The sequence below is a fragment of the Quercus lobata genome, chromosome 1, assembly GCF_001633185.2.
Source record: "Quercus lobata isolate SW786 chromosome 1, ValleyOak3.0 Primary Assembly, whole genome shotgun sequence".
NCBI classification, from domain to species: domain Eukaryota; kingdom Viridiplantae; phylum Streptophyta; class Magnoliopsida; order Fagales; family Fagaceae; genus Quercus; species Quercus lobata.
Genome location: NC_044904.1, coordinates 54,651,389 through 54,723,477, shown reverse-complemented (window position 1 = coordinate 54,723,477; position 72,089 = coordinate 54,651,389). Strand labels below are relative to the sequence as shown.

Genomic DNA, 72,089 nt, shown 5'->3' with positions numbered 1-72,089 from the left:
GAGAAAGTTCCTTGCTCTTTCTTCAAAAGTTTTCGAAATTTTTAAACTTGTTTTTCGTCAACAAAAATCATGTTAAATTTGTATTAATGTTTTAGTTATAAAGGTTTTGATAATTGGGATTTCATATTGCACTTAATATTTAGCTAATTAGTGCTTAAACTTTTATTTTTTTGAAGGACTTGGCAATAAAGAGCAAATTCTGGTGGTTCAAGTGTGGTAGGGGGTGGAATAAAGAATGTTTACTTCTTAGCCAACGCGTTATATTTGGTGAAAGTTGGAAGAGAGCACGTTTATTTTGGAATGGAAGGATTTCGAAAGAAGGTAATTTTTCAGTTCGCAGTCTCAACCTCCCGCTCTATAATGCGGTTGGAAAACAAGAGTCTGCAACAATTTTCTTCAAATATGAATGATTAAATTTGCATGTGATTTTAAAACATTGCCCTTTGTGACCGGTTTGTGTTATTATTGTTGTTCTAGACTAGACACGTCTTATATTGTCCTGTTGTGGGCCCAGACTTGTATCCTATTGTCTTATATTGCCTCTATTTGTTTTTTTTTTTTCATGTTTATTTATTTTTACTATGATTTTATCTTCAATTTTGTTTTGGTACGAAGTGTGTAATAAGGTTGCGTATGACCTTAACTGTTAAAGGCAATTTATTATTACTGTTATGGTCTTATTACACTTCTGGTATGAGATTGTTTCACCTATCCTTTTAGCTTTATTTCTAGTATTTTTAGCAAATAAGTTGTTCTCACTTTACTTTCTTCTCTGTTAATGTCGCCTTCTCATTGTTGTCTGTTTTTCTTGATATGTTTGTTCCTTCACCGTCTTAAGTTTGCATATCTTCCTCTGTTTTGCATTCATTTTTTTTCCTAGTTGAAAAAAAATACAAAACTCATGTTTGAGTTTGAAACCAAATGGTTGTCCGAATGATTTAGAGAGAGATTGAAGCTCTGAAATAAGAATGGTAGGGGCGGCGCTACGTTGTAGTCGGGGTTCAACTGGTAGTCAAACCGTTGTATTGAGGAAGGAGCCCAAAGATGAAGCAAATTTGCAATGATTTTAGTTAAAATGGCTAGTTATAAAATTATTTATTTTACTTGTATTCAAAATAATGATTTGGATTATTTTTATGCAGGTTATAATTAAATCCGAAGGATTTCCGTGTATCGGTCAAGTTCACGTTCTGTTGAACGAACCGAGTGGTCAAAGTTCAACGAAGTTGAAGAAAAATAAGTCAGACGAAGGTTGTTCTTCTGCAGACTTAATTCTTACCACCATCGTGTCTGTTTCGACGCTGTCATAATTAAGTTGGAATGATTTTCTTGTGTTGGTTTAGTTCACGTTATGTTGAACGAACCGAGTGGTCAAAGTTCAAAGAAGTTGAAGAAAAATAAGTCTGACGAAAGTTGTTCTTCTGTGGATTTAATTCTCACCACCGCCGCGTGTGCTTCATGTCTTTTCTTGTGCACATTATTTTTTCCTTTTATTGCGAAATTCTAATGCCGAATATATTTTTTTTTTTGATAATGGATTAAAAAAGTGGTATAATTGAAATGAATTCAAAATTTTCAATAGAAGCTTTCAAAGTGACATTGTTATTGTGAAGATGTTGCCTGCGTCTCACTAGGTTGCCCTTTACCTTTTGATCGTGTTCTGTACCTACTATCGTAAGAATTTTGGGGATAGAGTAGGAAGTAAATTTAGGGGACATAACATCTTCTGTACAGGTGAGAGTTAAGATGGGTTTCTTATTCTTAATAATTTTTTCCCAGTGTGCACTAATAACATGATCATAGCATAAATTAACGTGTAGTAAACTGAAGGCATCTAAATTTTAATAATAAAAAAGTTTGTAGTAAACATATTTTGGAATGCAAGAGAAAGGAGCAGATAAAGCTGCGTAGATAGTCGATAGAGAACGTAGAGAATGTTTTTATGAATAAGAGATATAAGGAAATTTATAAATGAGGAATGATAAATAAAATAGTAATAAAGATAAATGATATTATAATAAGAATAATGAGTTATTTTTAAAGATCTACCCAAATTCAATGCAAAAAAAAGGTGTTAACTCTAAGTAGTTAGATCAAGTGTAATATAATTTGTATAATTTGAACCCACGTGTATTCAGGGATGAAGGTCAAAATGGTCAAATATCACTTTTTTTGGAAATTGTTAGGAAAAAAACATTGTTTCAAAAATAAATTGCAAACTATCACTTTTTCAAGAACTCGATTTTCAAAAATTCGAGTTCCTCATCAGTTTTGTCACTGTGGGAATGTTGAGTTGGAAATTGTGAGATTAAAAAAAATTATGTGGTACTAGGATCAATACTTGAGTATACTAGGATCAAGTACCTTCGTAAAATAAATGTAGAAAATTTTATTTCTACCGTACTAGATTTTAACAAACTCGAGTACAGTGTATTTTGTTTTGTTTTGTTTTGTTTGGGATAATCAACAAATAAACATAAAGATAAAAATTATTAGCTTTTTTATATTTTTATTTATTTAAATAGAAGCATTGTAAAATATAAAGATTTTAATTTCGAAATATGAATTTAATTTTCTATATTAATTAAAATTGTTCTTTATTTTCTCATAAAAATTGTTCACTGTTTTCTATATAAACTATTTCTATGATTTCGCGTAAAATTATTTTCTATTCAGCATTACTTAAGAAATTGTTCACTCTCTTTTTTGCATAAATTATTTTCTGTTTACTATTTAAAAAATTGTTTACTGTTTTCTCATTAAACACATAGTGAAATCGTGTTTTTTAAATTTAAAAGCAAAATTTAAATTTTTTTTTCATGTTTAAATTTCACAATAATCGAATTTGTTTTTTTGCATTGATAAAATCTATTTCTATGTAAATAAAATTTGCGCTCTACACATCATATTTACTGTATTTTCGAAGCTGCTTACGGTATTCATAAAATCTGTTTTTTGCATTAATTAAAACTGTTCACTCTTTTCTACATAAACTGTTTTTAGCATTGGCGCAATTATTGCACTTATATGGTTTTTGTGTTATTTTTAAATATATAACCATATGAAAGAAAAATGAATAATTCGTATAAATCACCTAATGGTAAATACTTCAAAAAATTTGAATTTGTAAAAAAGTTCGAACTAGCAGAACTGTTCACTAAGTAAAACTATTGTTTAGCCCAAATTTTTATTAATTTTAAATACTTTCCTTTTAGATTTTGCTTGAGAAAGTTCCTTGCTCTTTCTTCAAAAGTTTTCGAAATTTTTAAACTTGTTTTTGGTCAACAAAAATCATGTTAAATTTGTGTTAATGTTTTAGTTACGAAGGTTTTGATAATTGGGATTTCATATTGCACTTAATATTTAGCTAATTAGTGCTTAAACTTTTATTTTTTGAAGTATTTGGCAATAAGGAGCAAAGACTGGCTGTTCAAGTGTGGTAGGGGGTGGAATAAAGAATGTTTACTCCTCCTAAGCCAACGCGTTATATTTGGTGAAAGTTGGAAGAGAACACGTTTATTTTGGAATGAAAGGATTTCGAAAGAAGGTAATTTTTCAGTTCGCAGTCTCAACCTCCCGCTCTCTAATGCGGTTGGAAAATAAGAGTCTGCAACAATTTTCTTCAAATATGAATACTTAAATTTGTATGTGATTTTAAAACATTGCCCTTTGTGGCCGGTTTGTGTTATTATTGTTGTTCTAGAATAGATGTCTTATATTGTCCTATTGTGGGCCCAGACTTGTATCCTATTGTCTTATATTGCCTCTATTTGTTTTATTTTTTCGTCTTTATTTGTTTTTTATATGATTTTATCTTCAATTTTGTTTGGGTACGAAGTGTGTAATAAGGTTGTGTGTGACCTTAACTGTTAAAGGCAATTTATTATTACTGTTATGGTCTTGATCAATTATTCAGAGTTAGTCTTATTCTCTTTTCTGTTATTGCTACTTTTTCATTGTTATCTGTTTCTTTTCTTGATATGTTTGTAGTTTCTCTCGTTTTTTTTTTTTTTTTTCTTCATGTTCATCCCTAGTTGAAAACAGATACAAAACTGACGTATGAATCCAAATCACACAATAGAAAAGAATAAATTAAGTTAAAAAGTGAAGACGAAAACCTCTGCATTCTGTATTTTATGCATGGTTCGTTCCTTGCTGTTCTTGTTATCTGGGCTTCCTTGTTTTGTGGTTTGGTTGGCGAGGAGGTTATTTTTCTGTCAGAATAATTTTAAGCGAGATGGTCTAAATTATGAATGGTAGTCTGTTCGGCGGAAGATGCTGTTCAATTTCTATTAAGAATTATAATTTCGGTTATATCTGTGCAGTTAGTTCCAGACTCTGAAGTTTTTCAAAGAGAATCGATGATTTCGCCAAACATGGTTTGTTCGATTTTTAATCGGACTTCGTCGTCGCTTGTGCCCGAAGAGCATTCAAATGCACTTCCAACCGGAACGTCTTTCAGAAAGCGGAGATGCTCTCCCGAAGATGTAAAACAGGAAGATATAGACATTTGTATGAGTAAAGTTTACGACATTGACGAACTGACAGACTCAGAGGCATATGTTACTTTTTGTTTCACCATTTTTGAAGACCCTAGAATCCAGGAGACTTTTAATTATCTTTCCAACAAACTTTTGATGCAGCAATATGTTATTAGGAAATACGATGAATGCTATCGTGCCTCGTAGCGGCCAATTATCTGTATATACTTTACTTCAATGTTAAAATGTCTTTCTCATACTTGTTTAAACGTAAATCGTATGTATCGTGTATCGTCTCATATCATCTATTCTAAGATAGACAAACATTTAATAAAATTTATAAAAAAATTATAAATATACATATATAAATTATATATTCATTATAAATTTTAAATATATATTGTAAGGGACAGATTTTGGGGCCCAAGCCCAGCGAGTGATTCTGGCCCAAAGGACCCTCAACACTGAATTTGTAGAGAGTGGGACGTAGAACTAGGTCTTGACAGAGTAAACGTAATTGTTAGTAAGCCATGCAACCATTTGAACGTGGGAATACTTCATTAGGTTTCCTGGGATAACAGTTCGTAGGGCTGTGCCCCAAAGTTTCGTTTACAGAATTCCTTTCTTTCTCTCTCTTCCTTTCCTTACTTTTTTGCTCTCCAACTTCCGATCCCCTAATCATAGGGGTTTTCTTCTCTTATATAGCATCCTTCGAATGATAATGACCCTATACTTGTTGATCATCTGGGTCTCTACTTGAGTGCCTGTCCCATAGGACATCCTCCCCCTTTTCTGTGAGTTGCACTGACCAAGATAATACTGTTCTCCTTACATTTAATGCGGCAGTTGTGGTTGCCCCCTGAACGTCTAGCATTTTCCTTTGATTTTAGATGACCTTTCACCATGTAAAGGGTGTGAATTGGACTCCCGTTTGGTGCGTTCGAGGAGGCACTCCTCCTCGGACGCCTCTTTAACAAGCCCAGCCCAACATGGTTGGGCTGGGGGTCCTCTGTCCGTGTTTTCGTTTCCTATTATGGTTGGGCTTTGTACGGGTACCATGGCCCACAGTTTACTAGCGAACTTTACCCCCCACAATAGCCCCTCAAAATTCCAGTTCTTCCTTCTTGGTCCGAGGAGGAAAGGCGGGATTTTGATGCCCACTGGACAGTTCGTTGTGGGTTCCTGCTTTACACGTGCGGGGGCGTGCCCTCACGTGCCTCATTAATGCTGCAGGCATTTATTGACCCTGGGGGAAGCAATTGCAGCTTTTTGGAGTTTTACGTTCTTTCAATCCAACGGTTGGAGACCGGATCAACGGTGGACAACATTTCATTTGCTCTAGGCGGGAGTGTGTCTGTCCAACTCCCTCTGAGTATATAAGGTTTTAAAGGCGTTCCTTCCTCGCTTTTGACAAGCACTCCAGTATTCAGAACATCTTAGAGCCTTCTCCTTCAGCGCGTTCTTACCTTCGCCGCCGTTCTCTTGAAGATTCCGTCGAGTTTCTTACCCGTAAGTGCGCGCTTCTTCTTCGTTACTCTTTATTAGACAAACTGCCTTCACGTTGTCTAGGATTAGAGGGGATGGGTAGGCTTGAAAAAATGGTAGACTCTCCGGCCGGTATGGCGGGCTTCAGGGCGAAGTATCGTATTCCCCCGGAGGTAGGTTTAGAGTATTGCCACCAGGAGGAAATTTTGTTCAAGAGAAGAACGGGGGAAGTCACAATTCCAATGATAGCCTTCGTGGAAGGAGGAATGACGATTCCAATGGGGAGAATAACTAGGGACTACCTACGTGGTCATAGATTGGCCCCACACCAGTGCACCGCGAACCTGTTCCGGATCCTGGTGTGCGCCGACGCCTTAAACGACCAGATGAACCTCGGCCTTTCATGGCACGACGTGGTTCATCTTTATGAATGCCATAAGCTCGGCGACTCATACTATCTAAAGTCCAGGACTGACGAAGTGAGGTTGATATCCTGCCTTCCCAAGTCCAGCAAAGGCTTGAAGGATGACCATCTGATCGTCTCCGGACCATGGCATGACGGCCTTCACTGTCCGACTAGGGCGGGAACGCCAGGTGGGGTGTCATAGAACTAGATTCCGTGGGGAGGACCTTAGTTTTGAGCTCTCCCCCCCCCCCTTTTTTTTTTCTTTCTTTCTTTCTTTTTCTTTTTATTTTGAACTTGTTGGTTTGGTTGCACGCCTCCTCGGACTAACGTAAATCCTGTAACGGCCTTTGCAGACAAGGAGCGAACATCCCCTCGGCTGAGCTTGGTCAACGTCCCGGCTCTAAATTACCTCCTGAGATCTGAGATTTTCATAAGCGAGGATGGGCAATTACGGTCGGCTCCTTTAATTTTGGACTACGTTCCCCTCACTCGATCCTTGGTAGACTTCGGCCAAGCTATAAGGGCTGGCAGTCCAAGATTGACACGTATTGACGTATCCATACCGGGGTTCCTTGCTTCAACAGACTTACCTCCTATTCAGCTGCCTCCCCAACGTGCCTTTCCCGTAGTGGTTATCCCGGAGGAGGAGGCTGGTTCTTCGCATTCATCCTTAGAGGAACAAATAGACCAGTTCCATTTTACCAAGGAAGGAGAGGTGTCGGCCAGGGTAGTAGAGCTCTCGGACTCCGACGCTGATTTAGATCGTGCCTCAGCGGCTCCTGATACTGGTTTAGTCATCGCACAAGTTGATATCAGCAAAGAAACTGAAGAAGAAGGAATGGACTTGAAGCCAAGGACTGGCCTCAGGGGCCTTCTATCTAACAGGAGCAAGGGGCAGTCCTCTAAAGACATCTTGAAGGAGCAAACTGCCCCTAAGGCTCCTGCTCCTCCTCTTCCTCCCTCGTTGGATGCGGCGCTGCAGCCTATGCCTAACTTAAGGCGAAAAAGGCCTATAGAAGAAATGGAGGAGGGAGAGATTGGTCGTGAAAAGGGCAGGCCTCAGAAGAAGGGCAAGGAGGCGAAAGAGCCCCGAGAGAAGAGGACTAGGTCCACTGATACCCGAGACGAGGCAGCCATTCGTAGGGAACAACGAACATGGTCGCCGCGGATCGAATTAGACGGCGCCCCGATCCCCTGGGATGCGACCCTATGGGAATCCCAACGAGAGCAGGCATCATTCTTGGTCGAGGGCCTGCAGCAGCCTCTTCTCTTGCCTTGTGATATGAAGGGGCTCAGAAAGACTCGTCAGCCAGAACTTTTCATGTCATTGAAGAGGGACATGGTCATGGTAAGTGGAATCTTCTATCTCGTCTCTATATTGTGTACCCTCTTATCGTCATGTTTTCATAGGGTTTTTTTTTACGTCCGGGCGCAGGTCACTCAACAAATTTTTGTTGCTAAGAAGGCTCGTGAGGACTTGCATAGGGAGGCTCAGTCTCGCTTTGCCGCTGAGAAGGCCGCTGGCGATCTCAAACAGGATTTTGATCGTCAGGATAAAGAAATAAAGGAGGTGAAGAAGGCTCATGCGAGCGCGGAAGTCGGCCTTAAGAATGCCGAAAAGCAAGCTGACGATCTGTGCATAAAGCTCTGTCAATCTGAGGAGAAACTTACGGCGGAGCAGCAGGCGGTCTCAACGCTCAAGGTTGAGCTTGCGAGGATCAAGGAGGAGGCCTGCTTGGCCAGGGAAGCTGCCGAGAAGGCTGTGGCGGCCTCATATGAATGTGGAGTCCATGATATTGAGGCTAGGCTAGCCGAGGAAGTTGCCATTGTCTGCAGGGAATACATCACCACGTCTTGGGGTGTAGCCCTGGATCAGGCAGTTGTCCCAGCGGATTCTGATCTCAGGAAGGCTGAGAACATCTTTTTCCCAGAGGACGTACGCGAGATTCCTGACGAGGTTGCCTCCAAAGAGCCTCTTCCAACAAACTCCTCTATTCCCGAGGCTGGGGGCAATGAGCAGGACGCGTAGGACAAGCTACCCGAGGACAGCCTTTCCATCAACGAGATCGTCGCACAGGCCAAGGAGGTTGCCCCGGGGACTAAAGCAGCTGATGATCAGCCCACTCCTGGTCAGGGCTCTTAGGACACTAGTGTAGGATTTATTTGTCTTATCTTTTATATTTTGTTTTGTTTTGCCTCGCCAGTGTTTGTAAACAGAACTGCTTTTGGATTTTAATGATAAAGGTTATTTTCTTTCAAATATTATTGTCTTCTTCTTTTCCCTTTTTTCTTTTTTTGTTTTCATCATGAATGGATGTCTATTCCATCACTAACTGTTGATAACCGAGCGTAAGCGAATGAATACGTGAATAGAACGATAGTTAATAATTAGGCGAACTGGCTGCGAACCTTATTTTCCCCAAGTCCCTGGTCCGAAGAGCCAGACAGGATTTGGGCCCTATAACACTTAGGGAGAATTGCACCGCGGTTAATTTCCCCCAAGTCTATGGCCGAGGAGCCATGCAGGACTTGGGTTCTGTTTAACACTTAATAAGAATTGCATCGCGGTTAATTTCCCCCAAGTCTGTGGCCGAGGAACCATACAAGACTTGGATTCTGTTTAACACTTGGTAAGAATAGCTTAATTGTTAATTTCCCCCAAACTTGTGGCCGAGGAGCCATGCAGGACTTGGGCTTTGTTTAACACTTAGTGAGAATCATTTTGCGGTTAATTTCCCCCAAGTCTGTGGCCGAGAAGCTATGCAGGACTTGGGTTCTGTTTAACACTTGGTGAGAATCATTTTGCGGTTAATTTCCCCCAAGCCTGTGGCCGAGGAGCCATACAGGACCTGTGTTCTGTTTAACACTTAGTGAGAATCATTTTGCGGTTAATTTCCCCCAAGTCTGTGGCCGAGAAGCCATGCAGGACTTGAGTTCTGTTTAACACCTGGAGAGAATCATTTTGCGGTTAATTTCCCCCAAGTCTGTGGCCGAGAAGCCATGCAGGACTTGGGTTCTGTTTAACTCTTGGTGAGAATAGTATCGCGGTTAATTTCCCCAAAGTCTGTGGCCGAGGAGCCATGCAGGACTTGGGTTCTGTTTAACTCTTGGTGAGAATAGTATCGCGGTTAATTTCCCCCAAGTCTGTGGCCGAGAAGCCATGTAGGACTTGGGTTCTGTTTAACTCTTGGTGAGAATAGTATCGCGGTTAATTTCCCCCAAGTCTGTGGCCGAGGAGCCATGCAGGATTTGGGTTCTGTTTAACACTGACGTAAGTAACTGCATAGTAATACGGCATTTAAAAATTATATCTTTCATTAATAATAGTACTTTTTCAGGTTGTTTACATTCCAAGGGCGTGGCACTACACGTTCGTCCAAGTCTTCCAAAAAGTAGGCTCCTATGCTGGCTACAAAAGTGATGCGGTACGGTCCCTCCCAATTTGGTCCGAGCTTTCCCAATGCGGGGTTCCTCGCAGTGCCTAAGACCTTCCTCAGTACTAGATCCCCAATCGCTAATGGTCTGGACTTCACCTTGGCCTCGTAACCTTGCTTGAGCTTCTGTTGATAGTTAGCTAGGTGGACCATCGCGCCCTCTCTTCTTTCGTCGATGAGGTCCAAGCTTTTTTCCAGAAGTTTGTTATTGGTAGCGGGGCAGAAGGTGATGGTCCTCTGGGTTGGGAAGTTCACCTCCAGTGGAATGACAACCTCGGCCCCATAGGTCATTGAAAAAGGGGTTTCCCCTGTGGACCTACGAGGCGTGATGCGGTATGTCCACAAGACAAGGGCTAACTCCTCTACCCATCTTCCTTTCATGTCATCTAATCTCTTTTTCAGTCCGCTCATTATGGTTTTATTGACGGCTTCTGCTTGTCCATTACTCTGGGGGTAAGCTGGCGTGGAGTACCGGTTAACTATACCTAGCTCACTGCAGTACCTTCTGAAGGCTTTGCTGTCAAACTGGAGCCCGTTGTCCGACACCAGGGTGTGCGGGGTGCCGAACCTGGTGACTATATTTTTCCAGAAAAACTTCTTGACATCGACGTCCCTAATGTTTGCTAGCGCCTCAGCCTCCACCCATTTGGTGAAGTAGTCGGTGCCGACGAGAAGAAATTTTCTGTTCCCTGTTGCCTTGGGGAATGGACCAAGTATATCTAGGTCCCATTGCGCAAATGGCCAGGGACTGGACAATGGGTTTAGCTCTCCGCCAGGCTGGTGTATGCTCGGAGCGAATCTCTGGCATTGGTCGCACTTCTTCACATAATCCAGGGCTTTCTTATGCATGCTCGACCACCAATAACCCAGAGTTAAGGCTCTGTGAGACAAAGACCTACCCCTCGTGTGACTTCCGCAAATTCCTTAGTGTAACTCTTCCAGGATGAGTTCTGCAGCCTCTGGGTGCACACACCACAAATACGGCCTTGAGAACGAGCGTCTGTAAAGCTTGGAGTCCTCCGACAACCAGAATCGAGTAGCTTTTCTCCTGATTTTTCCAGCCTCAACCTTATCATCTGGTAAGGTGTCATGCTTTAAGTACAGAACGATAGGGTCCATCCAGCTCGGTCCTGCCCTGATGTTATGTATTCCAATCCCATTGGCCTTCTCTGTTAGTGGACGGAGGATCTCTTCTACCAGAATGACTCGAGGTAGGGGTTGAGCTGAGGAGGTAGCCAACGTCGCGAGAGAATCAGCATGAGTGTTCCCACTTCTGGGTACGTGCGTCAAGCGGAAGTGATGAAATTGGGTTTGCAGGTGCTTAACCCGAACTAGATACTCTTGCATTCTTTCATCCTTTGCCTTCATGTTTCCGTTTACTTGCCCCACAATAAGTCTTGAATTCAAGAATATGTCTACGGATTTCCCCCCCATTTTCCGGATCATTCCCATTCCCTCCAATAGCGCCTCATATTCGGCTTCGTTATTCATGGCTGAAAAACCGAGTCTCAATGACTTCTCTATGGTATCCCTTCAGGTGAGAGCAGGACAAGTCCTAACCCTGAGCCCCTTTGGTTCAATGCGCCATCAATGTATGCTTTCCACCAAGTGAGTCCACGTGGGGAAACTGTGCTGCTCACCCGCTCAACAGCCCCCAGTAAGACCGACACTTCCTTTCCTTCTGCTGTAGGCTCCGCAAATTCTGCCACTAGGTCGGCGAGGACCTGACCCTTTACAGCGGTGCGAGGCATGTATCTAATGTCAAAGGCGCCCAAAATTGTTCCCCATTGTGCAATTCTACTTGTGTAATCGACGCTGCGCAGGATGGATTTTAAAGGGAGTTGGGTTAACACCACAACAGTGTGTGCTTGAAAGTAGTGTGGCAACTTTCTTGTGGCCTGTACGATGGCCAAGATAGCCTTTTCAAGGGAGAGGTAACGGGTTTCTACCTCCTGCAGGGATTTGCTAACGTAATAGACTGGTCGCTGTGTGCCGTTGTCTTCTCTGATTAGCACCAAACTTACTGCATGCGGGGCCACAGCTATGTAGGCAAACAAAACCTCGTCGGCCTCGGGGCTGGACATAATCGGCGGTTGGGCGAGGTATTCCTTTAGCTGTTGGAAAGCTATGGCGCATTCCTCATTCCACTCAAATCCTTTCCACTTGTGTAATAGGAGAAAAAATGGCCTGCATCTATCTGTTGAGCGCGAGATGATACGGTTTAAAGCTGCTATCATACCAGTAAGCTTCTGGACTTCCTTAGGGTTCCGAGGAGGCTGCAAGTTATGGATGGCTCTTATTTGGTCAGGGTTAGCCTCAATGCCTCTGTGAGTCACCATATAGCCCAAGAATTTTCAAGATCCCACTCCAAATGAACATTTGGTTGCGTTTAGCCGTAGTTTATACTTTCTTAGTATTTGAAAAACGTTGCCAAGATCATCAATATGGTTGGGAGCCAGCTTACTTTTAACCACCATGTTGTCTATGTACACTTCAATATTTTTACCCATCTGCTGTTCAAACATCCTGGTCATCATCCTTTGGTAGGTTGACCCGGCATTTTTTAGGCCGAAAGGCATCACTTTATAATGATAATTCCCAACTGAGGTGACAAAAGCAGTCTTCTCCTGGTCTTCGGCGGCCAAGGGTATCTGGTGGTAGCCCTGAAAAGCGTCTAGAAAACTCATTCTAGGATGTCCGACAGTCGAATCTACCAACCGGTCTATCCAGGGCATAGGGAAGGGATCCTTTGGGCACGCCTTGTTTAGGTCGGTGAAGTCTACGCAGACCCGCCATTTCCCGCTCTTCTTCCTTACCACTACCGTGTTGGCTAACCACTCGGGATAGAAGACCTCTTTGATAGCCCCTGCTTTCTTCAATCTTGTGACCTCTTCTATCACGGCATCGGTATGTTCTTTCAACGGTCGTCGAGGAGCTTGCCTCTTAGGTGTTATGGCCGAGTTCACATTAAGGCGGTGGTAGATGAAATCTGGGTCGACCACGGGGGACTCATAGGGGTCCCAAGCAAACACGTCTAAATTCTGTCGGAGGAAAGCAGTCAGTGCCAACTTCTCTTGGGGCGGCAATTCCGAGCCAATTTGAAAAAACCTCTCAGGGTTAGATCCGACAAGTACTTTCTCCAATTCCTCACAGTTCACCTCCATGGCTGGTCCTCCACTGCCCGCAGTTGGGACCGTAGTCATTAATTGCTATAAGTCGTTCTCGGTCGAAGTGGAAGTTATGCGATCCTGCTGCCGCAAGATTGCCGACACCATGCATTGCCTAGCTACTCCCTGGTTCCCTATTATCTCTTTGATCTGACCTCCTGACGGATATTTCACCTTTTGGTGCAAGGTTGACGACACAGCCCCTAGTGCATGAAGCCATGGCCGGGCCACGATGGCTGTGTAAGGGGAGTATGCATCTACGACAATGAAGTTCACTTCTACCACATCTGAGTCTGTTTGCACAGGCAACCTAATCATGCCTCTCGAGATGACGACCTTTCCTTCAAAGCTAACCAGGGGGGAATCGTATGGCAACAGGTCTTCCTGCTTCAAGTTCAATCCCTTATACAAATCAGGGTACATTATCTCCATTGCGCTGCCTTGATCAACTAACACCCTTTTCACGTCATAACCTCCTATCCTGAGCGTCACGACTAAGGCATCGTCGTGGGGTTGGATAGTTCTTTGTTTGTCTTCCTCCGTGAACCCGATTAATGGCGTGGCGCTCATTCTAGCCCTCTTGGATTCCCTGTCATCTGGCTTAGTCGGGAAACTGCTCATTGACATTACCCTGAAGGGGACAGAGCCTGTCCTTCCAAGTGCGGCGAGAATGACATTAATTGTGCCAATGGGTGGCCTCAACGTACTTTTTCTGGTTTCATTGTTTGATGGTTCTTGCCATCCTTCAGAGCGATGCAGCAGATGTCTCAGCTTCCCTTCTCGGACGAGCTGGTCTAAATAGTTCTTCAGGTTCCTGCAATCATCAGTAGTGTGACCTGGCTCCTGATGGTACGCGCAATACAGGTTCTGATTACGCTTCAAAGGGTCGCCAGCCATCTTGTTCGGCCACTGAAAGAAAGGCTCATACTTCACCTTCTCTAGGATTTTGTGAAGAGGTTCTCGGAACACAGCATGGACTGCCTGAGCCCCAGTACATCCGGACTGCTCTACATAGTCCCTTCTCAGCCTGTTACTGTTGTTAAATTGTTCTGACCTGAAGTCTCTCCTTTCCTGAGGGACGACCTTCGCTTTACCCTTCCCCATCTGCTGGTCCTCCTCGACCCTTTTGTACTTGTCAATTCGGTCCATGAGTTGGCGCACGCTGGTGACTGGCTTTCCAGTGAGGGACTTTCTTAAGCCATGTTCTGTCGGCAAGCCCCTTTTGAACGTACTGATGGCGACTTCATCATATTTCCCTTCGATCTTGTTATACATTTCCCAGTATCTATCCGAGTAGGCCTTCAGCGTCTCTCCTTCCCGCATGGACAAGGATATGAGGGAATTGAGGGGCCGAGGGACTCTAGTGCTAGTGATGAAACGGGAACCAAAAGCCTGCGTCAGCTGTTTAAAGGAATCTATGGAATTCGGCTGGAGGGAATCGAACCATCTCATCGCCATGGGTCCCAAGCTAGATGGGAATATCGTACACATTAACGCCTCATCCCTGGTGTGGACGGCCATCCTCTGATTGAATTGGCTCACATGCTCCACTGTGTCGGTCCGACCATTGTATATAGCAAACGTTGGTTGATGGAACCGCCGAGGAAGCACTGCCCTCTCTATTCTACGTTTAAACGGCGACTGGGAGATGCGATCCAGGACCTTACTCATGGCATCGTTGGCCAGGCCTTGGTAAGATGGGCTTTTGTGGCTGCGTTTACAAGGCCTCTCTTCCTCGTAGGAAAAGGTCTCGCTCGGAGGGGTTCTTGATCTTCGCCGATATTCATTATCCTCATCACTGCTAAAGCCCGAGCCGGGTGAAGGAGGTTTCTGCTGTGCTCGGCGCAGCTTTTTCTTCAAGTCATCAATCTCTTTTCGTAAAGCTTTTCGATCGTTTTGCTCATGGGATGCATGATCCTTCCCCTTTGAACGACTTTTACTCGTGTAAGAGGTGTTCACGCTTCCCTCTCGTTGGTTATCTTGGTCGTTCCCTCGTTCGACATTTAAAAAATTGTCCTACCGTTGAGAATCTGTATGTCCGGTTTGGCGCGGGCCTGATCCTTCCATTTCTTACTGTTCACTTGTCGAGACACAAATTCTTCCCACAGACGGCGCCAATTGTAAGGGACAGATTTTGGGGCCCAAGCCCAGCGAGCGATTCTGGCCCAAAGGACCCTCAACAATGAATTTGTAAAGAGTGGGACGTAGAACTAGGTCTTGACAAAGTAAACGTAATTGTTAGTAAGCCATGCAACCATTTGAACGTGGGAATACTTCATTAGGTTTCCTGGGATAACAGTCCGTAGGGCTGTGCCCCAAAGTTTCGTTTACAGAATTCCTTTCTTTCTCTCTCTTCCTTTCCTTACTTTTTTGCTCTCCAACTTCCGATCCCCTGATCATGGGGGTTTTCTTCTCTTATATAGCATCCTTCGAATGATAATGACCCTACACTTGTTGATCATCTGAGCCTCTACTTGAGTGCCTGTCTCATAGGACATCCTCCCCCTTTTCTGTAAGTTGCATTGGCCAAGATAATACTGTTCTCCTGTCCTCTCCACATTAATGCGGCTGGAAAAGTAGCTTTCTTGCATTTAATGCGGCAGTTGTGGTTGCCCCCTGAACGTCTAACATTTTCCTTTGATTTTAGATGACCTTTCACCATATAAAGGGTGTGAATTGGACTCCCGTTTGGTGCGTCCGAGGAGGCACTCCTCTTCGGACGCCTCTTTAACAAGCCCGGCCTAACATGTTTGGGCTGGGGGTACTCTGTCCGTGTTTTCGCTTCCTATTATGGTTGGGCTTTGTAAGGGTACCATGGCCCACAGTTTACTGGCGAACTTTACCCCCCACATATATAATTAATAACTAATTTATTCATCACTTATGTAATAATATTTATTAGGCTGACTAAATAAATCAAACTAGTATTTATTCATAACATACATTTTCAAATTACTTAAATTCAAAAGTGTTAATATAATACAAATGACCCAAAAATAATAATTTATTTTTGTTAAATTCATTAAATTATCAAGTTAACCTTATCTTAAGTCAACGTTATCTTCCTATTTATAATTTTGCAAATTTATTTCTTTATTGAAATTTTCTTCATCTTCAATCATCATTATCATTTACTGTATCTTGATTTTTTATTTTAATAATTTTTTTTTTATATTTTTTATATTTATTTTGGAATTCTACTTTCTTGGAATTCTACTAACACGTGTCCTAAGGGCATACATTTATAAAATTATTATTTTTAGGTGTTTTCAATGTTACTTAGTCAAATTTGGGTTTTATAAGTTTTCCTAGATGCCTTAGGTTTTATAACAACATTAGGTCCTACAAGTCTTACTTAAGTGGAACAACTACGTTTCTTACGCGTAGACTTTACAACAACACTTTCAAACTAAAATGACATCATCCTATTTAAGGTCTAGATAAAGTGTGCCCTCATCCATTTTTGAAAATATTTTACGAGGAATTGATAAAGTTGTAAAAAAATAATTGATAAATTTTTAAATTTTTTGATAAATTTTTTTCTAAAATAACAGTTTTCAGTGATTAATTAACAATAATACTTTTGATATGTATTTCTATAATTCTCAAAAACGTATTTTCACAGCACTGAATACTGAATAACAATACTTATACACTCTACCAAACTGCCTACAGAAATCTAAATACGAATCTACTTAAACCTACTCAAATTTAATGAATTTATAGCTTTCCGTCCTTGTCGTCTTACTGCTCACTTCTTAGTCACCTTATTTGGAAAAAGATTATATTTATATTACCTTGAGAGCCAATATATGGTCAATCTCTCATTCAGTCATTGAATCCATGTTAAAAGAAAAACTTGATAGCCTTATCGGCTATAGCCAGTCATTTTCTCTCTTGCCAGGCACTCTATGATGGTTGGCACCAAACCATTAATTGAACCAACCTATGCAACACTGAGATTCGGATACCTCATCACTATCATTGAGCCAAAATTGGGAATGAGTTCTCTTGTCATAGGATTTTGCCAATTTCATCATATCATGTGAAAGATATTAGTTTGTTTGATTCTCATGTTTTATTCACAATTTTCAGATCCGGATTGTTCAAAAAACCGATAGAATGAGAGGTTATAAGTTTTTCAAGTTAGCCTGAAATTTTATCGAAATCGAATCGTAATGATGTTATAATTGATTTAATAATAAAATATTTAAAATATATTTTTAAAATTATCTATATTTATAGAGTAAAATAATATTATTTATTATTAAAATTTTATTTTTGTTTTGATACACGGATCTTAATTTTCAACTATCATCTGCAAACAAATTATTTTTAATAACTCACTTTTTATTTTTTTTTTTATTTTTTTCACCACCACACCACACCACTTATCCTCTTTATGTTTCTTTATTTTTATCTTAATTTTATCTTCTCCTTTGGTCAGGCATCACGTGGGCATTTCTCATTTCAAATTTCAAAAAGAAAGTCTTATCTCCTTACCTTTGGTCAGGCTGACGAGCGACTGGGTTCTGAGGCTGAGAGGTGGAGGTTTTGTGCAGAAGAGATTCACATGGTGATTCAAAATAGTAAGTTAGGAACGGTTTGAAAGAATTTAGAAAAGTAGCATCTCGAGTTTTTAAAACTCGAGATCCATATTAGAACTCGAGTGCTAAAGACTCGCGTTCCGAGTGGGAAAATGCCACATAGATCTCGAGTCTTTAAAACTCGAGTTTTATGCAAAAAATTTCACCTATAGTGGCGTTTTTAAGCCTTACAGTGACGTTTTAAAGCCCTATAGCGGCGTTTTTCTGCAAAAAAATTTTGTAAGTACCAGGTTTAGGGTGCCCTATAGTGGCGTTTTTAATCCCTATAGTGACGTTTTAAATCCATATAGCGGCGTTTTTTGCAATTTATGGAAATCGAGTCTTTAAAACTCGATTTTCAGCGCAATTTTTTTTCTCCAAATCGAGACTTAAAAACTCGAGTTCCAAGATGGAACTCAAGTTTTAGATACTCGAGATGTTATTTTTCAAAATTGTTTTGAAATATGACAATTAACTAATTTTTTAATATTTATTGTTATTTAAAAAAAAATTCCTGAGAGGTGAGAGCAGAAGCCTAAAGAGGAGTAGCTGAGTAGAAGACAACTCAAGAGTCTCAGGCAAGACAAGAGTTACAAGACGTGTATGGCTGAGATCAAAAGAGAAAAAAAAAATCTTGCACAGTAATTACAGTGATTTCATCAGTTACTCAAACAGTGATAATATGCCATCGTTTTTTATTTTTTAATAATTTTTTCCAAATAACACAAGTGGCAAGACACTGTGACTAACTCATATGGCATTTTTTTTTTTTTCCCAAAAAAACGCAAGTGGCAATACCGTAACCATAAGGCATCTTTTTTTTTTAATTTTATTTTTAAAAAATTGCAAGTAGCAAGAGATGGCCTGATTGGTGAGTAAGTTTGAGAAATATTGTTTGAAGTTTTTTGAAATACGATAAGTGAAAAATGTGTAAAAATATGTGTAATATTATTTAAAATGTAAAAATATGAATTTAAGCAAGACGACGAATAGGCTCAGGAGTTCATATAGAAGACCACTCAATAACGAAACTATTTCTCCTGCTATACGTTTTTTGCCTGACCCCTAAATATCTAGGCTAATTTGGTTAAGGTAAATATTTTATGATTTTATAAAGTATAACTAGTATGTAGCCCGTGGTATCGCACGGGAATGGACATATTCTTAATCATGAGTTTATTCATGTTTAAAAGGCGCAGTTAAGTCTAAATTCATATTATTAACCAGAAAATTTCATTAACAAAACTTAGCAGTATATATATTTTATATTAATAAACTCGTATATATTGTATTTTGGTATTACCACATGGGAATGATTAATTATAGTGATACTATTGGTCAATTTCTTTTTTGTCTTTTTGGGTTTATCACAAGGAGGATTGAATTAGATAAAAAAAAATAAAAATATATATTGCATTTTATTATTTAAGTGATGCTATTGGACCTTTTTAAAGCAAACTAAATGTAAAACTTAAAGCAATGGGAAACAAACTGTTTTCCCTAAGTTAATTTTTTCAATCCTCATAAATATTTAGATTCATGATTTTTTTAAAATTTGTACTTTCATGAAGCTACTAAACCGCATGATCAAAAAGAAATATGAATATAATGAAGTCTATACTATCATCAATCAAATACAATTAGTTCATATTAATCTTCTCCAAAAATTGCTAAATCCATCAACTCCTTTGGCTTTGGAACTAAACAATGTAGTCAGTGAACCATCCAAAACCCCATGAACCATGGCTACCCCTTCCCTTTTTCTTGCCAGCAAACTCAAAGCAAAGTCTCTAGCAAATGCAAAACTCAAATCTCTGGCTATATCTTATGCCCTTCCTGCTGGAACCCCATATACTGTCTGAAAATCAATGTTACCATCGGTAGGAGTACAAAGGGAGTCATCATAAGCATATTCAAAGGGATTTTGAATTTAAACTTTAATTACGGAAACAATGTTTTATAACAATTCTAAAAAAGCTGTATAGAACAACCTAACATAAAAATTATATACATAAGAAATCAATAAACATATACAAATGTTATAATGAATTATAGAATCAATTTAAAATGTAAGATAAATATATATGGTACAAATAGATAAATATAAGGTTTGTCAAGCAAGATGAGGTTTGGGAAGGAAAAAAAAGTCTATCTACATCTTGTGATAATGACGAAGACACAGTAGGTATTAGGGTTATTTCTATCATTGATAAAGGTAATCTCCATCTTCATCTTCCGATCATGATGAAAATGCAACCACCAACAACCTATTATAATATAGCACATCAACCTATTATGATATAGCACATCAAGGGAAATAATTAATAAATCAACCAAAGAATAAAACATACATACGGACACATAAACAAAACTTAACTCTCACAAAAGTATTTTAACTTCCTTAGACAATGTGGCTCAAGCCACAGCAAACCCTTACATGTAAATCAACGGGGGAAACGGGGAAAAAAACCAAACACTATGACACTTCACAACAAAGATTGAATAATTATAAAAATGGAAAATAAATTGAATCGAAATTAAGTCAAATCATTTTTTTCACAACAAATTTAGTAAAGAAAATTGAGTATAGCACATACACAGCACTAAAATAGTGAAAAATAAAAACGGAGATAATGGGAAATATACATTAAGTTTGAATTATAACACATCCCAATAAAGAAAACTGTCAAAAAAAAAAAACCTTCAAATGATTAGCCAATGTAAAAAATATTCCTAAACCTAGATAAGCTTACATTATGCAAGTTCAATCTTGACCAAGGAAAATCCAATAAATAAGAAAAACAAAGTAAAAATAAACATGATATGATAAAAATTCTAAGATAGCTTGGTTATATTTATACACACAAAAGTAAAAGTAATATTTTAGCCTGGTTATATTTATACATGTAAATTATAAAGCAAAAAAAATTAGTAACAAAAATTAGTTTAGAATATTTGCAATTGCCTTTGATAATCACATGCTTCAATCTATTATATAATTCAGTCTTCAATATACATTGGTTAATGGTTACACACCCGCATAAGTCAATTTTTTTTAAACATGTGTGTGCACCAACATGTAATTGTTGAAACAATAGGCCACCATAAACCAAGGTGTAAAATCATCTTCACGTTTGCAAGAACCTTTTTCATAATATTTTAAAATAAATATAGTACAAAGCAAAAAGTTTGACTACAAACTCGCTTATAACCAATGTCTACAACTCCCACTAAAAAATTAACATAATTACATATTTGAAAATTGAACTATTGGATTGCATATTCTTTATGTTTTTAACATGCATGTCAAATTTCATACCAATTAGATTTACTATTCAATATGAAAAGAAAACTGTAAAATAAGAAAAAATTACCCTTGAATAGCTAAATTAGGTTGTTGCATAATACCACGGCGTTCCAAAGTACTATGAAATCATAGGTCGGTACTTTGGTGATACTTAGTGTGAAAGCATTCAAGTTCTCTAAGTGCTACATAAAATCACAATGTCGGTCAAAATTATTCGACACACTTAGAAAGAATTTAGTTCCAATTCAAACTGATAATTCAACATTTATAAATTAGAAAGCAAAGATGATCAATATTAAATATGGATAACCCATTTTACCCAAAAAACGTTCATATCCTAACACTAATTGATCAAAAAAATATCTATATTAGAATTAATTTTGTAGAGGCATAATCACCAAATTCAAATATAATAAATGCATAAATTAAAATAATTCAAAGACATGCATCATATAAGTTTGAGAAAGTTGTAAGGTGCAATGAGTACAGAAGAAATTTCTAATTCTGTCAATGTGAATTAGTTACATTTAAAATTACCTGATTTTTTTCTATCCTTCTCACGCTTTCAAAAATCTTCTTAAGTACCTCTTTGTTTGATTTTTGAATGCCCTTACAAACACAAAGTGTCATTGAGCAGCATTTAGAAATTCACCCAGTGAAAGATTTTTAAAATTCTTTTGAAAAATTAAATTGAAATCTTACAAACATGAGAATGTACTTTAGTGACTCTAGTGGAAAACACTTGAACAACATGACTAACCCTCCAAGATAGCAAAATATTATAACAAATTAAGATACATCAAACATGAAAAGAGCAAGGAACTAAATGCATATGAATGGATAAATAAGAAAGGATAACACGTTAAAATTTAAAAAAAAACAATTCCATAGTGAAAGAGTAAAGGGTTCTTCAAATTGTTCATATTGTTAAACTCGTATCTCAAAAGAAACAACAATTTCTGAAAAATTTACTAATTCTATTCTTTTAAAAAATAGGTGGAGCACATCATTAAGCAAATATTTGAAATAAATAAATATTGGGACTTGAAGCTCAAATATTTGACATCTAAAAATATTTGTCACAGTCTGTATTTCTTTGCACCTGTTGGTTTGCATTTTTTGCAATCTGCATACTTGTTGCTCTGAATTTCTCTGTGCATACCTATTGCTCTGTACTTCTCTACTGTATTCAGCTTCTTGTTCTTTCTGTTTTCAGCTTCTTGTTTCCTCTATATTTGGATTTAAGGGCTGTCTTATATGTATTTGTTTTCATCTGTTATCAATAAATAGGAATGAAAATTTAATTCAGATGCAAAGTCTGCAATCTTAGCCCTATTGATCAAATATGGCCAATCTCATTCTACATTACAAAGTGTGTGTCTACCAATGAAATACAATTTAAAAATAAAATTGACACAATCACTGTGATATGGGAACTATATGGGGAAAAATCTAATACACAGAAGTATATACTAGAAAAACTTGATAACAACGCTAGAAAAGAAACATGGGAAATGAAATTATAAAGGGAAAAAATGTTTCAACAACAAATTTAAAACAGAATAAATAAAATGAAAGCTTTAAAGTATAGAGATATACTCAAAACAAACCGAACCCAATTATCCGAAAGGAAAACCAAATCCAACACAAATAATGGATATTAAAAACCATTCATAACCCAAATTCCTTATTCAAAACCAAATCTAAGCCAAAAAACTTAATGCAATCCAATCTAGTCAAAATACCCCAACCTAAATTAGATTTGACCCCAGATTAAAAAATAAAAATAAAAGTAAAAAACCAAAAAACAGAGACTATACTGGTGGAGGGAATGGGTTTGACGATGGCAGAGGCGTGGACTGTCGCTTGATGTAGTTAGGGGCAAATTTCTCAGTTTTTTTTCTCTCTCCACTCTCTGTGCCTAATAGACTCATTCTTTATGTTTATCAAACTCTCTCTCTCTCTCTCTCTCTCTCTCTCTCTCTCTCTCTGTGTGTTTTCTGTTTTAAACTTTGTAGGTTGCACAATAAACACTTAAAACTTAAAGCCTCAAATGGTGCAACATGCGGTGTTTTGTAACTTTCAAATTGTAAGCGTAGCAGGTTTTTAAGTGGCCAATTTTCCTTACATGTCATCACAGCCTTAATTCCTGGGAAAGGCTTAAGCAATGGAAGTAAAATTAAAAGTTATATGAAAGAATTAAACTGGAAAGAATTAATCAAATTTGCTTTCCTATAGCTAATTGATTAGAAATATACCCAACTATTTCATTTTTCATCCTATTATAAGACTCAACTCAATGGAACTTAAAAAAAAAAAATTGTCAAGAACTATATAAAATCATCTATCACCAAACACTGTACTTTATCCTTATTTTTGTCATATATCTGTGAGTTTCAAAACTGGGCAAAGTTGTAGATAAATAAATCAATCCTTGAGAATGTGCACATGTTTAGATTTCCTGAGGAGAAACACAAATATTAAGAGTTGGATTCACTACTTCCAAGAGTCATATGAAAGATTAATTAATCATTGTGTTGATCATGGCAATATACACTTAAGCAACTATATTTTAAAAAAATTAAAAAAAGATATATGTAAAGAAACATCCAATAAATGTCCTATAAATAAATAGGAAAAAGTACATATTAACTCTTATAAGAAAGACATAAAAGTATAAATACATGTTTAGTGACAGATTATTGTAGACAGAGAAGCGGTATCCAGCAAAGAAGATATGATTGGCAACTTTGAATTCTTTCGTCCCCTCACTATGCAGATTGTAAACTTAGTTACAGAACAGCCCCAAAACCAATTCAATTCCTAATATCCAAAACAAAAACAAATACTAAACAAATTCTAATTTTCTAACCCAAATACCTGAATCAAAACCAAATCTAACCCAAATGCCTAAATCCAACCAAATACCCAAACATAAATCATACTATCCTTGAAAAAATTATCTCTTTTTGATAAATAAATCTCTGAGAAAATTATTCTCTACCATAACATACAAAGCAATTAATTTTGTACAAAGAACATCATTCTTTCAGATTTAAGAATTTAAAACATGCAAAACCTAGAAAAACACAACATCAAAAATAACAAAATCATGACTTAAAAGTATCTTTTAAAAAAATATCGTCTAAAATCTACAATGTATAAACAAAATAACAAAATATTTTCAGATTTCAAAATCCAACAATTTCAATCCCCCTTACTAATAACAGAACATGTAAGAGAGGTATAGTTAGGAGAATATTAGGAAAAAAATTGGTACCTTTGCTTTGATGAAATTAGAGACTCCAGATTGAAGAAAGATTCCACTTCATCTCTGCAAAGAAAGAAATTGAATGTTTTACATCCAAAAGAGACGAATTTAAACAAACCCATTACTAAAAATATCTAATAAAATAGTCACATATCAGAATTTGAATGATTTAATTTCAAAATAGACGGATTGAAAAAAATCTATTACTGAAAAAATTTTAAAAAAAGAATAGTCACATATTAAAACCTGATTTCCTTAGCCCTAATTTTTGAATCCAAATCTAGAACCAAATTGAAAAAAATTGAAAGCATATAATCAGTTACAGTGACTTTGAAGTTTTCATTGGGAAGAGATGTGGCTTATTTCGCCATTAGCAAGTAACACAATCATTCCAATTCCGAAATCTAGAATGTGAACAATTGAGGGAGAAATACATTGAAATCGGAACATTCAAAGTAGAGAACTAACACCACGAATAAACAAAAGTAATATATTCATCCAAAAAGCAGATGATAAACTCTAGATCCGACAAAAACAAAAACAAAAGAATCAAAATAGATCTAAGCGATCTGGAATCTGATCGATTCGAAATTGGTACCTGGCTGAACTTGAGGGCATGCTGATCAAAATGTCAAACTGAAAAGCAAAGAGAAAAAAATTAATTTGAATACCAAAATCGAAACCAATCCAAACAAAATATCAAAACCTAATCACAATTAATAAACAAACTTAAATCGAAGATAAAAACTCACCGGTAGTGGTTCTAGCCTCTCTCTATCTTAACAAATTATTAAATTTCAGAAAAGCAACTAAATAAAAGAAAGGTCTTACCCTTTGGTGCTCCTTCTTTCTGTAGTAGTACATGCCTCCCCTCTCTTTATGCCTCCATAATCCTCTTCTTTTATAGTGAAGAACCCTAATTTCTTGTCTGCCATTGACAAAGAGAGAAAGAGCTGTCAAGGATTTTAGAAAGAACCCACCTCATCTCTGTAGAGAAAGGAGTTGACAGATATAAATCCAAAATACTCGAAATCAAAAAATACGAATAACCAAAAAATATTAAATAAGAATAGTCACAGCTGAAAAGCATTCATCATTGATCCCTGGTAAATTAAACAAAAACACCCTCATAATTCACCACTATTTACATTAATACCACTCAAAGCACAAACGGTTACTGTAAAGTCAAACTCAAAACTCGAAAACTCACTATATTGGGAGACTTGAAAGATGATGACCCATCAACGACATCGTCGGAGGCACCCAAAGAAAGCGACATCTGTATCAGACCAGACTCGTCGGCTCCGGCGCTAGCACCGCAAGACATGAAGAGTTGCTGCTGGAGCATGATGGCAGCTGCGGCGGAGGGCTTAGTAGCGCCGGAAATCTGGTGGTTACGGAGCTTGGAAGTGAAGGTGGAAGAGTCATGGTCGAATTCGTAAGGAACATTGTTGTCAGGGTTAGATGGTGGCGTTTCGTCGGAGAGGTCTCTAGGCTTGAGGTCCCACGGGGTTTTGGGGTTAAGGTCAGGCCAAGAACACAAAGGGATGGTAGAGAACATTTGCTCCAAGAAGTCATCGTGGGTGTTGTTGGGGTTGAAGTGTGAGTTCTGGAGGTGTTGAATCTAAGAGTTTTGAATCTGTGGGGAGCTGTATTTCTAATTTGCGTTTGATTATTATAGAAGGGGAGGTGAACCTGTAAGTAGGCGTGTCTGATATCAAAAGGTTTTATTTAGCCCCAAAAAAAAAAAAAAAATAGCACAACATTTAATGTAAGACGTAGATTTCTAGAAGGGAAGGTGAACCTAGCGTTTTATTCAGGAAAAAAAGGAGACGACAGCGTTTCATAAGAGATGGAGTAAAATTAGACTCTAATTTCATATTTGAATTGAACAATTAGAAGGCTAAATCTAGACACATGGCACAAAATTAGAACTCTAATTAGGAATTCTAATTTAAGTTCCTCTCTACTTCATCTATTATTTTATATATAGATTAGAAGGATAATTCAATAAGTATAAAATAAAGCTGACCTCAAAATTTATTTATAAAACCCAATATTAGATCAGATATCCAAAAAACCCAAACGTAAATTTTGGCTGATATTAGAGTCATGTGACCCAAGGCCTGTTCTAGCCCTATAGAAACAGAACCCTATACTAACATATAAATAGTGGCATGACCCTTCGGTGGGAGCCAGTAAATTTCCCAATCTCAGGTCATAGACTCATAGAAGCTTTCCATTTCTTTTGTTTTTACTATTAAATAGTACATCCCACAAAAACAAAAACAAAATTTCTAACAAAACAGTATTATCAATGGGATTTTATTAATATGTACTTAAACACACACAATAATAAATTAATTTTAAAATAAATTTATAAAAAATTAAAAAAAATTGACAATTTTTTTAATTCTTAATAAAACTTTTTTAAAAATAAATTTATTAAATTGTGCATTAACCGGATCTTTATTAATTTTGTTTCCCAAAGAACCTCTCTCTGTCTCTCTCTATTCTATGTAGCATGATAGGCTTTTTTGTTGCAAAGCCGATTTTCCTAGGCTTCTCTTTATGCAGTACTTTTGGTTCTAAAACCCAACATGACCCTTCTCTAACTCGCTAACCCCTACCCGTGTAATTCAACAAGTGAATAAGTTCCCACGCGCCTGATATTACAACACCCAATGGAAAACGACAGGCAAGTGTGGTGAAAGGCGTGGAGTTCGGGCATGAAGGGTCATGTTGGGCTGACTGATATTGGGAAGCACACAATTAAAAAAAAAAAAAGAAGAAGAAAACTATTAGAGTTTTTTTTTTTTTTTTTTTTGAGAAACCAAAAAAGGTGGCTCACGTGTGATATCACAGCCGACCACACCCCACAGATACATCGCCTGTGAGTACCACCAGCACATAATGGTGCCCGCGACTTGGACTCCACCCATGCACTTTGTTTTTTTTTAGAAACCAAAGTCCAAACCCCACACCTATGGGGTATGAGGACTCGAACCCGTGCCTGGCACAGCCATCAAGAAGGGGGCAACCACTAAGCCACACTAGCTGGTGGTATTAGAGTTAGATTAGTCCAAAAACACAAGTAAAAAAAAAAGTAACTTGTGTTATTTAAAAGAGAGAAATTAATAAACTATCGTATAAAGTTTCGGAAAGCACCGAAATTTAAAGACAACCTCACAAACTACAACAACATAAAAAATCAAGATAAGAAATGCAGATCTTTTCTCCCACCTCTTTAGTGGGTCGTCTCTACCATTGCTAAGTGGTCTTTTTCTACCACCTCTGTGTGGTCTTTCTCCACCATCCGTGTGGCTCTCCTCCACTATTAGTGTGTGGATTTTTTCTCCCTACTTTCTTTGTGGTCCTTTTCATCTAAAAAAAAAAAAAAAAAAAAGTTTCGGAAAGCTATAAAGTTGCTCTTTTCTATTTTATAGACCTTAACAGTGTAGTTGTAGCAGTAATTATAATAATCCATTATGCAGTAGCCGAAGAGTCCGATAGATTCTCAAGTTTCTGTTTAATGAATCCCTCAATTGGCAGTAATCAATGGCTACAACTTCATTTGCAGTGTAGCTGTAGCTTTAAGTGTAGCAGTAATCAATCAATTGTTTCAGCAGCATCTGTTCAATGCACTCTCAACCACTATTATTGTCTATTGTAAGTGTAAGGGCCAATAGAATTTATTCAAAGTATTCTACAAGAAACAAAAGAAGTTCCTAAAAAAATAATAATAAAAACAAAAGAAGAAAGCAAGATGGGTGAGTGTGACAATTTGAGTGTAACTATCAAGATGTCATTTAACTTAATAGAACTATTCTCGGTTTCAAAAAAAAAAAAAAAAAAACCCATGTGATTGTTCCCACAAGTGTGATTGGCATCTCCCACCTAAATAACATTTGATTTGACTTTGACATGGTTGAGAAACCAAGAATAAAAAAAGGCAAGAAAGAGAAATAGAGATTCTGAGTAATAGAAAAAGGCAAGAAGGCGAAATAGAGATTTTGAGTACTTGTCACACCAAAATGATTGTATGCAATGCCAATATTTATTAGGATTGTAAACAACTCTAGACTCAAGTTATGGAAAGCTAACTTTAAATTTGACATAAAGCTGCTCTTTTCTATTTTTATAGCCCTAACAGTGTAGTTGTAGCAGCAGTTGCAGTAATTAATTATGCAGTAGCTATAGAGTCCAATAGATTCTCAAGTCTTTGTTTAATGGATTCTTAATTGGTAGTAATCAATTTTGCCATTTTATGATTCTCAACTGCCTTGAGGCTAGTAGTTTATGATTCTGCATTTAACTCAATTTTATCATTTTTAGTAAATTTCAGTATTTTGTCATCTAATTGCATAATTAGTGCGAATTAAGGTTTTAGACGTTTTTATTGGTATTTATATGTTTTGTAGCCATCAGAGGCAAATCAGATTATTATAAAAAAATACAGACTTTTGTCAAATTTTTTCTCTAGTGAATTTTAGTTTTTCTCCTTTTGGATTCAAGAAAACCCCTTGTGGATTCGAGGTTTACTACCAGAAGCTAATAGTTTAGTTTATGTTCAATCAAGAGAGTATTATGTGTGCTTTCTTTAGACTTCTGCCACATCAATTTTAGTCTCTCTCTCTTCCATTACACCAAATCTATCTGGAACATCCATGGCTGTAGCTAGCATCCATTGAGTACCATGCCACCACCATTGACGGTTCATGCCTGTATGGCCCTTCTTTTCTCTTAAAATTTCTGCCTCTTTCTAGTTTCTTGTTCTGTCAATCCTAATCGTGGTCGAGTTCTCCTTGCAACCACCACCTCCATCGCACCACCAGTCTCTGTTGTCGAATCTGTCATCATGATACAGAGGAGAATCTCCTTTTTTATTCAGCAACAAATGAGTATGAGGTTCTATACAAGTGTTCCTGAGGAGACTGGTCCACATAAAGGTAGTCCTGTTTACTTTCTTCTCCAAGAGCTCTCTCTCTCTCTCTCTCTCTCTCTCTCTCTCTCTCTCTCTCTCTCTCTCTCTCTCTCTCTCTCTTTCCAATCCCATTTCCAATGCTCCATCCTTTCCTTATATACTTCTCCCTTCATCACATCTTCTCCATCCATTTCCACCTCACCTTCCTTCTCTTTTGACACTTGTTACCTTTCACATCTGAAGCAGGTGGTGAAAGGGACCCGCTTAGTTGTGACTTATACTGTTCAGGTCACTTCCTCATTAATGCGGATGTAACAGGCTACATCAGGCCAAAAGCTTCCCTATTGCCTACTGCCTACTGACTTCCACTCTCTTCAGATTCTAACTTCCACTTAGAATACCATAGAATATCAGGACTCATTTCTTCTCCTCCTCGGGTGGCTTCTCCCTTTAGGCCTGTGGCTTGCAGTATTACCATGTCAGTGCTGCAACCTTTCAACTTCCTCCTCGGTCCTCGGGTACCCACAATATATATATATATATATATATATACACACACATCATGCAAAATATCTTTACTATTCGAAACCGAGACATCAAAATATGCTATGTACAAGTTTTCAAGCAAAAAATATGATATTTTATTTCAGACAAAATTCTTGGTAGGTACAGGCTTGTGGTGTTTTCGTTCAATATTGAACTGAGTTTTTTTTTTCTTCAAAATCTCTTTACTATCCGTATTGGGGACTTCTAAATATGCTATGTAAAAGTTTTCATGCAAAAACGCCGAAATTTTATTTCGGACAAAATTCTTGTCCGTTGGCATTTTCGTCCAAAATTAAACCAAGTTTTGTTCTTTTTTTTTTCCCCGCAAAATCTCTTTGCTATTTATATCAGGGACTTCCAAAAATGCAAAGAACAAGTTTTTGAGCAAAAACATGAACATCTTATTTCGGACAAAATTCTTGGCCGGTGGCATTTTTGTACAAAATTAAACCAAGTTTTTTTTTTTTCCCACAAAATATCTTTGCTATTTGTATATTTGACCTCAAAATATTCTATGTAAAATTTTTCGAGAAAATACGCCAATATTTTATTTTGCATAAAATTCTTGTCCTGTATGGGTTGAGTGCATTTTCATCCAAAATTAAAACAAGTTTTTTTTTTTTTTTTTTCTTCTGCAAAATATCTTTCTTGTTTGTATCCAGGACATCTAAATATGCTATGTACAACTTTTTGAGCAGAAACTACGATATTTGATTTCAGACAAAATGCATGGCCCGTATTGCCTGGTGATGTTTTCATCCAATATTAAACCGAAAATTTTTTTTCCCCGCAAAATTTCATTGCTATTTATCTAGGACTTCTAAATATGCTATGTGAGCCAAATCTCTGATATTTTATTTCGTACAAAATTCTTGGCCGGTGGCATTTTCCTCCAAAATTAAACGAGTTTATTTCTGTGCAAAATCTCTTTGATATTTGTATCTGAGACTTCTAAATATGGTATGTACAAGTTTGCAAGCAAAACCGCCGACATTTTATTTCAGACAAAATTCATGGCCGGTCACATTTTCATCCAAAATTAAACCGAGTTTTATTTCCCCTCAAATCTCTTTGCTATTTTTATATTTGACCTCAAAATATTCTGTGTACAAGTTTCAGTGAAAAACCATTGTTATTTTATTTCAAGAAAAATTCTTGTACCTTAGGGGCCAAGTGCATTTTCGTCCAAAATTAAAACAAATTATATATATATATATATATATATATTTATATTACGCAAAATATCTTTCCTATTTGGATCTGAGACATCTAAATATGCTATGTACAAGTTTTTGAGCAAAAACTATTATATTTTATTTTGGGCAAAATTATTGGCTAGTACAAGCCACTGGCATTTTCGTTCAATATTAAACTGAGTTTTTTTTCCCCCACTTCAAAATCCCTTTAGTATTTGTATTGGGGACTTCTAAACATGCTATGTAAAAGTTTTTGAGCAAAAAGGCCTAAATTTTATAAGGGAAAAAATTCTTGACTATTGGCATTTTTGGCCAAAATTAAATCGAGTTTTGTTGTTGTTGTTGTTTTTTGTTTGTTTGTTTGTTTGTTTTTTTTTTTTTTTTTTTTTTTTTTTTTTCAGTGAAATCTCTTTACTATCTGTATCAGGGACTTCTAAAAATGAAATGTACAATTTTTCGAGCTAAAACGCCAACATTTTATTTTGTACAAAATTCTTAGCCGGTCGCAATTTCGTCCAAAATTAAACCATTTTTTTTCCCACAAAATTTTCTTGCAATCTGTATTTGGGACTTCTAAATATGAAATGTACAAGTTTTCGAGCAAAAACGCCAACGTTTTATTCTAGACAAAATTCTTGGCTGATGGCATTTTTGCACAACCGAGATTTTTTTTTTTTTTTTTTTTTTGTTGAAAAAATTGTATTGAGTGAATAAGAAATTGACGTTTAATTTGTTCACTTGAAGATGTTATTAAAAGTGATGAAAATCCTAAGTCCCACATAGGTAAGGAAAGAGATAATATATGAGTTTATATGCTCATGGGCAAGACATTGGGTTGGGCTTTGGCATATGTGGATTAGGCCCTTTTGTCCAAATAATAATTTATTTATTTATTTTATTTTTGAGTCAGTCGGTCTGTGCATAACAATTTTTTTTTTTTTTTTTAACAATGTATCTGTTCACTAACACATGTAAATTCGTAGTCCATCATTCATTAAAACTAACTTTTCTGGAAAAAACTCTCCCAGAGAGAATATTTTTGTACATTCATTTTGAGTTAGAGAGAGAAAGAAACATAGAGTAGTTCGCAAAAAACGAACCTTGTGCTTTTTCTTTGTGCTATAGATCATTTTATTCTAGGAGGCAGACGTTCGTAAGTCCTAAAGTACCACAATTAGTGTGAGGGGTGGAATTTGCTTTAAGGAGATTGTATCAAACACAAGACTTGATTTGAATCATTTATCCTTCACACATTTGGTTTGTGAGTTGTTAATTATTTACAGATTCCTTTTTATAGATATGTACAATATTTATTCATTGTTTTTGCTATCACATCTATCTACGTTATTGCTTATATTTAGATCAATATGTTGTTTTATTTGATTAATTACAAAAATAAATTGTTAGTATATATCCAACCATCTTATAGTAGATTTTATATATTTTAATTTATTTTTCCTGATTGCTGTGTGAATCGATGTAAATTACTATGCTATATTTAGTCTTTGATTCCTGGGCAGTATTTGCGAATTGATATTGACTGTGCGAGATTGGTGGGCAGTTTTCTTTTCACGAAATTGCTTTGGCTTCTGTGTTTAATATTTTAGGTTTATGTTTATCACAAATATCTTCTTTTAATATTATAAAATTACTTTGTGATCTTCCCTATTTGATGAAGTTGATTTGTGTCTGACAGTTGGTGGTTTAGATGGGACATTTTGGTTTAATCAAAGGAACGGTATATTTTAGTATAGATTAATACCGATTTACTGTTTTAAAATTATCACTATGGGTCTGTTTGGATAGAACTTATTTTACTTAAATTGAAAATTGAAAACTTAAAATACTGTAGTAAAATAATTTTTAAATGTGTGAATAGTACCGTAGAACCCATTTTTAATGAAAAAGTTGATAAAAAATGAAATTTGTGGGTCCGTGAACAGTGTACGAATGCACTGTTCACTTAAAATTGGTCAAATGTTGCGGCTACTGTTCATGTACAGTACATGAACAGTAACCACTTGTGAGAAGGAAAACGCATGAACTAAAAAAAAAAAAAAAAAAAGGAGAAAACGTAGAAAACGCAACGCAGCGCAGCAAACGCTCTATACAAACACACACTATGTGCCCGTTTGGGTAGAGCTGAAACTTGCGTTTCAGCTCTACGTTTTCCTACTTTTTTTTTTTTTTTTTTTTTTTTCCTCTGCACGTGAACAGTAAAAGTACTGTGCAGGGGACAAAAAATACTGTTTACGCACTGTTTACGCACTGTTCACGCACTATTTATGGGTCCCACGACACTATTTACACATTTAAAAATTATTTTGCTACAGTGTTTTCAGTTTTCAGTTTTCAGTTTTCAGTTTCAGCAACAATAAGCTCAATCCAAACGGACCCATATATATATAAACTAAATATTTTTAAGAAAATAATAAAAAAAAATTACAAATTTTATTACAGTATATATATAAATTGATATGATAATTAATGTTGTGGGTACCTAAGGCATGGTTGGCAAGGTCCTAGGCATGCTTGCAACGTCTTAGGCCGTCCTCGGCATACTTTACAACGTCCTCGGCATGCTTGGCACCATCCTTGGCCGACCTTGGCATGCTTACGACCTAGGTGTCCCACGTCGAAGGAAAACCCCCCCACTTTCTGCCTTATAAGCTGTGAAGCAAAGGGTGTAGTGTACCACCAAGCCTCTCTCTCATGATCAGAGATGCTTGATGGTACACTACTCCCTTTGCTTCACAGCTTATAAGGCAAAAAGTGGTGGGGTTTTCCTTCGATGTGGGACGCCTAGGTTGTAAGCATGCCAAGGTCGGCCAAGGACGTTGCCAAGCATGCCGAGGACGTTGCAAGCATGCCGAGGACGTTGCAAGCATGCCTAGGACGTTGCAAGCATGCCTAGGACGTTGCCAAGCATGCCTAAGTATGCCTTAGGTACCCACAAATGTGATTGGTAAATGTGAATTAAAATCAGAATAAATAAAATTAAAATAACATTTTATTAATAATACTTTAATTTTAATAGTTATATAATAAAATTTGTAATATTAATTGTGGGGACCGGCCCAAAATAACAGGCTGGGCCCTAAGCCCGTCTGAGGACGCAGCCCATCCGAGGAGCCAGCATGACTCAAGCAATCCTTATTCAGACCCACTGGGGCAAAGGAAACATGTTCGAGGAGTAATCTCTCCTTGGATATTGCAAAATCCGGAGCAAAGGTACATCCAAACCATTACAACCCATTTTCTAAATACGTAAAAAGGAAGGAAACCCGAAATATCTCAGCAAAGACTGCCACCACCACATTAAATGCATTACAACCACTCTCCTGGCCGCATTAATGTGGAGAAGACCCCTGAACAGTGCTGCCTTGACTATTGCAACTCACAAAGAACTGAGAGAGATGTCTGATGGGACAGATGCTCAAGTGGGGGATTGGATGATCAACAAGTATAAAGTCCAGATGATTAGAAAGGGCCTATATAATATGTAGAAGTCCCCCAAGAGAGGAGGATGAGAAAAAAGGAGAGAATACTGTAGCATTAAGAGGGAATCTTATTACATTGATCTGTATCCATGAATCAAGTTTTTTAGCCCTATCATTCCTAGGGATCTTTCGACACAGTGGCATTTGCTCTTACTCGTATATTTCCTTAACCCATGCAACAAACCGTTTAAACTTATTTAAACCTAGTTCTTTAACCCATACTCTACAAGAATTCATTGTGTTGGACTTTTTGGACCAAGACTTGAACGACAAGGACTAGGCCACCGAATTGTTCCTCTACATTAATTTTTATTAGATGTATTATATTCACAATATTTTCTCAACATTTTTACAATAAATCATAGATAACTATTTATTATTGGTTCTAATTTATTCCTACCACTAAAATGATTTTTTTGCTCCATCAATAAAAATTCGTAACAACTTTAAACTTAAAACTTGTCACGAAAATGTTGTAAAAAAATATTACATTTTTATTTTTGTTTTGATACACTTATCTCAATTTTCAACTACCATCTGCCAACAAATTATTTTTAATATAATAACTCACTTTTTATTATTATTTAACCTTCACTCATTCTATTTTTACAATTTATTTTTCTTTATTTTTATCTTGATTTTATCTCCTCCACATGTTTACCTACTGAGTCTTATCTCATTTCAAATTTCAAAATTCAAGTCTTATCTCCTTACCTTTGGTCAGTCATCACGTGAGCACCCAAAGCAAAACTCTTTAAGAACCAGTAAAGAGAAGCAGTCATCACGCAATTTGCTGTCTATTCTATAAAAGCAAATGGCAGACTCTGATTATTGTATTTGATATCATATTCTGCTTTTAGATATTATTTCGTGTCCTTTGATTACTGTAGATTGAATTTATATATATATATATATATATATATATTTTCTGTTTGCATTTTTTACTCTTATTTTGGAGTCTTTTGGATTAATATTGCAAAATTTAAACTTAATTTGTGTTATAGGAACTGTTGAAAGTTATTTGGGATTTTGAGGAGAGAGACTGAATTTCGGTATCACCATTGCCGACATTCAGCCAAAAGTATGAGAGAGAAGAAGAAAAAGGTGGAGAGAGAAAATGTTGAATTTCGACAACGTGGATACTGAAATTCCTCTGCCCAATTCTACTGCCTGGGTGTGAAGTGTGCGTGGAGTGCCCAAAGTGAAAAGAAAAAAAAAATTTGACAAACTAATTGTGGCAATGCCATTACCGAAATAGGGGAAAAAAATTGTAACAATTGTGGCAATGGCATTGCCGAAAATGGGAAAAAAAAATGTGGTTTCGAAATCTGGGGAGAGTAAAAAAAAAATTGTTACGTTCATAATAAATCACATGTGATTAGTTATTATTAATTCAAATTTGAATTTAACACTAAGATTATTTTTTTAATCCATCAATAACAACCTGGCACTTAAAATTTGTTGTAAAAATTGTGTGTATGTATCATTTCTTAAAAAAAAAGTGGAATGGATTTGTGGCAATGGCATTGCCGAAATAGGAAAAAAAAAATTTGCGACAAAACTAATTGTGGCAATGCCATTGCCGAAATAGGGAGAAAAAAAAATTTGTGAGAACCTAATTGTGGCAATGCCAATGCCGAAATAGGGGAATAAATTTTTTTTTAAGCAATTGTGGTAATGGCATTGCCGAAAATGGGGGAAAAAAAAAGTGGTTCCGAAATCTCTGGAAGAGTAAAAAAAAAAAAGGTGTCATGTCCACAATATTTTTACAATATTTTCACAATAAATCACATGTAATTAGTTATTATTAGTTCAAAAAAAATTTGTGACAAACTAATTGTGGCAATGGCATTGCTGAAGTAGGGAGAAAAAAAATGAATTTGTGACAACCTAATTGTGGCAATGCCATTGCTGAAATAGGGAAAAAAAAAATTTGTGGCAAACTAATTGTGGCAATGGCATTGCTGAAGTAGGGAGAAAAAAAATGAATTTGTGACAACCTAATTGTGGTAATGCCATTGCCGAAATAGGGGAATAAAATTTTTTTTTAGCAATTGTGGCAATGACATTGCCGAAAATGGGGGAAAAAAAAAAGTGGTCCCGAAATCGGGGGAAGAGTAAAAAAAAAAAAAGTGTCATGTCCACAATATTTTTACAACATTTTCACAATAAATCACATGTGATTAGTTATTATTAGTTCAAAAAAATTTGTGACAAACTAATTGTGGCAATGACATTGCTGAAATAGGAAAAAAAAAATTGTTACAAACTAAATGTGGCAATGGCATTGCCGAAATAGGGAAAAAAAAAAATTGTTACAAACTAATTGTGGCAATGCCATTGCCAAAATGGGAAGGAAAAAAAAAATTGTGACAAACTAATTGTGACAATGGCATTGCCGAAATAGGGAGAAAAAAAAAATTGTGACAACCTAATTGTGGCAATGCCGTTGCCGAAATAGGGGAATAAAAATTTTTTTAGCAATTGTGGCAATGGGATTGCCGAAGTAGGGGAAAAAAATTTTCACCTATTTCGGCAATGCCATTGCCGAAAATGTGAGGGAAAAAAAAAAAAAAGAATTGTGGCAATGGTATTGCCGAACTAGGCGAAATTTTTTTTTTGGTAATTGTGGCAATGGTATTGCCGAAATAGGTAAAAAAAATTTTTGGGTAATTGTGGCAATGCCATTGCTGAAAATGGGAAGGGGAATAATGGAATGAAATTGTGGCAATGCCATTGCCTAAATAGGTGATTTTTTTTTTTTTAAAAAAAAGTTGTTGCCGAAATCTGGGGAGGAATTTAAAAAAAAAAGTGTTACGTTCACAATATTTTACAATATTTTCACAATAAATCATAGGTAATTAGTTATTATTAGTTCAAATTTGAATTTATCACTGAGATTACTTTTTTAATCTAACAGTAACAACCTCCACTTAAAATTTGTTGTTAAAATATTGTAAAAATTGTGTGTACCTATCATTTCTTTAAAAAATAAAATGTGGAATGGATTTGTGGCAATGGCATTGCCAAAATAGGAGAAAAAAATAATTGTTCCCATTGTAGAAATAGAGGAGAGAGATATATAAAAAGTACGCATATTATTGTTTCAATATTTTTTTGACTGAACTAGTTTGGTTTGTCATATTCTTTTAGAAATAGATAAGGATAGATTCAAGTACACTCTCTGGTACATTGATTCTTATTCTAAAGTGCACACTGTAAACAAAAACAAAAAAATGTACATAGATTCTTATAGAAGAAAAAAATGACTGATATGCACGCTGTAAACAAAAAAACAAAGAAAGTATATAGATTCTTACAATAGAAAAGAAAAAATGATTGATGTGCACACTGTAAACCCAAAAAAGCAAAGAAAGTACATAGATTCTTACAATATAGAAGAAAAAAATTATTGATGTGCACACAATAAACCAAAAAAGCAAAGAAAATACATATATTCTTACATTACGAAAGAAAAAAAATGATTGATATGCACGCTGTAAACAAAAAAAAAAAAAGCAAAGAAAGTATATAGATTCTTACATATACGCTATAAACAAAAAAAAAGCAAAGAAAGTAAACCAAAAAAACAAAGATTCAATCAACCAATCACCTCAACTCCTCATCTCATCTGATTTTTATTCTCTGTAGGAAATATATTTTGCCACGCCTAAATCTCCAACATGATTCTTTTTTGTCCTTTTATTCTTCAGTTGGTAATAAAAGGTAAGGGAAGTGCAAGGCAAGTCAAGGCAAGTTGCTGAAGAATTAGAATTGCATCTCATCACAGTTCCTCAGGTTGCAAAGTTACTCTTTTACTTTGCTTCAATGTGCCACAACTAAGGATTGTAAGTTTTTGGTTAATGTAAGTTTTTTTGCTTTGCTTATTAACTTATAGCTCTAGAAATTAACAGATTTATTATTATTGTATAAATATGTGCTTTGTAAATATTAGAAGCTAATACATTGTAAAATATTACGTATTGTTGTAATTGCAGTTAATATTATTTGTATGCCTATGATTATGATTATTGTTGTTGTTGTTGTTGTTGTTCTTGTTATTCAAATTTTAGATTAATGAATTATTTTTTATGGTTATCTGATTGTTTTTTTTTTTTTTTTTTTTGCAAGTATCACTCTATAATTCTCACTCTTTTAGTTGGTATCACAATTGTGGTTAGCATCTCAATTATAGTTAATACTAATTATTGTGTGTATGATTATTTTTGCTAAAACTATTATTATTATTATTAAAAATTTTGCTTCATAAATCCTTTATTTGAGTTTCTTTCAATTTTATTGTAGGATATATTTGAAATGGAGGAACAACAATATCACATCTCTAATGACGCAATGGAAGGCAATGTACGTTGCAAGATCCAAATTTATTAATATCCTAATAATATCTACAATTATTCAATTTACATGAAAATAATTTAAACATTAGCAATATAACATTGTATTTTTTTTTAAAAAAAAAAATTCAAGTTTTCACCTTACGAGTGTGACCCCAATCGTTTGCACCCCCCCCCCCCCCCGGCATTTAGGCGAGCGTATCATCCCATATTTGCATCAATGTAGATTATACCGTGTTATCCATCTACCACATATAGATATTGATTGGAGTCTTATCACTTCTTTGGTGGAGCGATGGCAATCTAGTACCCATACATTTCACCTACCTAATTGTGAAATGATTATAACTCTACAGGATTGCCTATTGATGGCAATGCAGTGTGCGGGCCAATAAATTTGAATTGGAGTATAGTATGTCGTAATTTACTTGGGGTGACACCACCTGCAACAGCATTGAATTTTGGTGGCCTTAAAATAGCATGGGTAAGGGATACATTCTTAAACCTACCAGAGGGTGCCAATGCTGTAACAACCCAACAGCATGCTAGGGCATACATGTTTCAGGTTTTGGCTTTACTATTTGGAAATAAGAGCCAAAGTATATTGCATTGCTGCTTTCTTAAGCTGTTAGACGACTTTGGTGTAGCTGGGGAATATAGCTGGGGTAGTGCTACACTTGCTTACCTTTATAAAGAGCTGTGTACTGCTGCTATTAAAAAAAGCACGGAGATTGCAGGTCCTGTTTTCATATTAGAATTATGGGCGTGGGAGCATCTTCCATATCTGACCCCAATTCCAATAAATCCAACAAATTTAAATGGCGACGACCCATACGGTTGCAAGTATAATATTTACTTTTTATTTCTATACAATTTTGTAATCCTTGATACTTCCAAACCCTAAATATTGTATGACACTCATTAATTGTGTATAGGTGGGATACCAAGAGAACGTTTACTCACACACCAACGCATGTTTTGCATGCGAACTGTTCTAATCATGACACACATAATAATGAACAGGTAATATATCACAATGCATCAATGGTTAATTTACTAGTTATATTATTGTCTTGATTGATTATAATATAGTTATTGTACTTGGAATTGCAGGTTGTTTGGACACCATACGATAATTATTTGCATCCATGGTGTCTTGGAGAAAAAAACATATGGACTACAACATAGTTATTGATTGATTGATTATATTCTTGTCTTTTTATAATATTCATGTTGATATGTTTTAGGGGCATAGCTAAGCATGAAAATCTTGTTTTTGTTAAATTATTTGTTCATGCAAATCTTGTTTTTGTATTATGTGTTTTGCAACATGAACTGATTTGTATGATATGTTTTAAATTATTTGTCCATGAATTCTTGCCTAAATTTCAAAATTGACGTATATTTCCTTAAAGAAATACTTAGTTTGTTAGCCTATAATATACACGTATGCTATAAGAAAACCAAAAGAAAAAAAAAAAAGGTTAGTATACATTCATAAACCTTAATAAAAAATAATTTAATACTATTATTATCAGTGAATATTTTTAATGGATTACCTTCTTGTATTGCATTGTAATGGTTGTTGTAAGGACACAATTCGTGGCGGACCGTAACGGTGTCGGGTTCGCACGTGAAAAGGCCCTAACAATATCATTTGTAGAGCGTGGGTTTGGAAGGCTAAGCCTTGATCGACAGGCGGTGGGTTTTTCGTGGTGTTCGTATAAGTTTAAGTTTTCCTTCACCCCTGGAGTCTTTCTCCTGGAGGTGGGCTGGGAGGCTCTGGTTTTTGGCCATTTCTCCCCCCCCCCCTGTTGGTGCACCTTCCTTTTTATTATATAGTCCGTCTTGGTTGATCCTGACCCTCCACTTGTAGGTCAGGCAGGAGCTTATTTCTGTATCCATCCCATCAACCGTCCCGTCTAACTTTGTATTAGTTGCATGGATCGAAGTTTACACCGTCCAAACGTCTTTTCTCATTAATCAGCTCTGGGTATTAGCAGGTGCATTTACTGAAGAGGGGACGCATTTTCCTTGGTCCAATCTCACACCCTGCTTCCCTATGGGCCCCATTCCGTTCACATCCCCTTGAGGGGGCTGTTTGGGATTGCCTATACCATGGTTTTGGTCTTCCCATTGAAGCTCTGGAATGCCGAGGACAGGGTAAGTTCTCAGCCGTTCCCCTTGCTACCTCGGCCACTGATCATTCGTCTTTGGCAAGATACCTCCTCGGCACGGGCCCTGGGCCCAGATAGAGTTTGGGCCGGATTGCAGACCTCTCGGACCCACAATAGCCCCTCAAAATCCTGCTATCCGTCCCCTCGGACAGATAGGAGGGTTTTGATGACATCAGGGATCTGTTAATGCCTATCAATCCTTGTCATCTATCGATTCCCGAGGTTTTTCACCTGCCCAAGGCACGTTCCTAGAGCCGTTGGAAGGCGAAACGTGGCCTCATTAAATACGGGCGGCTTGGTGCTTCCCACGTTCAATGGTGTGATGGAAATCGAACGGTGGTGATCTCCTGGCCTCTTTGGGCGGGAAAAAGGGCGTGCAGTTTATCCTAGAAAGTATAAAAGATTTTTTGGAGATGGATCCGTCTCTCCAGTTCTGCACTTAAGAGTTTTAGTGCGTGTATCCAAGGTTCATCCGAACTTCCGCCCAAATTCAAGTCTATCTCAAGCACATATAGCCCATCCGAAGCGTAATTCTCCTTTTATGTAAGTTTCCTACCTCCATTAACTTGCGTTTTTTCTTTTCTAAGTTTATTTCTCTTTGGCTCCCTTTCTTTTCCGTCGCGGGTTAGGTTTGTTTTAGCAAATGACAAAGGCGACTAAATTGAGATTGAGGAAGTTGGTCGATACTGAAGAGGCGATGAATAAGTTTATCGTTGATTATAGGATTCCCCCCAACGTAAGTCTGGAGCACTGTAAGATGGGGGAATGGCACATTAAGAGGGGAACGAGCGCAGTTGTAATTCCCGTCCTCGCCTTTGTAGAGGGAGGTATGAGAATCCCTATGGGACCAGTGACGAGGGGTTACCTCAGGCATTTCCGTTTAGCCCCTACCCAGTGCGCCGGCAACATTTTTAGGATTTTGGGTTGCGTGGACGCTTTAAACGAGAAGATGGGTTTAAGACTGACCCACCATGATGTAAACTGGTGCTATAACCTCCAGAAATTGAAAGGAAAAACCTACTACATGAGGTCGAGGGATGATAGGGTTCGGTTGATCCAGTGCCTCCCTAATTCCAACAAGGGACTGAACAAGGATTTCCTTATCGTCTCTGGGGAGTGACATGATGGCGATCCATGCCCCGTAGTAGAAGGAGAACCAGGTGGGGTATTAGGAATGGAAGAGGGATAACCCTTTAAACCATTCTAACCTAACGTCTTCCGATAACTAACCATGCATATATGTTTGTTGCTTTTGTAGATGAACACGCCTATACAAGGCATTTTCATTTAGTCAATCGGGCAGACTTGGAGACCGTTTTACAAGCGGCGGTTTTTGTGAATGACAGTGATGGCCAAGTCCGTGCAGCTCACAAAACACTAGGGTACCCTCCGGTTCAGAAGTCATTCGGGGACGCGAAGCACGTGATCAGTGCCCGCCGTCCTTGGCTTCCAAAAATTACCGTGGTAGAGAAGGGATTTTTAATCTCGCAGGAGCCAGTTGTCCCCAAGAACATCCCCCTGGTGGGCCCCTCTTCGTCTCATCAAGCAGCAGAGGACGAAGATGTGCCGGATCAGCCGGAGGAAGGGTTTGGGGTATTTGACTTAGTCTACCAATCCGAGGACCCTCCTGGTGACCTAGGTGACCTAGCCTTGTCCGAGGCGGAATTGTCATTAATAGGCACCTCTTCTCAAGCTGAGATGGGAGTCAAGAGAATACCTTTAACCCCCCTTCTCCAACTCCTCGAGGACCAACCAGGGAAGGATACCCAGGAGGCACCACAACCCAATACTCCTCCTCCACCACCTCGGCCCCTTACAATCCAAACCAGGTCATCCTCCATCAAGTCCCAGCCACAATCCACCTGCCCCGAACCTCCCACCCCCTCCCAACCAGCTCGGTCTCCTCGACTTGAAGGTGCTGATTCCAAGAGAAAGAGGAGCCCCAAGGGCAAGGACATCGTGGACGAGGGAAAATCCCAACTTTCTAAGGAGAAGGATGAGACTCCGCGCACAAAACAACTGAAGATCGGACCCCAAGGCAAGGGCAAAGGACCCGCAGTTCAAACCTCTCAAGGCAAGGGAAAAGGAATTGATTCCCAATCCCTACCGAGCGCCTGGCTTCCTGCCCCAATGCTTCACGAGGGTCCATTACTGGAAACTGCCTCTCTGAGGGACCTTGGAGACGGCGAGGGTGGATACGTGGCGGATGCATTAGGGAGAACCATGTTACTCCCTAATGACATGGATGAGCTGAAGAGAATGAGGATGCAGGAGGTTTTTCTCAGTACTAAGAGATACTTGGGCATGGTAAGATTTCTTGAAACCTAACACTTTATTAACTCTTGTCACCGGTTGGTCACTCACTACACGTTCATCTTTCTTGACAGGCTTTCTAGGCAACCTATAGGATGGAGGAAGAAGTGCATGACAGGAGTAAGGCGGCCGAGAATGAACGCAAGAAGCGCATAACGGCCTCAAAGACTCTCGAAGCTTCTGAAAAGGAACTTGCCAAAGTCAAGGATGACTTAACAATGACTACCCGCGAGAGGGATAACGTCTCGGCGGGCCTTGCTAGTGCCCAAAAACAGGCCAAGGACCAAACCAAGCGCGCAATTGAAGCCGAGGACCAGCTGCGAACAGCCAGAGATCTGATCGAGGATTTAAATAAGCAGCTGGCCGCGGCTCTGCATGAGAAAGGAGTGGCAGAGTATGCCCGTGATGAAGCCGTAAGGGCAAAGCAGGAGGCCGAGTTTGCCAGGAATGAGGCAGAAGCTGCCAAGAATACGGCCGAGGACGATGGTTACAACATGGGAGTAGCTGAAACCCAAGCCACCCTTAAGGCGCAGATTCCTGGAGTGTGCAGGTTTTATTGCTTCCAGGTCTGGGAAGAAGCATTGAAGCGAGTTGGGGTGGACGCTTCATCAGATTTGTGGAAGGCAGAGAGCGTATTCTACCCGGCGGCCATCCGCGAGACCACTTCCACCAGCTCTGCGACCACGGATGATCAACTCGAGGAAGGGGTCACCCCGTCGGAAAACTTACAAGCCAGTGGTTCCTCTAGCAAGGCGCCCAAAGAGGGAAAACTTCAGGATGTGACAGTGATATCGCAGCATGCGGATCCTGGGGCACCTACAGAGGTTACTGAGCCCAAGGTTGGCATTCAGGTGTCCAGTACAGAAGAACCAGCCACACTTGCACAGCCGCCACAGGCTATTCCCCTTGCCGTGGTCCCTCAGAGTACCAGTGCTGATCCTGTTCAGCCTTCCCCAGAAGGAACCGTCATTCCGGGCATCGAAGCTGATCTTGTTCCCATCTCCCAAGATGTCACCGACAAAAAAGCAGAAGAGTAGAAACCTTGGTTGGGCTTTTGTATTCGTTTTTATTTGAACGATTAACTTGTTTCTTTTCCTTTCACAAACTTCCTAATTTATTGATGGTTTACAAGCATTTGAACATGTATATATGAAATCTTGTTTTTCCTTTTCCCTTCTGATTACATCGTTAACCGCCCTCGTTGATGCGCACTATTTGCTTATGAACTCTGCGCTGATTCATTTTAACATGTATAAATAGCTATGCATGCAATACATTTATCATCATGTTCCCCAAACCCTAACTTACTTGCACCCGCAGAGGCCTTAGATTCATTTCCAACCTTCGTCTTACGAAGATATAAGCACCATTTTCGACGTCACGCATAATAGCTAAATCTCGCTTAGTGCCTGGTTTTCCTCATCCAAGTAGTTGGATTCCCCATAGGCTTGAGTCCGAGGACCATGCAATGCCTTGGTTCTGTCCAAAACCTAGTTTTCCTCATCCAAGTAGTTGGTTTCCCCATAGGCTTGAGTCCGTGGACCATGCAATGCCTTGGTTCTGTCCAAAACCTAGTTTTCCTCATCCAAGTAGTTGGTTTCCCCATAGGCTTGAGTCTGAGACTATGCAATGCCTTGGTTCTATCCAAAACCTAGTTTTCCTCATCCAAGTAGTTGGTTTCCCCATAGGCTTGAGTCCGAGGACTATGCAATGCCCTGGTTCTGTCCAAAACCTAGTTTTCCTCATTCAGCAGTTGGTTTCCCCATAGGCTTGAGTCCGAGGACTATGCAATGCCTGGTTCTGTCCAAAACCTAGTTTTCCTCATCCAAGTAGTTGGTTTCCCCATAGGCTTGAGTCCGTGGACCATGAATGCCCTGTTCTGTCCAAAACCTAGTTCCTCATCCAGGTAGTTGGTTTCCCTATAGCTTTGATCCGAGGACTATGCAATGCCCTGGTTCTGTCCAAAACCTAGTTTTCCTCATCCAAGTAGTTGGTTTCCCCATAGGCTTGAGTCCGTGGACCATGCAATGCCTGGTTCTGTCCAAAACCTAGTTTTCCTCATCCAAGTAGTTGGTTTCCCCATAGGCTTGAGTCCGAGGACTATGCAATGCCCTGGTTCTGTCCAAACCTAGTTTTCCTCATCCAAGTAGTTGGTTTCCCCATAGGCTTGAGTCCGTGGACCATGCAATGCCCTGGTTCTGTCCAAAACCTAGTTTTCCTCATCCAAGTAGTTGGTTTCCCCATAGGCTTGAGTCCGTGGACCATGCAATGCCCTGGTTCTGTCCAAAACCTAGTTTTCCTCATCCAAGTAGTTGGTTTCCCCATAGGCTTGAGTCCGTGGACCATGCAATGCCCTGGTTCTGTCCAAAACCTAATTTTCCTCATCCAAATAGTTGGTTTCCCCATAGGCTTGAGTCCGTGGACCATGCAATGCCCTGGTTCTGTCCAAAACCTAGTTTTCTCTTTGCGTGAGATCTTGGCTTTAGGGGAGTTAGCTCTTCAGCCAAGCCCCTAGAGTTTATCCATATGATTAACGCTATCAAGTGCCTAGTTTGCTCTTTACGGGGGACCTTGGCTTTAAGGGAGTTAGCTCCTCAGCCAAGCCCCTAGTCAAGAAATGTAGCCCCTAGCAGAACTTTATACTAGAACTCTATAACCAACGGTTAGAAATAACGAAGAAACTCTATCGACCCACATCCTATACCAACACACAAGCCTTCCCCACAGACGGCGCCAATTGTAAGGACACGATTCGTGGCGGACCGTAACGGTGTCGGGTTCGCACGTGAAAAGGCCCTAACAATATCATTTGTAGAGCATGGGTTTGGAAGGCTAAGCTTTGATCGACAGGCGGTGGGTTTTTCGTAGTGTTCGTACAAGTTTAAGTTTTCCTTCACCCCTGGAGTCTTTCTCCTGGAGGTGGGCTGGGAGGCTCTGGTTTTTGGCCATCTCTCCCCTCCCCCCCTGTTGGTGCACCTTCCTTTTTATTATATAGTCCGTCTTGGTTGATCCTGACCCTCCACTTGTAGGTCAGGCAGGAGCTTATTTCTGTATCCATCCCATCAACCGTCCCGTCTAACTTTCTATTAGTTGCATGGATTGAAGTTTACACCGTCCAAACGTCTTTTCTCATTAATCAGCCCTGGGTATTGGCAGGTACATTTACTGAAGAGGGGACGCATTTTCCTTGGTCCAATCTCACATCCTGCTTCCCTATGGGCCCCATTCCGTTCACATCCCCTTGAGGGGGCTGTTTGGGGATTGCCTATACCATGGTGTTGGTCTTCCCATTGAAGCTCTGGAATGCCGAGGACAGGGTAAGTTCTCAGCCGTTCCCCTTGCTACCTCGGCCACTGATCATTCGTCTTTGGCAAGATACCTCCTCGGCACGGGCCCTGGGCCCAGATAGAGTTTGGGCTGGATTGCAGACCTCTCGGACCCACAGTTGTGTAGTGTTAATTTATTAATAGTATTATTATGTTTTAGTGTAGATGGTAGAAAAGTTGTTCATTTTTCTCATCCATTCCGGTAGAATAATTAAACATGGAGAAAATGGGGTTTATTACGAAGGGTCACCTCCTTCTATGCTTCCATTAAGCCGGGGTGTTACATTTGAAGATCTATGTGATGGAGTAGCATCCACGCTTCATAAAAACAAAGAAAATTCAAAATTGACTATTTGGTATAGATTTCCATTTCAAAGTCATCCACATCCTGTGACTTACTAGCAAGTTTTGGTAGCAGATGATAATGGTGTCAATGCAATATTCGATATGTTAGACTGCCAATATGGATTTGTAGGTGCAGAGTTATACGTGGGTGTAGAGCCTATAAGAAGCCACCGAGATATTTTTCCCATTCGATATGCCATCAAAGGATCGAGTGCATCGTTTAGTTATTCACATGGCAGGCACTTCCATGATCCATATGCCACTCATATTGGTCATTATTCTCAAGATGCGGCTCATTCCCCAATCAACATTGGCGGTGCTGACTATCATGCTCCATATACCCATGTTGCAACTGAGGACCAACATGTTCCTTCTCGGCCAATGAACAACAGTGATGCTGACTATGATAATCCAACTGAGCATGTCACACAAGAGACTACTTGTTTTGAGTTTGAAGCTCAGTATGACCAAACCGCCACTTAGAGAGCTGCTAATGATCCCAATGATACACATCGCATAGCTGCTACTACCGAAAATGCGATCCATACATTATCAGAAAGGATGCGGACCATGGATAGTGATGACCAACTTGATGACGATGAGGTCCTTGATGATATTGGAAATGAACAGGAGCCTCCAAATGAAGGTAATCATGAAAGCAGTCCAACTATGGCAGTCCATCAACCTTCATCATTAAAATTTTCACAGAACACGTGGGATAATATGATTGATCCAACCCCACCATTTGAAAAGTCCACTTAGAGTATTTGGGACCCTACCCAAGAGTTTTATGTGAGCTTGTTTTTTGCCGATAAGGATGAACTACAAGCTGCTGTTAAACGCTATCACATCAAGAGGAACCAAACATTTTGTGTAAGAGAGTCAGATCCAGAATGTTGGTCTGTAAGGTGCAAAAATTGTTCTTGGCGTCTTCGAGCATGCTTCTGGGTTACATATGGGTTGTTTGAGGTTAGGAAATACAATGGTCCACACACATGTACAGAGTCCACGCTCACACAAGATCACGAGCAATTAGACACCCATGTTATTGAGAAAGAGTTGTGGGATGTTTTCAAAAATGATCCAACCATAAAGATTGCTTCACTTCAACAGACTCTTTACAATAAGTACCAATACAGGCCTTCTTATTTTAAGGTGTGGGAGGCAAAAGAGAAAGCAATTGGTAGAGCGTTTGTTGATTGGGACAAATCTTACCAATTATTACCAAAATGGTTGAAAGCTTTGAGTAATTCAAACTCGGGCAGCAGGGTTATTTGGAGAACAATACCTGCTACTATGCCAGGCTGTGCGATATTTGAGAGAGTGTTTTGGGCTTTTGGTCTATCAATTGAAGGTTTTCAACATTGTAGGCCAGTGATTAGTATAGATGGAACTTTCCTATATGGTAAGTACAAAGGTACGTTACTGATTGCATCGGCGTGGGATGGTGACAACAAACTTTTTCCACTTGCCTTTGCCATTGTGGAGAAGGAAACTGATGATAGCTGGTATTGGTTTTTGCGTTGTATTCAGATTAATGTCACTAATCGGGAAGGGTTATGTGTCATATCTGATCGTCATCCTGGTATAATGGTAGCGATACGGACTATATGTCAATCGACACGTTGGTATCATCTTTTTTGCCTTCGCCATGTGGCTAGCAATTTTAATCAACAAATTGGGAATAAAAACTTGAAGGCTATGGTAATATGGGTAGGCATGGAGAATCAGTTACGAAAGTATCAAATCACTAGGGATAGAATTACTCAATTAAGTGCAGATGGTGAGAAGTATTTAAGGGAAATGCCGGTGGAAAAGTGAACGTTAGCATACGATGGTGGACATCGTTATGGGGCAATGACCACAAACTTGTCTGAAAGCTTCAACGAAATTCTAAAGAGTGCTAGAAATCTACCCATAATTGCATTAGTTGAACTTACATACTATCGTTGTGTCGCCTACTCTGCCGATCGGTATACTGAGGCATGTACAGAGGTTACTGCCGGTGAACACATTACGGCCTATGCAAAGAATAAATGGGAAAAAAAGGCACCAAAGCATTCAGTTATTGTGTTCAGTCATTAAGATGGTTTGTTTGAAGTCAGAATACCAATAAAACCTAACTCTGCATATAGGGGTAATCATCGTCATGAGGTAAATTTGAGGCAGAACACTTGTAGTTGTCAAAAATGGCAGGTTTATCAGATTCCGTGCTCACATGTCATTGTCGTGTGTAAATATCAAAGCATCTCTGCAATGCGATATATCGACCATTGCTACCATTTGGAAGAACAAGTTGCTTGTTATGCACCTAGATTTCGCATGGTTCCAGACAGTGTACATTGGAATGAGCCTAATTTCCCGTCTTGTATCCTAATGTCAAGCTGCGTTGTGAAAAAAGGTCGACCAAGAACAACTCGGCTTTGAAATGAAATGGACGAAGGGGAAGAGCATCAACCAAGGCCATTGTGTAGTCTCTATAGGCAAGAAGGCCATAATAGAAGAACATGCCCCACTCGAACTGTGGCTAGCTCCACTAGTGGCTAAATTGAATGACCCAACATAAGTATTCAATCTACTTCAGTGGATTGGTTGGACTGTTTTTTTTTTTTTTTTTTTAATTATGTTTTTAGGAGTTGGACCATATTGTTAGTTTGTATTATTTGAAAGAACATGGTACTAATTCCATATGCTATGATGTTTTCTAGCACTGCAAATTGGATTGGGGTGTACGTTTATTTATTTTGTGTCTGTGTGTGTCTATATATATATTGTGTATTATAGTTTAGGGTTTCGATAACACCTTAAAATGTATACTTTTTATGGAGTGCTTGGGTCATTTACCATGTTTGAAAGCTTCAAATAAGGAAAGAAATCAAAGGGCCAAAATTTGAAGAGGAAAAATCAGATTTGAGCACTACGTACTTTAGAATAAGAATCAATGTACGAGAGAGTGTACTTGAATCTATCCTTATCTATTTCTAAAAGAATATGACAAACCAAACTGGTTCAGTCAAAAAAATATTGAAAGAATAATATGCTTACTTTTTTTATATCTCTCTCCTCTATTTTGGCAATGGTATTGCCACAATTTTTTTTTTTTCTCCTATTTCGGCAATGCCATTGCCACAAATCCATTCCACGTTTTATTTTTTAAAGAAATGATAGGTACACACAATTTTTACAATATTTTTACAACAAATTTTAAGTGGAGATTGTTATTGTTAGATTAAAAAAGTAATCTCAGTGATAAATTCAAATTTGAACTAATAATAACTAATTACCTGTGATTTATTGTGAAAATATTGTAAAAATATTGAGAACGTAACATTTTTTTTTTAAATTCCTCCCTAGATTTCGACAACCACTTTTTTTTAAAAAACAATTTCACCTATTTCGGCAATGGCATTGCCACAATTCCATTCCATTATTCCCCTCCCCATTTTCGGCAATGCCATTGCCACAATTACCCCAAAAAAAAATTTCACCTATTTCGGCAATACCATTGTTACAATTCTTTTTTTTTTCTTCACATTTTCGGCAATGGCATTGCCACAATTATCCAAAAAACAAAAATTCATCTATTTCCACAATTCTATTCATCTGAAATTTTTTTTCCACCTATTTCGACAATCCCATTGCCACAATTCTATTCTCTTTTTTTTTTTTTTTTTTTCCTCACATAAAATTTTTTCCACCTATTTCGGCAATCCCATTGCCACAATTCTATTTTTTTTTTTAACACAATTTTTACAAAAAATTTTAAGTGGCAAGTTGTTATTGTTGGATTAAAAAAGTAATCTCAATGTTAAAATCAAATTTTGAACTAATAATAACTAATCACCTGTGATTTGTTGTGAAAGTATTATAAAAATATTGTGAACGTAACACAGTTTTTTTAAAATTCTTCCCTAGATTTCGACAACAACAATTTTTTTTTCTCCCATTTTCGGCAATGACATTGCCACAATTCCATTCAATTTTTTTTCCTCCATTTTCAGTAATGCTATTGCCACAATTACCCAAAAAATTTTTTTTCCCTTATTTCGGCAATACCATTGCCACAATTATATTCCTCTTTTTTTTTTTTTTTTTTCCTCACATTTTCAGCAATGGCATTGCCGTAATAGGTGAAAATTTTTTTCACCTATTTCGGCAATCCCATGCCACAAATATATATATATATATATATATATATTTTTTTTTTAAGAAATGATAGTTACACACAATTTTTACAATATTTTTATAACAAATTTTAAGTGGCAGGTTGTTATTGTTGGATTAAAAAAGTAATCTCAGTGTTAAAATCAAATTTAAACTAATAATAACTAATCACCAATGATTTGTTGTGAAAGTATTATAAAAATATTGTGAACGTAACACTTTTTTTTTTTTTTTTAAATTCTTCCTCAGATTTCGACAACAACAATTTTTTTTTCTCCCATTTTCGGCAATAACATTGCCACAATTTTGTTCCCTCCCATTTTCGGCAATGCCATTGCCACAATTACCCAAAAAAAATTTTCCCCTATTTTGGCAATACCATTGCCACAATTCTATTCCTCTTTTTTTTTTTTTTTTTTTTCCTCACATTTTCGGCAATGGTATTGCTGAAATAGGTGAAAAAATTTTCCACCTCTATTGTTTATTTTTTTTTTTTTTAAGAAATGATAGGTACACACAATTTTTATAATAAATTTTAAGTGGCAGGTTGTTATTATTAGATTAAAAAAATAATCTCAGTGTTAAAATCAAATTTGAACTAATAATAACTAATTGCCTGTGATTTGTTGTGAAAGTATTATAAAAATATTGTGAACGTAACACTTTTTTTTAAATTTCTTCCCATATTTCGGCAACAACATTTTTTTTCTCCCATTTTCGGCAATGACATTGCCACAATTCCATTCAATTTTTTTCCCCCATTTTCGGCAATGCCATTGCCACAATTACCAAATTTTTTTTTTCCCCCTATTTCGGCAATGGCATTGCCGCGATTGCTTTTTTTTTTTTTTTTTGAGCACTCCACACTCGGGCACAGGACTCGGGCAGTAGAATTAGGCAGAGGAATTTCGGTATCCACGTTGCCGAAATTCAACATTTTCTCTCTCCACTTTTTTCTTCTTCTCTCTCATACTTTTGGCTGAATTTTGGCAATGGTGATATCGAAATTCAGTCTCTCTCCTCAAAATCCCAAATAACTTTCAACAGTTCCTATAATGCAAATTAAGTTCAGATTTTGCAATATTAACCCAAAAGACTCCTTATTTTGAGATAATCACTGTTATTGTAAGCAAGAATCTTGAAATTTACAGTAAGGCCGTGTCATACTTGAAAGATGAAATTTACACTTATCAAAAAAAAAAAAAAAGATGAAATTTGCAGTAAGCCGTGTCATACTTGAAAGGTGATAACAAAGTTTTCGATCGGTATACTCGCTCAAACATATATATTTAATTTTTAAATAATATTATATATATTTGGACACATTTTTTTCACTCATACATATTTTTTCTCATATTTTTAGATATATACTTTCAGTTTTTAAGTACATATAGGGTCCGTTTGGATACAACTTATTCTTGCTGAAACTAAAAATTAAAAACACTATAGTAAAATAATTTTAAATATAATAGTACCGTAGGACTCATTTTTTAACCTATAAACAGTGCCAAACAGTATATAAACAATACTCTTGTCCCCTAAAACAGAAACGGTTAATAAAAAAAAAAAAAAAAACGTGCATTTAATCCAGATCCAAACACTCAAATACTAAACACCCACTAAAATTTTGCAATTTACAAAAATGGTTTTAGACTATTTAGGGCCGTTTGGTACATGTATTTAAACATATAATTTCAGTTTTTAAACAATATTATACATATTTTTATATATTTTTTCACTCATACATATTTCTCAAAAAATAAATACTGTTGTTTAATACGTACCAAACGAGAACTCAAATTTCAAAGTTTCAAGCGACCTTAAGCGTTTATAACTAAAATTAATGTTTTTCTGACATCACTGTACTCATTAATTTACCTTATTATACTGTATTGGTATGGTGAATGAGGCTGTTTGGTAGAAGGGTTTTTATTATTTATTTTTTTATATAAGTTTGATAAAAGAGAGTGAATAATATTTTTTGTAATTTTTTAAAGTGTATAAATAAAAAAGTACGTAAAAATATGTGTAATGTTTTTAAAAAACTGAAAATATGTTATTTAGGGGCTGTTTGGTTTGTGTTTCCAAACAACCATTTTTAGTTATTAAATAGCATTTCACGTATTTTTACACATTTTTTCACTCACACGTATTTTCACAAATATTTTCAAATAATAATTTTCAATTTTTAAACACATGTACTAATGGGCCTGAGCTACTCTACCAGCCCTGAATCTTTGAAAGTTCGGTGATTCGGTGAAGACTGAAGAGGCCGTTGATTCAGTGAAGACTGGAGATTAGAGAGAGAGAGAGCGTCTGAGATTGTGTCCGTTGGATTGGGATATGAGATTCAGATATCTAATTAAGAAATTGATCTCTAATTGTGACCGTTGATTGTGGTATTAGTTTTGATTTTAACGATTGAATTGTGATTTAGTACTTTTGCTCTGAATCACTGATATGATGTATCGCTATGCTACTGTGCTAGTGTCTACTAATATGACTCAAAAGGAGTTTGTAGAATACCGTAGAATTTGAATCTTATTTGGTTTAAAACGATTGGAGTTGAAATTGGGAACTTGTGCCAAAAAGGGATGTTCAGATTGGTTTTCCTCTCTGCTATACGTTACCCAATAACCAAAGCACAAGGCATGCGACTCACATGATGTGAGTGGAGGACTGCTTTAGTATATAATGTCAAGTCTACACCTACACGATCTACTTAACCCATAAATAATTGGTAGGCAAAAATATTATTTTGTTCATTATATTTTTTTGCCACGGTCAATTTAGTTCTTATATTTTAGTAGCAATTAGTTTGATTTTTGTTATTTTTAGGTTGTTACAGTTTAGTAGTAATCAATTTGATCTTTGTTATTTTTAAATTAGAGTCAATTTGGTCCATGTCATTAACAGAAAATATCTACGTGACAAATGATTTGTCTTATTGGTGCACATATAGTTAATATAATAATATATTTAAAATATTTAAAAAAGTCACCAAAGCATTTTAATTTTTAAAAAATCCATTTAAGAAAAAAACAGAAAGATTAACTGAAATACACTTGTAGTTGCACGATTTTCCTGGCCCAAATTCTACTTGATCAGGCCTTGGCCCAAGGCGCAACCCACAATAAATATTTGTAGAGGATGGGTCAAAGAACTTAGCCTCAGTGAGCCTATTCGGTCTGATACATGGACAATATTGTTGCAGAAAAATAAAAACACAAGAATGGATCTCTAACGTATGATTCTATTTCTTCAATTCCAAATACAGTTTTCTCCTCCCTCCTCTTTGAGGGACTCCACTACATTATATAGTTCTCCTCTTCTCATCTCAACCTTACACTTGTTGATCATCTAAGCATCTACTTGAGCACCTGTCCCATCAGACGCCCTTATCACTCCCTTTGTGAGTTGCAGAGGCCAAGGTAGTACTGTTCAGGAGTCTTTTCCTCATTAATGCGGCCAAGAGGGTGGTTGGGGCGCAATTAATGTGGTGGTGGCAGCTTTCCATGAGATATTTTGGATTTTATTCATTTTATATGTTGGGAGGATGAACTGAAATGGTTGGGGAGAGTTCCTCGTCTGGGCTTCGTAATGTCCGAGGAGGAGTTACTCCTCGGACAGGTTTCCTTGGCGCTATTGGGACTGAGTAATGCTTTATCTGTGATTTCTCTTCGGACAGGACGCTCCTCGGACGGGCCTGAATTTGGACTAGCCCATTATTTTTAGGCCGGGCCCCACAATAGCCCCTCAAAACTCCGGTTTTTATCTCATTCCGAGGAGAAAAGCGGGGTTTTGATGTTAGTGAGAGGATGGAAATAAGGAGAGCTTGGGGCGCACGTGCGGATAGTTACTTTGGACGCGCTACAATTTACGAGGCACGGCCATTTACTTCTGGAGGCGTTATGTCCCCCTCATCCAACGGTGTGGCGTGGATCGAACGGCCATCGTTTTTTCTCGTATTTTTAGGCAGGAGTGATCTTTTCTCTCTCCTCCCGGCTATATAAGATGTCAGAGGGGTTCAGTTCCTTCTTTTTATCTGCATTTCATAAACCTCACAGGGTTCCAGAGAACTCCATCGAACCCCAGAGACATACGAATACTTGCGTCCGTTACGCCACCGTAGCCGTTTTTCATGAAGCGTTTCCTCCAAGAGAGATTTCCAGGCGTCCCATTGAGCGTTTTGTGAAGGTACCAGTAAATTTCGTTCATCTTTCCGTTTCAATTCCCTCCTCGGACTCTAGCTTTCTCCTCGGTCTTTATTTTCATTCCCCCAGTTCAGCTCAGATGGGTAGATTCGAAAAATTAGTAAAAACTCCGGCCGCTATGGAGGCCTTTAGGGCAAAATACCACATTACAAGGGAATACCTGTCTAACCATAGGTTGACGTCGTATCAGTGTGCCCCGAATATGTTCAAGATACTAGGCTGTGTAGATGTCTTAGACGAGCGGATGAATCTAGGCCTTACTTGGCACGATGTGGCTTATCTGTACGAGTGTCACCGCCTCGGGGATGATGGGTATTATCTTAAATCCCGGAACGAGGACGTTAGGTTGATCTCTTATCTCCCAATATCCAATAAGACCGTGAAGAATGACTTCCTTATTGCTTCAGGGGAGTGGTTCGACGGTATTCATTGTCCAACTCTGACAGGAACCCCAGGTGCGGTGTCTTTAGGGCCAGTCCTTTTTGGGAAAGGATTTAGTATTGAGGGGTTATTTTTCTCGCTTTCTTTGTAATTGGAAAATTTCATGAACTAACCTCACTTTTCTTGGTTGTTTGCAGATAAAGTTCATGTCGCTCCTCGGATAAACTTTGTGAACGTGCCAGCGTTGAACTACCTTCTTAGGTCGGAGATTTACGTTATCGAGGACGGACAGTTGCGTGCGGCCCATCTGGTTCTGGGCTATCAACCTTTGAGCAGCTCTTTCTAGGCTATCGGTCACGCCATAAGGGCTGGTAGTCCGAGGCTAGCTAGGATTGTCGTGTCCAAGGACGGGTTCCTAGCTCAACGTGATCTGCCACCAGTCGTGCTACCTGGCGTTAGAAATCCCTACTTAGCAGAGCAGCTACCTCCGATAAACGAGCCTGGCGCTGCTGTTTCGGTTGAAGAGGAAGCTGAATCATCTCGTCTTTCCCTTGAGGAAGAGATAGACGAGTTTTATTTTGAGGAGGAAGTTCAGCAAACCCCCTTGGTGGAACTTTCTGATCCTGAAGGAGAGCAGGACCAACATTCCGCAGTTGGTGTTCCCTCAATCGTCATCTGCTCGAACGATACTTCGGACGTAGAGACAGAGCCCATGGCAGGAAAGGGAAAAACTCTAAAGGAGCTGATGGCCTCCCGAGGGAAAGGTCAGTCATCGAAGGGTCAGTCATCGAAGGGACCAACTCCGTCACAGGTCAAAACCCTTCCTCCTGTGGTCCCTCAGGGCACCTCGGACCCTGGCCTTAAGGTTAATCCGGACCTGAAGAAGAAGAGGCCGGTTGACATTCTTGAGGAGGGTGAGGTGATTGCCCAGCCGACCAAGCAGCAAAAAACCACTCGGGCGCCAAGGAGCAGAAGGGGTAACTCCTCGGAGAGCCGGGATGAGGAGAACCTTGCTGAAGTGCGCGCTACCCCACGTGCATGGAACCCCAAGTTGGAGCTGGATGGGGTTGCCATCCCCTACAATGCTTCGGTCCGAGAGTATAACCGAGGTCGGGCAGGGTACGTGGCGGAGGCCTTAGAGCAACCCCTACTCCTTCCTCGGGACATGGAGGCCTATAGGCGGTTCTCTCAGCCCGAGATCTTCCTATCCCTTCAAAGGGATCTCGCGATGCTAAATAATCCTTTTACTGTTTTATTAATTTATTTAACCTTGTTAGATTTTTAAAACAATCTTGTTTCGTTCGTAGATTACTCAGCAGGTGTTTGTGGCTGAGGAATTTTGCCGTGATAATCGCAGTCGAGCTGAGGCTGAGACCCAGACTCGATCGGAGATGGAGAAAACCTTGGGGTCCCTTAAGCACGATCACCTTGAACTCACGGAGAAGTTCAAGGAGTCGGAGCAATGGCGCAAAAGTACAGAGGCTGGTTTGAAAAGTGCCGAGACCCAGGCGGAGGACCAGCGCAAAGAGCTGTACTCGACCCAGATCAACCTCACTACCGAGAAGCAGGCAGTGCTGGATCTCAAGACTTCTCTGCAAAAAGTCGAGGATGAGCTGCGGCGGGTCAAAGAGGAGGCCCAGCTGATCCGAGAGGCCATAGAGGCTAAAAAAAATGCTGCTCGCCAGCTCGAGGCCCAAGAAATGGAGGCCAGGTTATCCGAGGAGATTCCCGAGGTGTGCAGGGACTACTGCAGTATCTCATGGGCTCATGCCCTTGATGCGGCAGGAGTTCCTGTCGATTCGGTGCTAAGACTGCCCGAGAACATTTTCTATCCTGCGGAGATCCGAGAGAATCCTGATGACGTCCAAGTGGCTTCAGAGCAGGATCTGGCGGTGCCTGATGCCGTCCCTGTGCCTGATATGGCGAAGAATCCCGCCACGGACTCTACCATCGAGGTTCCTCCCCCTCAACCTGAGCAAAAAGAAGATCCTCTTGCTAAGGCTTAGCTTTTTAGGCTTTCAATTTTTGTATTCCCTTCTTCTTTTTCTTCTTTTTTTTTAAATGAGAATCGTCCTGTTTTTGCGCTCTTTTGTAAGGACCTCTCTTTGTATTGCCCTCGGAATATCAATATAGAATGTTTGCTTTGCTTTCTGTGGATGCATGCCAGTATCGCTTTTTTTTTTTTTTTTTTTTGAACATTTACAGCGACATAGATAAATGTAAACGGTCAAGATAAAAAGGATTGTTGGGCAGCGCATTTGAATGAGGGTTGCAAGGGTGCCAGACTGCGTGCACGCCTTAAAATGATTTCCTTTAAGTAATAATCTCCCAATCTATCATAAGTAATAATTTCCCCTAAGTCTGTGGTCCGAGGAGACATGCAGGATTTAGGTTCTGTTTAAAACTTGTATGGTTGCTTTAAGTAATAATTTCCCCTAAGTCTGTGGTCCGAGGAGCCATGCAGGACTTAGGTTCTATTTAAAACTTATAAGAATTGTCATGAGTATTAATTTCCCCTAAGTCTGTGGTTCGAGGAGCCATGCAGGACTTAGGTTCTGTTTAAAACTATGAATGGTTGCCTTAAGTAATAATTTCCCCTAAGTCTGTGGTCCGAGGAGCCATGCAGGACTTAGGTTCTGTTTAAAACTTATAAAAATTGTCATGAGTATTAATTTCCCCTAAGTCTGTGGTCCGAGGAGCCATGCAGGACTTAGGTTCTGTTTAAAACTATGAATAGTTGCCTTAAGTAATAATTTCTCTTAAGTCTGTGGTCCGAGGAGCCATGTAGGACTTAGGTTCTGTTTAAAACTTATAAAAATTGTCATGAGTATTAATTTCCCCTAAGTCTGTGGTCCGAGGAGCCATGCAGGACTTAGGTTCTGTTTAAAACTATGAATGGTTGCCTTAAGTAATAATTTCCCCTAAGTCTGTGGTCCGAGGAGCCATGCAGGACTTAGGTTCTGTTTAAAACTTATAAAAATTGTCATGAGTATTAATTTCCCCTAAGTCTGTGGTCCGAGGAGCCATGTAGGACTTAGGTTCTATTTAAAACTATGAATGATTGCCTTAAGTAATAATTTTCCCTAAGTCTGTGGTCCGAGGAGCCATGCAGGACTTAGGTTCTGTTTAAAACTTATAAAAATTGTCATGAGTATTAATTTCCCCTAAGTCTGTGGTCCGAGGAGCCATGCAGGACTTAGGTTCTGTTTAAAACTTATAAAAATTGTCATGAGTATTAATTTCCCCTAGGTCTGTGGTCCGAGGAGCCATGCAGGACTTAGGTTCTGTTTAAAACTATGAATAGTTGTAAATAGACCAGTAGGCACAAGATAATTACGAAACAAAACGTGGGCTAAGCCATTTTCATTAATAATAATATCTTCTGAGGTTATTTACATTCCATGGTCGAGGTACAGTTTTTTCATCCAAATCTTCTAGATAGTAGGCGCCTATCCCGGCCACGGACGTTATACGGTACGGTCCTTCCTAATTGGGCCCCAACTTGCCCCAAGAGGGGTTCTTTGCGCTGCCGAGAACCTTCCTCATCACGAGATCACCTAGACCCAGGGGTCGCAGTTTAACATTGGCATCATATCCCTGCCTCAGCTTCTGGTGATAATAGGCCATATGAATCGTTGCTTTTTCCCTTCTTTCCTCGGCTAAGTCTAGACTTCTTCCCAACAACTCGTCGTTACCGTTTGGGGTAAACGAGATAGATCTTAGCGTGGGAAAGTTGTTCTCGATTGGGAGCACGACCTCTGCCCCATAAGTCAATGAAAAGGGGGTCTCACTGGTTGACCGCCGTGGCGTTGTCCGATAGGTCCATAGGACGTGCGGGAGCTCTTCTACCCATCTCCCCTTTGCCTCATCCAGCCTTTTCTTCAGTCCGTTCACTATGACCTTGTTCACGACCTCAACTTGCCCATTTCCTTGGGGATAGGCAGGGGTGGAATATCAGTTAATGATCCCAAACTTGCGGCAATACTCCCTAAAGCCCTTACTGTCGAATTGAAGACCATTGTCGGAAATGAGTGTACGTGGAGTTCCGAAGCGGGTGATAATATTCTTCCAGATGAATTTCTGGGCGTCCACGTCCCTAATGTTGGCCAAAGGTTCAGCCTCCACCCATTTAGTGAAGTAATCGGTTCCAACTATTATGTATCGCTTGTTCCCCGTGGTTTTGGGAAAAGGTCCGACAATATCAAGACCCCACTGTGCGAACGGCCACGGGCTAGAGAGGGGGTTGAGAACCCCTCCGGGTTGGTGGATATTCGGGGTAAATCTTTGGCACTGATCGCACTTCTTAGCGTACTTTTGGGCCTCTCTTTGCATGTTCGGCCACCAGTATCCTTGGGTGAGTGCCCTGTGCGCTAGCGACCTTCCTCCGATGTGACTTCCACAAATCCCCTCGTGTAACTCCTCAAGTAGAGACTCGGACTCTTCTGGATGTACGCAGATTAGGTACGGTCCAGAATAGGAGCGCCGATATAGTTTGTTATCCTCTGATAGCCAGAACCGAGGAGCGTTCCTACGTATCTTCTCGGCCTCTAGTTTTTCCTCTGGTAAGATGTCGCTTTGGAGGAAGTTCCTTATGGGGTCCATCCAGCTGGGACTCTTTTTGATCTGATGGACTTGGGCTGGGTTTGTGCTGATGGGACCTGCCTGGGTTAGATTTTCAACAAGGATCAATCGCGGCAGATTATGCGCCGAGGACGTGGCTAGAGTGGCCAGCGAGTCTGCATGGGTGTTTACACTCCTGGAAATGTGCGTCAGATTAAAGGACTCGAAACCCGTCTGTAGGCGTTTGACTTGTCCTAGATACTCCTGCATTCTAGCATCCCTGGCTTCCAGCTCACCCATCACTTGTCCAACGACCAACCTGGAGTCCGAGAATACCTCTATCATTCTTCCGCCCAATCTTTGAACCATCGTCTTTCCTTGAAGTAGGGCTTCGTATTTGGCTTCATTGTTCGTAGCCGAGAATCCAAGTCTCAATGATTTTTCAATGGCAGCACCGTCCAGCGATATTAAAACTATTCCGACTCCAGATCCTCTTTGGTTGGCCGCGCTATCCATGTAGACCTTCCAACGCAAGGTCCCCCCTGCTGAAATTGCGCCGACCGTTTTTCCATCCATGTCTTTCTTTTCGGTTACTGTTTCTATAGAGGGTTCAGCGAACTCCGCTACCAAGTCTGCGAGGACCTGACCTTTGATGGAGGATCTGGGCATATATTTGATATCAAAGGCCCCCAAAAGCGCACTCCATATGGCGATCCTTCCTGTGTAGTCAGCGCTTCGAAGCACTGCTCGAAGGGGAAGCTGAGTTAGGACGATGACCGTATGCGCCTGAAAGTAATGAGGGAGCTTCCGTGTGGCATGTACTATCGCCAGGATTGCCTTTTCTAGAGCTAGGTATCTCACCTCGGCCGCATGTAAGGATTTGCTCACATAGTAAACCGGTCGCTGCACCCCATTATCATCCCGTACCAGTACCAGGCTTACAGCATGGGGAGCTACAGCGATGTACGCAAAGAGCACCTCGTCTGCCTCAGGGCTGGACATGATGAATGGTCGTGACAAGTATGCCTTAAGCTGCTGGAAAGCCCGAACACAATCTTCCGACCATTCAAACCCTTTCCACTTGTTTATCAGGAGGTAAAAAGGTCGACATCGGTCCGCCAATCGCGAGATGAACCGGTTTAACGCTGCAATCATACCAGTGAGTTTCTGCACTTCCTTCGGGTTCCGAAGAGCCTGTAGATTGTTAATTGCCTTAATTTGGTTAGGGCTTACTTCTATTCCCCTGTGGGTTACCATGTACCCCAAAAATTTCCCCGACCCGACCCCGAATGAACATTTGGAAGTGTTCAGCCGCAATCGGTGTTCCCTTAAGATAGCGAAGATTCTTTCAAGGTCTTTCACGTGCTCGGACACCCTTTTACTCTTCACAACCATATCGTCTATGTAAACTTCAATGATCTTACCCAGCTGTGGCTCGAACATCCGGGTCATCATCCTTTGGTAGGTTGAACCGGCGTTCTTCAGTCCAAAGGGCATTACCTTATAGTGATAATTTTCGATGGGCGTCATGAAAGCTGTCTTCTCCTGGTCTTCTAGCGCGAGGGGTATCTGATGATAGCCCTGGAAGGCGTCCAGGAAACTCATTCGAGGGTGGCCCACGGTTGCATCCACCAATCTGTCGATTCGGGGTAGGGGGAATGGGTCCTTTGGGCACGCCTTGTTCAGGTCCGTGAAGTCCACGCAGACCCTTCACTTCCCTGTCTTCTTCTTTACCACCACAGTGTTTGCCAACCATTCAGGGTAAAAGACCTCTTTAATAGCCCCCGCTCTTTTCAGTTTTGCCACTTCGTCTTTTACGGCACTAGCATGTTCTTTTGAAGGGCGTCGGGGTGGCTGCTTCTTCGGAGTGGAAGAGGGGTTGACATTCAGGTGGTGACAAATAAGGCTAGGATCAACTCCCGGGGCGTTATAGGCGTCCCATGCAAACACATCGACATTCTCCCATGCAAACACATCGACATTCCCTCTGAGAAATCTGACCAGTTCCTCTTTTTCTTGAGAAGGTAACTCAGAGCCGATCTGGAAAAACTTCTCCGGGTCGTTGTTGACAGCGATCTTATCTAAACTTTCACACCTTATCTCCTCGGCTAGTCCCTCATCATGCTCTGCCGAGGCGGCTGATTGCTATAAACTTTCAGGGGCCGAGGACTCGGCATGGGGCTGATGTAAGACGGCGGCCACCATACACTGCCTGGCTACGGTCTGATCTCCTCAGATCTCTTCTACTTGTCCTCTGGATGGGTATTTTACTTTTTGGTGAAGTGTGGAGGACACGGCCTCTAGGGCGTGGATCCATGGCCTTGCAACTATTGCGGTGTAGGGTGAATAAGCGTCGACTACGATAAAATTTACCTCCACCACCTCCGCCCCAGTCTGTACGGGTAGTCGGATTTGCCCCTTTGGCGTAACAATCCTTCCCTCGAAGCTGAGAAGGGGAGAGTCATAAGCTGTCAAATCTTCCGGCTTCAGGTTCAGCCCCTTGTATAGATCAGGGTACATTATCTCCACCGCACTTCCCGAGTCTACTAACACTCTTTTCACATCGAAGCCCCCAATTCTCAACGTAACCACCAAGGCATCGTCGTGGGGTTGAATAGTCCCTCTCTTATCCTCGTCCGAGAATCCCAGCATCAGAGAGCTTCCCTTTTTTGACCTCTTGAGTTCCCTCTGCCTGCCCTCGAAGGGGAGCCGATCAACAGCTAGTACCCTAGGAAGGGGTGGCCCAGTTCTTCCTGGTGCAGCGAGGATGACATGTATCGTTCCGGTGGGGGGTCTTAGGAACACATCCTTTCGAGACTCTTGTACTACCTGTCCGGGGTGGCCGCTCGAGGGGTGCAGAAGGTGATGTAGCTTCCCTTCTCGGACCAACTGGTCTAGGTGATTCCATAGATTCCTGCAATCCTCAGTGGTATGCCCATGGTCCTGATGATAGTGGCAGTACAGGTTCTGGTTACGTTTGGAAGGGTCTCCAGCCATCTTTCCCGGCCATCTGAAATAGGGCTCGTTCCTTACTTTTTCCAGTACTTGCTGTACTGGCTCCTTGAAGACGGCATTTACTGTCTGCGGGTTGCTTTGCCCAGCTTGTCGCGAAAAATCTCTCCTCGGCTGGCTAGGGTTATATCGTTCAGATCTAAAATCATTTGCTTTGGAGGGGATGACCTTCTTCTTTCCCCTTCCTTGCAGCTGATCTTCCTCCACCCTTTTGTATTTGTCGATCCTATCCCTCAACTGATCAACGTTGGCAACCGGTTTACCAGTGAGGGATTTCCTTAAGCCATGCTCGGTGGGGAGCCCGCTTTTGAACGTGCTGATAGCGACAGCATCATGGTTGTCATCCAGGTCGTTATACACCTCCCAGTATCTATCCGAGTATGCTTTCAGAGTCTCTCCCTCGTGCATGGATAAGGACAATAGCGAACCGAGGGGCCTAGGGACTCTGGTGTTGGTGATAAAGCGGGAGCAGAAATCCCGAGTGAGCTGCTTGTATGAGCTTATGGAATTTGTCTTCAGGCCGTTGAACCACCTCATCGCCATTGATCCCAAGCTGGACGGGAAGATTTTGCACATAAGGGCTTCATTTTGCGACTAGATTGCCATCTTTTGGTTAAATTGACTCACATGCTCTACCGGGTCTGCTCGGCCGTTATAGATGGCGAATGCCGGTTGGTTGAAGCGTCGAGGCAGCTTAGCCCCTTCAAATCTATACGTGAAGGGGGACCTTGAAACCTGGTCCAGCGCCTTCTTCATGGCATCGTTTCCCGAACCCTTGCTGGATGTGCTCTCATACTTCTGCACAGGGCGTGGTTCCTTTTCGTAGGAAAATGTTCACTTGGGGGGGTCCTTGACCTCCGTCGGTAACTCGCATCCTCCGCATTAGTGGACTCGTCTGAGTCTGAAGGAGATCGTTTTCGCTGCACCCATCGTAGCTTCCTTTTTAGATCATCTATCTCTTACTGCATGGCCTGGTGACTATTTCACCTCTGGGACACATGACTACCTATCTGAGTGTGACTCTGGCTTGTCCGGATAGTATGCACACTTCCCTCACGATTTCCCCTGCCACCTGAGTTGACGGGGTTATTTTGCCTTTGGGACTCGACGGGTTGTGTCTGTTGGGAGTTAGCCTGGTGAGGATTCTCCTGGTGCGGACCTAGTTCTGCCATGCTCGACCGTTGTGCTAGCTAATGCCCTAGTTCTTCCCACAGACGGCGCCAATTGTAGTTGCACGATTTTCCTGGCCCAAATTCTACTTGATCAGGCCCTGGCCCAAGGTGCAACCCACAATAAATATTTGTAGAGGATGGATCAAAGAACTTAGCCTCAGTGAGCCTATTCGGTCTGATACATGAACAATATTGTTGCAGAAAAATAAAAACACAAGAATGGATCTCTAACGTATGATTCTATTTCTTCAATTCCGAATACAGTTTTCTCCCCCCTCCTCTTTGAGGGACTCCACTACATTATATAGTTCCCCTCTTCTCATCTCAACCTTACACTTGTTGATCATCTAAGCATCTACTTGAGCACCTGTCCCATCAGACGCCCTTATCACTCCCTTTGTGAGTTGCAGAGGCCAAGGTAGTACTGTTCAGGAGTCTTTTCCTCATTAATGCGGCCAAGAGGGTGGTTAGGGCGCAATTAATGTGGTGGTGGCAGCTTTCCATGAGATATTTTGGATGTTATTCATTTTATATGTTGGGAGGATGAACTGAAATGGTTGGGGAGAGTTCCTCGTCTGGGCTTCGTAATGTCCGAGGAGGAGTTACTCCTCGGACAGGTTTTCTTGGCACTATTGGGACTGAGTAATGCTTTATCTGTGATTTCTCTTCGGACAGGACGCTCCTCGGACGGGCCTGAATTTGGACTAGCCCATTATTTTTGGGCCGGGCCCCACAGTAGCCCCACAACACTGATTAATAACTGAAAGATATGTCGTCTATCGTTGAAGGAAACGAGCATCACACGCCAACCATTGGTCCATTTATACATCTTCCAATCCAGAACCATTGGGATGAAACCCAATTACTCTGGAGTTTTAATTAATGGACTATAGCATCTCTGGCAGACTAATACGAAAGCATAGTTGCATCCCTCAAGGACCTTGTTATATGTGCCTGCGAAATCTACATTAAATGCTTGTAGACCAAAAGGGATTGAGCTTGTGCAATAGGGATTGGAAGAGATTACTGATCTTTTGACTCGAATCGTATTCTTTGTCAAACCGCTTGTACCAATAAGAGCGATTTCAATCACTTCTAGTTAATCTTTCAGGTTTTTTTCTGAAATAGATTCATTTTATAAATAAAAATGCTTAAATGGCTTTTTAAATATTTAAATATATTATTGTATTAGTCATGTGTGTGCCAACAAGACAAACCATTTGTCATGTATACATTTTCCGTTAGTAAGTTAACGATAGAGACCAAATTGACTCCAACTTAAAAATAACAGGGACCAAATTGACTGCTACTAAAATGTAGGGACTAAATTGATCTTGACTCAAGAATATAGGAACCAAAATAGTATTTTCGTCAAATTGGTAAATTGATAACAATTTGAAACTCTAAAAGCTAGCTTTCGGGTCTACAACCTATATAAAGTTGGGCAAAAATCTGAAGGATTTGACATAAAGGTCATTTGAAGTGATTTGCTGAGAAGGACCAAGAGGTTGGACTCGTTACCAAATTTAGTCACAAATGAACCAAGACTTGGACGGTTAGACCCGTGCAACAAATACCTAAAAAAAATACCCACCAGTGCATGACCCACCACAAACGCAAGATTCTCCACCGCCAAAACCCACAAAAACAACATATACTCACCACCACAGCCATGGCAAGATTGACTTCCACCCTGGTCCGTGAGCATCACTCTGTCTAGAGACCTTTTCGCACTAGATTGAGGAGAGGTGGCGAGTTTCAGGGTTGGAAAAGAGAGCAACGAGAGAGAATGTGTTATAAACCCACGAGGGAGTCTTACATGCGTTTGAACACATGTTTTCAGTTTTTAAATAACATTAAACGTATTTTCACAACGTTACCAAATGGCCCCTAGACTTCCAAAGTGAATATTTACTCAATAATAATATTTTTCAGTTTTCTTTAATTAATTAACATTAAGCCATATAAATAGATGACTTAAAAAGATTTATTCAAAAAAAAAAAAAAAAAACATAATCTTTACCTACAAGTTGATAAGATTTATTCAAATACTAAGCTAACAATTTATCTTATTCATTATCTAATTACCCAACTCTGAATAACAAAAATAAAATTTTAAATAATTAAATAAATACTAAGCATGTAACAGAATGAAATCAGAGAAATAAAGAGAGAGGAGTAGAGTGGTGTTGAAGGAGAGAGAGAGAGAGGGGAACAAGAGAGAAAGGACGTAGAGAAGGAAAGACTAAAGAGAGAGAAAAGCTAAATAAAAAGGAATAAAAGATTTTAATAAAAGGGGAGTATTATTTATATAAGAGTTTAATGCTCAAGTCCATGGCATAAGGTGTAGAAGGTGATTGTCATTTAATATAGATTATGCAAAATTTTCTGCTTGACTAAATTGAATCTGATTTTTTTTTTTTTTTGGTTGGCAGTTACCTAACCCATTTGTTGAAGATTCAAAAGAATGTTACTTCTTGTATAATAGGATTGCTGAATTGTTTGATTTTTTTTTTTTTAATAAAGAAAATAAATTTGCTTCGAATTTATAATAGAGAAAGGGAATATAAGTAAAATGTTTTCTATATGTATTTCTTTCAATTTTTCTTCTTTCTTTATTTTTCAGTTTGTGTGTTTTATTTTATTTTTAAACCTTGACTTAAAGTTTTAGATTTGCTTTTCTTGGGATTGTGTTCAATTAGGAATCTGTCACTGAAAAGTTCTATATTTTTAGTCTCTATATTTGTTCAACCATGAAATGAATTTAATTGAATGAGAATTTTTTTTTTTCTTTTCTTGCAGGTGCCTTTTCGACAAGTTTACTTACTGTGATTGTTGAATTCTCCATTGTCAACTTTAGCATTTAGTACAGAGCTAGTATCATTTATTTGATAGTGTAAGGATGGAATTTAAGTCCTAAGCCTAAAAGGTAAAAGGATTTAAGCTCAAAGAGCTCAATACAATGAATTTGTAGAGAGTGGGTTGGAAAACTTGGTTATAATGAGTTGGGTAGCAATTATAATGGATCCAAATGACAATAAAGTAAAACTAGATTGATTTTATCTAAAGAAAATCGTTCTCGGCACAGTCCGAGGAAATCAGTTCTTTTATATATTACTTGAAGTTGGTTACAGATACAATTCTTATTGCTACAGTGTTTCTTTCTCAATTCTCCGATCCCCTTCTCATAGGGCCTCCCTTCTATTTTATACTATCTTCTCCCTTTCATCTCTACCCTCTACTTGCAAATCAGATTGTTGGTGTTGATCCTTGTGCTATCAACACCTTCCTGAAGTCTTTGGGTAATAGCTATAAGGCTGAAAACCATTGTTCAGGTATCACTTCCTCATTAATGCAGCTAGAGAGTTAGTTACAGAGTATTCAATGCGGTGGCGGCAGGTTTCCCTTAGATATTTCATAGCTTCTCCCTGTCCTTTTCCATGCTGATACTTATCCTCATTCGTGGAATGGTCTAAAACGTTGCTCTTATTGGCAGACCACACCTTCTAACCTCGGCTTTATTCAGTTGAGGTAGCATTCCTCCTCAAACCGCCCTCTTGGATGATCATGATCAGACCTCACCTCTTTACTTATTGACACAGATCCTTATGACAATTTTTGCTCGTCCTTGGACTACTTACTGTCCTCAGATTGGGCCCCTAGCCTAATACATACTGATAGGCCAAAAAATGAATCGACCTCTTGTGATAAATTAATTAATTAGCCAAATTTGTTAATTAATCAAATTAACATGCAAACGCGTGATAGCACAAACAAATCACCAATAAACTAAGTATGCAACCAAAAATAAATTGACACAGTGATTTGTTTACGAATGGGGAAAACCAATACGGCAAAAACCCAACCGGATGATTTTAAGGTCACCACTCCTGAAATTCCACTATTATCAATATAAGCAGTTATAAAGAAAGGAACCACAGTACCTTATACCAACTTATAATTGAATCCTTATCCCAATACCCAATTGAACTTGTTTTGTAGTGACAATTTCTCCTTTTGATGCACGGCTCCCAGTACGTAACTAACCAATTGCGCGGATCCTAGTACGCAACTTTAAACACCTACTAGAGAAGGTTGTTGGCTGCAAAGTTCTTTAGTTCACCTACGATGAAGATCAAGAAGATGCTTGGTCACAAAGTCCTACAGTGCACAAATACAACAACTTCTTCATATGAACGATGAACTAGGGTAAATTCCATCTCCGATTAGAATTTGCTTGAACAATCTTTGCTCAACATTTGTGCAACTTGTGAACACTTTAACGGCCCTTAAAATAATCCGTTGATATGTCTAGGGTTGTAAGAAAAGAAATCCTAAACATTTAATCACGGATTAGAGTCAAAACAGAATTGAAAATCTATTTTTCATAAATCTCAACAGATGCCTATCTCTCGAGCTGCTGGAATAGCTTCTTAAGCTCGATAGATGGCTAGTTGTCGAGTTTTAAGAACAGACAATTCTTCAGCTTGTTTCTTGGACAGACTCGCATGATTTTAACACTTGATTTTGAAACAAAATTTCTTAAAGTATTAAAAATATCCTAAATCTATCTAAATACAAGTAAAATGCATTTTGTCAAAGGATTAGCCAATTACATAAAGTAGTGATATATGTTCCTAACAAGTGAATCACATATGTCATAACAATTTCCCCCTTTGGCAATCCGTGACAAAATCACAACAAAAAAATGAACATATGAGAGAAGTCATAAATGACTCAACTCATATTCACTTGTTGAATAGAATAAAATATATCCTAACACAAACTCTTGAAAAACTTTGCAAGAAGAGAGTTTATGACAAGTAGACTTTGACAACCTGTATTTTTGAAACTCTTTAAACAAAACTCATCAAGGCATATTTGTGTGAAACAAAAATAATAGATTGCATACAAGTAATAAGAAGCATGTGCATAAAGAGAGAAAAGACACAACACATGTAAGGGTAGGTGAAAGAAACATACATCAACATATAAAGAAAATAAGCATAATGTATGTCACTGATGGTCACAAGATCTAAGGTACAAAAACAAATGTATCTTGAATAAAAAGAAAAGAAAAAGATACAAGTAATCCTCACTACATCCCTAAAAAAAAAAATTAACACTCCCCCTAACAAAAATGTCCTATACTAACTCTCCTCCTAAGAATGACTACTATCATATCCAAAACTACTTCCCCTTTTTGTCACCAGTGACAAAGGGTAAGAGTGTCAAGTAGACATCTTATCAGTAGAGCTAGCATCTCTATCATCATCATCATCACCATCATTATCATCCTCAACCTCAGAATTAGAAGCCATTGGAAGAGGTGGAGGAGAAGCCTCAGGAGCGAAGCCACCCATGATCGCCTATCGCCATGCAATACAGCCGACAAGAATGTTCACCTGATACAGCTCTGTAGAGAGTGTATCAAGGCGACCATCCATGCGCTCATGATGTCCCTGAGTGACACATCGCTTGTAGAAAATGAGGGAGCAGATGTGGATGGAGTAGATCGAGATGGAGCTGAACGGAAGGGAGGAGCTGTTGAATTCAACTGCCGTGACCTAAACTGTGCCTTGCTACGTTTAACGGTAGCGGCGTCTATGGCACACATGACAGAAAAGTGGTCGGAAGAGGGAAAAGGAACAGAAAAATGGCATAAAATCCGCGTGATAGCCGAAGGGAAAATGAACTTATTACGGATAACCTTATCCCTATCCACATATATAATAGAAGGAATAGAATGTTAAAGAAAATCTATAGTGAGGTGCTTAGGGAGAGAAAGCAAAAATCGAGCACGAGGTTCTGTGATAGAGTTATAGTGAGAGAGTAGGTGCAAAACAAAAGTCATCACCATGTTAATGAATCTAGGACCTTTAGCAAAGGCCTTACATGGTGTAAACTGATGATCACCCAATAAGAAGGGTGCTCGCAGATGGCAGTACTAGGTGGTGCTTCTTATGTGTATATTTATTTTCCTTTTTTAAAAAAAAAAAAAAAAACACGATCTTATTGTATATTTGTTATAGAAATAATATATTCTTAACATTTTTACCATAAATTTTAGGTGACAATTTATTATTGCTTCTCATTTGGATCCATCATTGGCATTACTTTTTTAGTTAAAGCTATTGCACCATATAATTATTATAGGGGTGTTGGGCCCAGGAGCTCATTGTCTATGTATGTATTGAGCCTGGGGCCCAATCCGAGGATGAAAGGTCGTCTGAAGAGGAGTAAATATTGTCAAGGAAATCCGTGTTAGTAAGTAAGAAAGTTAGTTTTGGTCATAAGGGCCAAGGAGGGTGGGTCGAGGATGAATGCCTCATCGGCTGACCAAAGCCGAGGTTCGAAGAGATGGTTTGCCGTTCAGGTGAACGTTCTAGTAAATTCCATTAGTATGGATAAATATTACAGAAACATAGGACAAGGAGGAGTCCTAAAATATCTAAGGAGAAAACTGCTACCATCGCATTAAATGCTCTACAGCTAACTCTCTGGCCGCATTAATGTGGAGGTGATACCTAAACAATGGTTTTCAGCCTTACAGCTATTACATAAAGACTTCAGGAATGTGCTGATTGGACAAGTATCAACACCAACCATCTGACCTGCACGTGGAGGGTAAAAATGAAAAGGAAAGAGAGTATACCAGGAGAAAGAGGTAATGAGAGAAAGGGATCGAGAAATTAAGAGAAAAATACTGTAACAATCAAGAATTGTATTTGTAACCAAACTTGAGAGAAGTATATAAGAATTGATCTCCTCGGACTATGCTAAGGTCGATTTTCTTTAGTGTAAATTTGTCTATCTTCATTCTCTTGTCATCTGAACTCACTTTAGTGGTTGTTTGATTCATTAAAGCTCAGTTTTGCAACACACTCTTTACAAATTTATTGTTTTGGGATTTTTGGATCTAAGTCCATCCATCTTTTGGGCTAGAGACTCAAATCTAGTCCTTAGAATTATCATATCTATGTAATATGTAAATACTAAACTCTTCTCTAGATGTAATGTTTCACTAGTACTTTTCTTTTTGGGATGTTTCAATTAAATGTTTACTTTCTAAAAGTAGAAACATTTATCCTTCATATGTTTAGCAAAAAAACATTTATCCTTCATATTTCTCCAAAAAAAAAAAAAAAAATAGTAAACAAGATTTACACTAACTTTTAAATTTTTTATAAGTAGTGCTATAAACATAAAAATTATACAAAACATTTTTCACAATAATTAAGTTGGCATATTTCACCGCTACAAAACTTTTTACCTTGAAGGAGTAATGTTTAAATAAGTTTCTTATCAAGTTTTTTTTTTTTTTTTTTTTTTTTAATGATTTATTTATCATTAATATCCATGCCATAATTATTATATTATCAAATGTAAAATATGAAATTCTCTTGTTAAACCCTTTTTTTTTTTTGGCCTGAGTCATGCTTAAACATTTAGCATTGTTGATGTCGATGGACTAAGAGCATTCTCATCAACAGTTGTAAATGCTATAAATGCTATTTTTTAGCATCTGAAACCCAAAAAACCCACTCCATCAAAACTTGCATATGTTATAAAAGTTGCAATCTTGCTACAATGCACTCTCATTTTTGAGAGCACACTGTAGCAAGATTGTATAATATTTTATTATTTCTAATTCTCTCTCTCCTTAGACTCTCAGACTCTCCCTCACAACCCAAGTATCATCTCTCTTCCCTTTTCATCCCGCTGCCTCCATTCTGAAACTCATATGCTCTCCGTTAAGCTCCAAGG

The 72,089-nt window shown here is 38.9% G+C and overlaps 2 protein-coding genes and 2 long non-coding RNA genes across 12 annotated transcripts in view; 2 read left to right on the top strand and 2 right to left on the bottom strand.

Moving 5' to 3' along the window:
• The window catches only part of LOC115961546, a 1,927-nt gene extending 384 nt beyond the window's left edge, over window positions 1–1,543 (top strand). The window contains exons 2-3 of the long non-coding RNA XR_004085298.1: window positions 177–321; window positions 1,143–1,543. This is a non-coding gene — a long non-coding RNA (uncharacterized LOC115961546). The remainder of the gene's footprint in view (window positions 1–176; window positions 322–1,142) is intronic.
• Window positions 1,544–13,015: 11,472 nt separating this feature from the next.
• On the bottom strand, window positions 13,016–13,870 carry LOC115955807. The gene has a single exon (XM_031074163.1). The coding sequence runs from the start codon at window positions 13,868–13,870 to the stop codon at window positions 13,016–13,018; it is 855 nt and encodes a 284-aa protein (XP_030930023.1).
• Window positions 13,871–19,085: 5,215 nt separating this feature from the next.
• On the bottom strand, window positions 19,086–25,876 carry LOC115992656. 9 transcript variants are annotated; one of them, XR_004092600.1, is made up of 6 exons: window positions 25,348–25,876; window positions 24,969–25,065; window positions 24,736–24,773; window positions 24,147–24,200; window positions 20,934–22,139; window positions 19,086–19,826 (listed from the first exon to the last, which is right to left on the bottom strand). It is a non-coding gene; the product is annotated as an uncharacterized LOC115992656 (long non-coding RNA). The 9 variants fall into 9 exon arrangements; XR_004092602.1 differs by having other exon boundaries at window positions 19,086–19,417; XR_004092591.1 differs by having other exon boundaries at window positions 19,086–21,048; window positions 21,404–22,139.
• A 21,513-nt stretch (window positions 25,877–47,389) lies between these two features.
• LOC115955801 lies at window positions 47,390–48,640 on the top strand. The gene is made up of 2 exons (XM_031074150.1): window positions 47,390–47,465; window positions 47,604–48,640. Exons 1-2 carry the CDS (start codon window positions 47,390–47,392, stop codon window positions 48,638–48,640), a joined length of 1,113 nt encoding a protein of 370 aa, XP_030930010.1.
• Window positions 48,641–72,089: the final 23,449 nt, after the last annotated feature.

Coding starts and splice junctions, on each gene's coding strand:
- LOC115955807 (XM_031074163.1), bottom strand. CDS start 13,870: ATGGCTGGCGACCCTTTGAAGCGTAATCAGAACCTGTATTGCGCGTAC.
- LOC115955801 (XM_031074150.1), top strand. CDS start 47,390: ATGGATAGTGATGACCAACTTGATGACGATGAGGTCCTTGATGATATT. Junction 47,466..47,603: donor ACAGGAGCCTCCAAATGAAG/GTAATCATGAAA, acceptor ACCCTACCCAAG/AGTTTTATGTGAGCTTGTTT.